General features: G+C 37.1%; 4 protein-coding genes across 8 annotated transcripts in view; 1 reads left to right on the top strand and 3 right to left on the bottom strand.

The window, feature by feature from the left end:
* Nucleotides 1-3,948: 3,948 nt before the first annotated feature.
* On the bottom strand, nt 3,949-23,142 carry LOC132131090 (TSC22 domain family protein 2-like). 2 transcript variants are annotated; one of them, XM_059543021.1, is made up of 5 exons: nt 21,169-23,142; nt 12,141-12,203; nt 6,269-6,320; nt 4,284-5,532; nt 3,949-4,227 (listed from the first exon to the last, which is right to left on the bottom strand). In XM_059543021.1, the coding sequence occupies exons 1-4, from the start codon at nt 22,623-22,625 to the stop codon at nt 5,284-5,286; spliced, it is 1,821 nt and encodes a 606-aa protein (XP_059399004.1). In that variant the 5' UTR covers nt 22,626-23,142; the 3' UTR covers nt 3,949-4,227; nt 4,284-5,283. The 2 variants fall into 2 exon arrangements, with proteins under 2 accessions (XP_059399004.1, XP_059399005.1); XM_059543022.1 differs by lacking the exon at nt 12,141-12,203 and having other exon boundaries at nt 21,169-23,140.
* Nucleotides 23,143-27,615: 4,473 nt separating this feature from the next.
* Nucleotides 27,616-38,883, top strand: LOC132131194 (profilin-2-like). 2 transcript variants are annotated; one of them, XR_009428855.1, is made up of 4 exons: nt 27,616-27,891; nt 33,739-33,931; nt 37,257-37,486; nt 37,605-38,883. XR_009428855.1 is itself a non-coding variant. In XM_059543194.1 (3 exons), exons 1-3 carry the CDS (start codon nt 27,760-27,762, stop codon nt 37,700-37,702), a joined length of 423 nt encoding a protein of 140 aa, XP_059399177.1. In that variant the 5' UTR covers nt 27,622-27,759; the 3' UTR covers nt 37,703-38,883. The 2 variants fall into 2 exon arrangements, 1 of the variants encoding a protein (XP_059399177.1); XM_059543194.1 differs by lacking the exon at nt 37,257-37,486 and having other exon boundaries at nt 27,622-27,891.
* An 887-nt stretch (nt 38,884-39,770) lies between these two features.
* Nucleotides 39,771-51,422, bottom strand: LOC132131498 (E3 ubiquitin-protein ligase RNF13-like). Its single transcript, XM_059543540.1, has 10 exons — nt 51,263-51,422; nt 49,811-49,947; nt 49,647-49,727; nt 46,874-46,999; nt 45,904-45,991; nt 45,128-45,218; nt 44,898-45,003; nt 44,675-44,768; nt 40,693-40,773; nt 39,771-40,480 (listed from the first exon to the last, which is right to left on the bottom strand). The coding sequence occupies exons 2-10, from the start codon at nt 49,922-49,924 to the stop codon at nt 40,140-40,142; spliced, it is 1,122 nt and encodes a 373-aa protein (XP_059399523.1). The 5' UTR covers nt 49,925-49,947; nt 51,263-51,422; the 3' UTR covers nt 39,771-40,139.
* A 3,020-nt stretch (nt 51,423-54,442) lies between these two features.
* LOC132131173 (serum response factor-like) overlaps nt 54,443-64,213 on the bottom strand; it is a 16,967-nt gene continuing 7,196 nt past the window's right edge. Inside the window, exons 2-8 of one of the 3 annotated variants that reach the window (XM_059543159.1) lie at nt 63,516-63,782; nt 59,043-59,271; nt 57,571-57,714; nt 57,263-57,364; nt 56,987-57,178; nt 56,752-56,828; nt 54,443-55,196 (exon numbers count right to left, since the gene is read on the bottom strand). In XM_059543159.1, the coding sequence (XP_059399142.1) occupies nt 55,116-55,196; nt 56,752-56,828; nt 56,987-57,178; nt 57,263-57,364; nt 57,571-57,714; nt 59,043-59,271; nt 63,516-63,782 (1,092 nt within the window). In that variant the 3' untranslated portion in view covers nt 54,443-55,115. The remainder of the gene's footprint in view (nt 55,197-56,751; nt 56,829-56,986; nt 57,179-57,262; nt 57,365-57,570; nt 57,715-59,042; nt 59,272-63,515; nt 63,783-64,213) is intronic. The other 2 variants (XM_059543160.1, XM_059543161.1) reach the window with 2 other exon arrangements.

The following is a 64,213-nucleotide window of genomic DNA, read 5'->3' as shown; positions in this document are numbered from 1 at the left end:
AGATATTGATTTCACAGTGTTAACAGTTTCAGTGATTTTAATGGGAGTTTCTGAGAGTGATTGAAATCTAGACTGTCAGTGAAAATTATCTTTAATAATGTAAATGTTATTTGCTCTCTTTCTGAACAATGAAAGATTAGTAGCAATATTTAAATCACATTAACTTTCAATGTTAAATTCACATTTAATATAAAGTCAGTCGTATTAAAATATGTTATGGCATGACACCTATATCTGTTACTTAAGTAAACAGACAAGCTTTTATAATAAATTACATAAATTGGAGTAAAGGATGATGAAATATATACATTTATACACACACACATACATTACATACATTTTATCTATATATCTAAATAAAAATAGGCTCAGTATATATGACCCAAAGTAACTAGTAACTAACTACTTGAGTAGATTTTTTATCCGATACTCTTTTACTCTTACTCAAGTAACTATTCAAGACTAGTACTTTTACTTTTACTTGAGTAAATATTTCTAGAAGTACTTTTACTTTTACTTTTACTTGAGTACAGTTTTTGGGTACTCTACCCACCTCTGCCCACATGGGACAGAACAGAGGACATGTCGTAGATTTGTCAGGCGAACATATCACTCAATGGGACCGAACTACATATGGCATGTTGATGGGTACGATAAACTAAAGCCATTTGGTTTCGGCATATCCGGGTGCATTGATGGTTTTTCTAGACGTGTCCTCTGGCTTACTTGTGGGCATACTAACAATGACCCTGCTGTTATTGCACATAACTATACGTCATGTGTACAACGCCTTGGCGTTGCACCCATGAGACTACGAACGGACTGTGGAACAGAAAATGGGACAATGGCAGCAATACAGTGCAATCTCCGTCATCACCACAGAGACTACTATGCTGGCTCAAGAAGTCACATGTATGGTACGTCAATGAGCAATCAATGCATCGAATCTTGGTGGTCCAGTTTTAGGAAAGCAAGGTTTGTGTTCGTTTCAAATTCTTGAGTCGTCGTTGTGTTTTCTGAATTGTCGTTGTGTTTTCTGAATTGTCGTTGTGTTTTCTGAATTGTCGTTGTGTTTTCTGAATTGTTATTTTGTTTTCTGAATTGTCGTTGTGTTTTCTGAATTATTTTGTTTTCTGAATTGTCGTTGTGTTTTCTGAATTATTTTGTTTTCTGAATTGTCGTTGTGTTTTTTGAATTATTTTGTTTTCTGAATTGTCGTTGTGTTTTCTGAATTGTCGTTGTGTTTTTTGAATTGTTATTGTGTTTTCTGAATTGTCGTTGTGTTTTCTGAATTATTTTGTTTTCTGAATTGTCGTTGTGTTTTCTGAATTATTTTGTTTTCTGAATTGTCGTTGTGTTTTTTGAATTGTTATTTTGTTTTCTGAATTGTCGTTGTGTTTTCTGAATTGTCGTTGTGTTTTCTGAATTGTTATTTTGTTTTCTGAATTGTCGTTGTTTTTTTGGATTTGTTATTTTGTTTTTGTAATTGTGATTTGTTTTGCACTTCTCGGCCACCGTAAATATTAAGTCATTTATAAAGACGGAAAATCACCAACTACTGTACCGTTATTTTATAATTTTATATTTCATTTATTTTGCATGTTTTTTATTTATTTATTGCATTTCATTTAAGTTAATTATTCGTTATTTAATGTATTTAAAACAAAATATTTATGAACAATGTAACGGATTTGGTATATTTATTTTTTATTATTCTTTTATTTGTTGTATTACGTTTATTTTCATTGTTAATTACATTTAAATTGTATTTTAAACGAAAAAAAAACTTATTTGTTATATTTATTTGTTATATTTCTTTTTTTACATTTATTTTTAGATTTAATTTATTATGTTTCATTTGTATCAATTACTAATTAAATTAAATTGTATTTAAAACTAAATATCTATGAACAGATGGGGTTTTTTTATTTGTTGCATTTCATTTCGTTTGGATTCATTTTATAATATAATATGTAATTTTTAATACAAACACAGTTCTAGTAAACTAAACAAGCTAAAAAGTTATATATTTATTTTGTAATTCGATGATTTTAGCTCTAATTGCAAGTAGAGAAATGCCAGTAGATGGCAACAGTGATCCACACGTCCTGCTTAATGCTTAAAAAAAACCTTTAAAGATCATTTAATTAGATATTTAATTAATAACTTCAGTGGACACGCCCACCTTGACTTTGTAAAGTCATTATTTTAAGTCTATAGTATGTCCACATTTAAGTAGCTAAGTGTGTGTGAAACTCATCTTTAAAAAATTTTAAAGTTTTTTAAATTATGACCAGTTGTCAACAGAACTCACCCAGTGCACCCAAACCACCAACACCCTGTGTGCAACTGTAAAAAGCTTACAAACTGAACTTGAGAAAAGACTCGAAAAGCAAGAGAAACAAATGATTGACCTGCAGACAAGAGATTACTCACCCTTGCCTCTGACCACTGCAGTTTCACCTACATCACCAGTGACACCTCCAATGTTTCCTACTCCTGTTGTAAAGAGTGATCATCTTAAGATTACATTTCCTACTTTTGGGAGACAGTCAGATGACTTGGACCCCTTGCTCTATCTAACTCGATGTCAGGATTTCTTGGCGTTACATCCTCTTACTAATGCTGACATCCTGGCCACTTTCCGCACTGTCCTTTATGGTACTGCCCGGGACTGGTGGGAAGTTGCACGATCCTCAATAACCACGTGGGAAGAGTTTGAAGCTGCTTTCCTCTCTGCTTTCCTCTCAGAGGATTATGAAGACGAGCTGGCTGAAAGGGTAAGGACAAGAACACAGGGAGAGTGTAGCGATATGGAAGAAATCCATATCAGCTTTTCATTTTTTCTGATGGGCGGAAACCAATGAGGAAATTTAGAATAAAAGAGCGCTAGAAACGGAAGTTGGGGCGCGAGTAAAAAACAAAACACACCTGTAGGTTATTATTGGAGTGGGACACACGCTACCTGAAGCTGAAGGTCGTACTATTCTTTGCTGGAATCTCTGTGCATGCGCTGACTGGGTGCGATCGCCAAAGTGACGGAGAAATTGTTCTACTGCGTCTGCATGGTTCGTTCGCCTGCCTGGTGCAACATAATCCAGCCTGGTTCGTTCGCCTGCCTCAGGTACTAGTGGTGATGTCCATCATCTTTTAACCTCACGCCAAGAGTTTCTAAACTCACGCCAAACTCTCGCCAAGTCTCCAAACTCTTTCTCCGGCCCAGGATTTGCGGCCGCTACACAGACTGCTTCACGCAGCCACCACACACACACACACACACACATACACGCTCATTGTACACGCACACACCCATACACAAACACTCGTTTGAAGTGTTTTTTTTTTTGTGTGTGTTTTTTTTTCCCCCTTCATTTCTTTATTTTGGCTGAAAATTGAACACAAACTGAGTTTGAAAAAAAGAACTGTTTGCCTTAAATATTTTGTTATTTGTCATGTGAGGTAAAGAAAAAAAAACTCTGTGAAAATTTAACTTTGTGTAGTTTATTTTATTTTATTTCTTTGCAAAAATGTTTTCTTAAAATATACATATTTTTGACCAAACCCTTCAATTTCTGACTGTGTGTCATTTAAGCCCTATTCTACATTATTGTGGGTATTTGAAGGAATTTATTTTCGTTTTTTGTGTAACGGTGGTTTGAGTTATCTTCGGGGAAATTGAACTTCATTACATATATATATATTTTTTTTTTACTTGACAAGTTTTACTTGTCTGGCGCCCGAACAATTTAAATTTTATTAAGTCAAATTTGATTTGGGGCAGCCACCGTTACAGAAGTTACACCGTTACACCGTTGAGAAGACTCAAATTTTAAAGTTGAGTTTGTTGTGTGAGTTTTGCACAATAATATAGAGACACAGTTAAAATGCTTCAATTCTCAATCGTAATTTATTTCTGACAGAAAACTAGAAAACAAAAGACAGAAAACAAAAAATCTTTCTCCAAACGGCACATTAAAAGGGTATTTTCAGAAAGGCTCAGTGATCAAGTACAATGCATTCTGCTTGTATACTACATTTCCTTCAACGACAACCAAAAAAAGATAAACAAGCAGACCTAAAAAGTTCAGACTGATGTACAGTGATTGTACAAGATTTCTGTTTGGCTCAAACTGGGCAGAAAATCAACCAGATCACTGCATCTCTGGTACAAGAGGCACGAAAGACATTAAAACAGAGGACATGCCCTACACATGACATCTGTGAACACTTCTCTGATTTCATTACCATGACTATTCTTTGATACTAATCAGTGTAAACTACACCTGCAAATATAAATCGCCATTTATTTCGAACATTTTCTGTAATGTGGTTAACATTTATCTGTAAATCACATTTTTTAACACCACGCAAATGAAAACAATTGGCTCTTTTACGTTACTCCAAAAATCACCCTTCACCATCCATAATCAAACATCGTTCACAGACTGCTTAAATTATGACAAACAAAACACATGAGGTAAGAAAACAGTCTGATAGATCACGCTGGACACATGCCAATCAGAAACAAAAGGTGACGAAGTATTAAAAAAAAAAAAAAAAGCGCGCACGTGCATACAAACAAGAAAATACACGATATACAAAACACTTTTCTTCTTTGGTTACAACTAATTTACACCTCCGTCCCCAGTTTAAAATACAAAACGTATCAGAATTGAAGTACTCAGGGAAAGTATAGTTAATTAAATCCCAAAGAGCAATCCTTGATTAATGCTGCTCACCTGTACACACTTTACATTAACCCCAGACCACACAGGACTCTATCAGACATCTCACTGAATCACTTATAGTGTTGGATCTGTGCCACGGGGACATGATTGCCTTGTTAAACAAGAATCTAACATCTCAGAAACCAAAAGAATGGTTCTTTATATCTCTCTCTCTCTATATATATATATATATAATAGATCTCTGTTACATTGTTCATTTACATTATGAAAATAGCAGCCCTCTAATAAATATATGCAGACAGTGAAACTAAAGAGCCGAAGGGACTCCTGCTGGAGCGCTCCACATGTTTGGCTTGGCCTGAGACGAGCGTCTTGCTAATCTTCACTCCTCTACTGAACTCATTCGGCCAGCCAGCAGCCCGTGCCCTCAGAGAGCGACCGCAGCCATCACAGAGCCAGTTCTGCTCTCTCCAGAGATGATGATCGTCTAATACTGGGGAAGACCAGAAGCATGGCTCTCCACAAGTGGAAAACACCACTGGAAACCAAAATCTCCGCTGCAGATGGTCATGTTTTGGCTTGTTGATGCATGTGTTCATGCTGTGGACACGTTGGGATGCGGGGGCAAGGTCATGAGTGTACCTCCTCCCTGCAGGACGGTGCTGAGGGCCGTCTGTGGGGGTGAAGTGCTGAGCTGGGTCAGCTGCTCCGTGTTGGCCAGAGACTTTAATACTGCGTTCTCTCTCTCCAGGAGAGAGTTCCTCTCATACAGCTCCTTGATCTGCTCCTTCAGGACCTCCACTTCCTCACGCACGGCGTACATCAAATGGCTCTTCACAAGATCCTGAGGAGGGGAGCACAGCGCTTGTCAGTCAAACGTTTCGGAGGCTTTACGTCATGCAAGCTTCTGTGGCTAGTATTATGGCGAGAAACATTAATAGTGAATCATATCAGACGCATTTTTGCTTAAGCACCAGCTGATATAACGTTTCAGGGATAAAGCATCTAGATGAAAACAATACGTTGGCAGATCTTCTCCTAATAATAAACACTAGAATTCACAAATCAATCTGTTCCCAAATGATTTAAAAAAGGTTATCTCCCAACACTGGGACTGATTACATCCAGTTTGTTAATGAAAAATGACATTTATTCTGGTTTTGATATGAATTTAAAAAATGTTTGATCTGAACTGTTAATGACTTATTATAAGTGACGTGTGGTTTAACAATGAAGAAAAAAGGTTGGACACGTCTTAATTATTATTATTAGGTTTTCCAAAAGTATTATTTACTAATATCATGAATTATTAAATAATAAATAGCATTATATTTTGGTGGATTCAAGCCATATTCAATTTTACAACCGAATAATATTCTTCCCTTGTTATCAAATAGCTACTTAACAAGGATTTCTTTTCAACGATGTTTTATTTAGACAATTGTATAGTAGTAGTAGTTATTTATTTTTAAGGTCATGTCAGCATCTATAACAGCATCAACAATAAATTAACATGATAAAATAAAAAAAATAAAACTGATAAACTTTTTTCTTGTTTGTTTTGTTTTTTAAACACTCACCATGGCTTGCTCTATTTTGTTATCGATGGCCACAGCACTGGCGCCAGAGGCACTGCAGAAAGACAACAGAGAGAGAGAGTTTACACTGAGATCTCTTCTGAGGAAGACAGTTACATAATCTCTTCTGAATCACACTGCATCCTTCTGCAGTTATTCACAATGGGGACTTTAGATGACATTTCCTTGTTGGGCTTATCAGCACATATCATGTAAAATCACACACGTGTTGACAGCTCTGAGATAAGACAGAAATGACATCATTTTCCATTACGCATTAGGAAAAATATTCAGAACCTGTGCATGCATATTTAAGTTATGAAGATGTATGATACTATTGCAAAATAAATAAATAAAAACTACCAACAGACAGAGCTAAATATCAAGCGCAATTCGCCATAATTAACAGAAACCGAGGACCTTCACGCATTCTTTGATACTGTTAGTTCGTGCTACCCCTCAGTGACCGTCGGGTCTCATTTGTGTCATGAGCGCTGATATTTTAGGGAAAGAGTAATGTTTTTCGAGTTTTTCAAAACAACCGAGACTTTAACGGAAACTAACCATAAATCAAGTTCACTTTCGTTTAATAAACACCTTGCATGCATAAGTGTTTTAGTATAGACGCGTGACCTGTAAAGTAGCCTACAATAACGTTATTAATGTATTGATAGTCCTTCGCGCGGCGTACGTGACGCGCGTGTCTTCGTCACAGGCTGTTCACAACACATCCAGTCACAAATCTGATATAATAATATCACATAGACACAGTTCTCTCTGATTACTAAAAAGCGCCTGTTTACCTGCACCTCGCTCGGTAGGACAGTAATCTCCCGGAGTATGTCGGAGAGGACCCCGGGGAGCACGGCAGGCAGTAACTCATCTTGCAGCGCATGCTGGTGATCGGTGCGTCTTTAATACAGTACAGCGGCGCTCCTCGGTATTTAAGGAATCTGTGTCCTCGCGGGGGGCGTGACCAAGAGTGACGTCGGCCGGGAGGCGGAGCCACACAGCAGCGAGCTCGTGCACGCGCTTGTAATTTTAGAGCGGTCGATATACACACATCTGACTCTTGCCTCCTCGTTTTGAAACCAGGCGAGCTTTCAGTACATTCACAGAGAACATTTTACAGCGGGAAGTAGTCATGAAGGTTTAGAAAACACATTATTTGACTAGTTGGAGTGATTTCTGAAGAATAATGTGACACACACACACACACACACACACAAAACGGGTTACGATGCTGGAAATCCTGCTTTGCCATAACAGACATATAATTTTAATTTAAAATATATTCAGATATTTAGAAATGCGTCATTTTAAATTGTAATTATATTTCTGAACAAAGAAATGAATGAGAAAAAAAGTTTTAAATCTTAATTTTTCCAAACTTTTGAGTAGTGTATTTATATTAAACACATATGTTCATGAAGTAAAGGCAGATCTGTTTTGACTAATTATATAAATGGTTAACATGAACCAGGTCGGTGACCGCAAAGAGTCACCAGCCTCCAATTGAATTTTGGGTATCAGTGGTCACAAAAACAAGCTGAAGGCTTTTCTTTTCTGGGATACATCACAGGGACCGGGACCCGGACCGCAGGCATGTCACACAAACGTGTACATGCAAACACACACATGTCGCCGCAGAACACAGGTGTCTCCCAAACCACATCAAGTCTTTCGATTTCACAATCAGCCCAACTAACGCACTGCTCCAGGCACTAAACAACAAAAAGAGCGGTCAAACAGAACGGACGTATCCCAGACTACAAGAATCTTCCATTTAATGGATGGTGATCAGGTGTAAAGCCTAACTTCATGAATGTGTTCGCATTAAAAGCAGTTCCCTCTTACACTGATTCAGATGTTGTCAGTATGAAGAGCCTCTTAAATTAGACCAAAAAAGTGTGAAAGCTGCGATTAATGGTCTCTAGTTTCCACTGCATCTGCTCTAAACTGGTGTTTATTGGCAAGTATAAAGGCTGCAAGCATCAGAATAGTGCATGTTAGTCTATATATATATATATATATATATATATAAAACTTGCTGAATTCAGAACTGTTTACCAAATGGGACCTTTAGGAAAGACTGGCTAGATTGTCCACAATTCTGGAGGCACCATTTCCACAGGATCCAGAGTTAAATCTACTAGGAAACAATATCTTGATCTAAATTCAGTGCAATTTACTGATATGCCAAGCTAACTCTTGGCAAGAAAGGCAGCTCCTTAACTTGGAACTGAGATTCTGATCTCTCAATAATAAAGCGGATATCAAGATTAACAAAAGCATGTCCTGCAAAAAAAAAAAAAGTGTGGTAAAAAAGAATGTATTAAAAAAATGTTAAAATATGGAAAAAGTTTGACGATTGAAAGTCATGAAGTTAAACAAACGGCCTGTAATGTGTTTTTCTTTTTCTTTTTTTAAAAGAGCTAGTTTGCACACTGTTGTTAAATCAAAATGCTGAATTCATCAGAGTTGGACCAGCTGTAAGTGGTGAAGTCATCTTGCAACATTTGTTGACAACAGTTGGCATCACAATATCTTATTACTCCAATCTCGGCAATTTATACGCATGACATCAAACCTATTTACATGACATTGTGACTAACATAAAACTGTCTATTCCAACTCAAACGTCCTCCTTGCAGTAAAATCACCCACACATGGGAAGCTCAGTTCTCAAGAAAATAACCTGTATTAGTAATTAAAGATGCTGAGAGGAACACGCACAGAAAATTCTTTCGAACTCACAAGGTATCCAGGCTATAGCTGGAGAAATGATACCATTTTTTTTTCCTTCTTTTGATTAGGTTGTTGTTTTAACAACATTTCTCATGGTGACCAACACGTTGTAACACAGCACATTTGGATTTTGAAAAGGATTTGACTCATAATAATGATTTGTATGTACTTCTCTCATGACGAACTAGAGCGGATGTCAAGATTTTCAGTGAATAACGACGACTTCTGTCTCTTCTTCTATCTAATAAATAGAAGAGAGGCTTTGGAATATGCTGCAAAGCGTATGTGCAATGGTCAAGCACCTCGGTTTAGTGCATGATTACGTAAGAAAAAACAGAGGAATGCAAAAAGTCCCAAGTGAACGAGTCTGATATGGCATAACTGTCGTTAAGAGGGTATCTTCGATGTAAAGTTCACGTAGTTCCTTCAGCTCCTAATCAGAGTCATGAGTGTTTCATCCTGAACACCCATTGATTGTAAACAAGTTCAGAGTCTTGAGAGATCTCGTTAATTAATTGGTTGAGCTTAGCAGAGTTCATGCTGTAGCTTAGTGGAACGGCCTCTTTAAATCTGCAAGCATTCACTGTTTTACAGAGAAAATGAGGACGGAAACACTGATGAGTCTCAGACTACACTATATGAAAACACTTTAATGAATCAATCTAATGTTAGAATTTAGCTTGTCATACTGGCCAACTACTCGTACACTTAACCAGTCAACACCGCAAATGGCAAACACCCAGTGTGGAAATTATACTTAATTACAAGAACATGGCCCTTAGAGGGCTCTTTAGTCATTTTAGTCATCATAGTTATATATATATATATATATATATACACACACACACTGTTCAGACTTTCTGTTATTTCCCATGTCTGGCTATTTGTAGATGTAAACACATAACTGAGCTTCACATGTTGGATAAGCAGCTTCTTGGTCTACTTTGACAAACTAATAGAAGCTGGTTTGGAATCTTCACTCTGATTTTTTCTTCATTCTAATCCAAAACACAGGAATCCATTTCACAACTCTGACTTCCAAGTGCTTAACCTTGTGCTTGATTTAGCCAGTCAATGCAGTTTTCTAGGGGGAAAAAGTATACCAAATTCAATTAACCGTGAAAGCCAACTGATTTATTAATCTGATTTTGTGACATCTTTACAAAAACATGCAGGTTTGGTCAACAATAAAAATTCAGTCATTATTTACTCACGTCTTGTTCCCGACCAGTATGGCTTTCTTTCTAGCCTGGCTCATTGTAAATACATCCCTCTACTATTCCACATTTACACATATTTGGATCATCTTACTTTATTATTATCAGTATCATTAATCTAACAACTAATTCTACCAAAATACCAATGCATTTGTACTTAATAGAGACAAAAAGCCATGCAAATATTCTCAAACAAAAGTATTTCCATGGAATTCTGCCTGTAACTAAAAGCCCTAGAGCCTTTGGATGGAAATAAAAGAGTGGGACAAATAGTCAAATAAGAAGCACAAGTTTCCTTATCTGCCCCAGAGAGCTTTCAGACTATGAACAAGCATTGAACGCGCAACTGCCCTAATGATCTATAACACTCATTCTTATGCTTAAAGTGCAGAAACCACCAGCCAAGCCGTTTAATTGTTTTATGGTTCTGAAAAAAAGGCTAAAATGTTCATTTAAAAGTTACTACAGTTCGTCATAACAATTAGACCAAATTATGCAAATCTGCAGGCATTCCATTGTGAGTCACAGCATTAGAAATCAGTCATTTATATTAGGTTTGACAGCTGTCAACACTGTGCTTCAGTGCTTACAGGAGCAAACATGTAGCAAATATTACAAATCTGCTCTTGACATGAATACCATCCTTCTCAAAAGAGTTATGAGTCACACAGTCATGTTAAATTCTTCTGGCTCACTGTCAGTGCAACCCTCCCTTTGTTCAAGAACTACCGAATTTTCAGTCATAATCAAATGCCAATTTGTGCCTCTGAGGTTTAAGTAAACTAGTACTCAATGTGCTCATGCAAAACCACACGAAAAACACCTCTAATGGACATTTTGATCAAGAAGAAATGGCTCTACAAACTACACATTTGAATCAGATAGTTTCTATATATGTTAACTTGATCTTTAGAGTTTTTCCGAACACCGCAAACTTGCACAGAATCATGCAGCTCATTCTTAGTAGATGTGTGACAAATGAAATGTATTCTAAAATCGTCTAAAAATATCGAACATATTCAAAATCTGAGGTTATACATAATATATGGGTAATTTGCCATAGGTCGTATTATATTAAGAAGTTTACAGTCCTGCAAGAAAGTGGCTCTGTAGGACCATGAATGATGAACTCTGGATTAGTGTTGTCACAATACTGGAATTTATCATTTCAATACGATATCTCAAAAAATGTTGATATTTGATACCACCGAGAAAAATTGCTACAACATTAAAGGCATAAAATATGTATAACACCCCTAGAACATGACAATGACTGAGTAAAGCCCTATGATTTCCAGGATGCGAAAATCACGGACGGAATTGCGGAATCCAGTCATAAAAATGGAATGTATAATGCGGAATGTCACGGAATTCGCCAAATTTTGAATGAATTAATCAAAGGTAAGTCAGTACACTTAACTCTAATCGCAATATGGACTAGTATTCAAATTTCTTCAAAGATTAATATTACTTTTAACTGTAACTCCAGTCTGTTAGACCTCTAACTGACCCAGGTCTATTTTAAACGCTTCAAACACATCCTCTCAGTCAGTATTTGCTCTAGTGTATGAGTGACCTTAAAAAATGCCCAAGCCAAAAGAGTCAACAATGGACCCTTTTCACATTACCAGGGTTCTAAGAAAGTGGTCAAAGTTGAGTAAACTCCTACAGCGGCAAATAGGAGACTATTTTTGTGAAAGAAGAAAAAAGAAGTACAACCATGATTCCATGATTTTAATAAAGATTTACAATGCTAATAAATGCATAAATGTGTAAATGCATCATCAGCATGTGAAAAGAGTCCATTTGTAAAAGTGCTACTTATGGATGTTAGATGCCATGATCACTCCATGCACACTCACGGCTGCCAAGAGTGCACTATAACACACACACACACACAGTGATCATACCCATCACTGATGACCTTTGACCTGCCGTTTGGGAAGGCCTGATAGAAAGCCATGGAGGGGTTCCTTGCAGATAAAAGAAAGAGAAAGAGAGAGAGAGAAATATAAATAAGGTATTAAAATATAATGTCCAAGGCTTGGAAGGAAAGACCATAACAAATCTGATGTGATGCCTTAAGGGCTTTCGAGACAAAGTTGAATGGCCATTCATATGTACAGTGAAAAATCACCAGGTGTGAAATAGCTCTGGTGTCTGAGGCCTCACATACAGCCCTGGAGTATTCAGAGTTCAGAATGAATATATGCCAAACAGGAAAAGTCAGAACAACTGCTGAGTGTGAGACACAGATCTGCTACACAAATGATCACATTGATTTTAATCCAAGTTTACCTAAAAAAGAATAATGCAATTTCTTTGGTTGATCATGCAACCCAGTGAATGTTACAAAGTGACCATTATCCTGTGGCCAGCAATGACTTGACTCAAGTTTTTTTTTTTAAATTTTATGAGGCTTCATTGGATGGAACACCCATTTCCAAAAACCTCACAATTTAGACTTTTCAACTCGCTAGTTCTGACCTTTTTCTCAGACTTGCATGAGATTAAATTAGTCAGAATTGTTAGATAAAAAGTTGAAATTACCCTTTTTATTTTTTGTTTAGTGGAGGAAACATGCTTCCGTAGAATTGCCCTGACCTCGTTTCTTGTTATTATATAATAACAATAAAAATAATAAAACGTGATGAATTACAAATCTAGAGCATCAAAAAAAAAAAAAGGTTTTGAAGTTAAAAACATCTAATGATGGATTTGTTTCATACAAAAATGCAGCTTTTGTCTTCTCCAGATGTTAAAGGGATAGTTCACTTTGAAATTAAATGTTGGTATGTTTAAGCAGAACATCCATTGGTGAGACACTAATGAAGAAACAAACTCATCTACATCTTGGATGGCCTGAGGGTGAGGACATTTTCATTTTTGGGTGAACTATTTTTTAGTTATACACACTGATATACACACTGATTTAATTCAAAACATATGCTGAATTATAAATCTAAAGCATTAAAAAAACATTTATAATTTAAATTCATTATTAATCAAAATGTGTTAAATGGAGCTGAGTGTACTACACTATAATTGTTACATGGAAGTAATTTGGCAATTTGGAGCAATTTGCCCCCAAAAGGACCCCCCCCCCCCCAAAAAAAAGTTTACATTTGCAAAACTTTCAGTCACCAAACATTGATGAAATCTGCAAATCTTTCTACAGAATTCCTTGTGAAAACTTTCCATGATAGCATAACTCTTAAACAAATGGTTGCATGAATTCGGTCAAAAAGACAAAACGGAAAAATATATAATCAAGAAACATCCACCCTAAATGGATAAATGGTGCGTAAGACAAACACTTGGTGGAAATATTCTTTCACGTTTCCACTAAAAGATGACGACTGACAAATGGAATTGCCCTGAGGATGTGAAGCTGGCAGAGGATTACACAGAAACAGGTTTCTGTACACAGAGCTTTAGAGCTCTAATAACAATGAATCTATAGAAACAGAGCATTCAAAGAAGAGGGTAACACAAATACGCTTAATTATATTTCAGGATGTCTACTAAATTTTTCCTTTCTCTTTGGAGTGTTACAAGCTCTTGGTGCATAAAGAAGATCTGTAAAGTTGCAAAAGTCTCAAACCCAAAGAAATATTCTTTATTAAAGGGTTAGTTCACCCAAAAATCATAATTATGTCATTAATAACTCACCCTCATGTCGTTCCAAACCCGTGAGACCTCCGTTCATCTTCTGAACACAGTTTAAGATATTTTAGATTTAGTCCGAGAGCTCTCAGTCCCTCCATTGAAGCTGTGTGTACGGTCTACTGTCCATGTCCAGAAAGGTAAGAAAAACATCTTCAAAGTAGTTCATGTGACATCAGAGGGTCAGTTGGAATTTTTTGAAGAATCGAAAATACATTTTGGTCCAAAAATAGCAAAAACTATGACTTTATTCAGCATTGTCTTCTCTTCCGTGTCTGTTGTGAGATTTCAAAACAAAGCAGTTTGTCATATCCGGCTCGCGAACGAGTCATTCGATGTACAGAAACGGTTCTGAGAGCTGAGAGCTTTCGGACTAAATCTAAAATATCTTAAACAGTGTTCCGAAGATAAATGGAGGTCTTACGGGTTTGGAACGACACGAGGGTTATTAATTGCATAATTATGATTTTTGGGTGAACTATCCCTTTATAGTTAAGACTCATCCACGCCCTCCTAAAACGCTTCATTCTAACACCCCCACATGTCTACATCACGATGTGGGAATATTTGCGTAATGGTGCCCAAATGTTCACACAAAGAAAGAAAGCTTAACTTTAATTCTCGCTGTTGCCACTGGCGCCATGTCGTGGAGACGCTGTGCATTTTGTTGTGAAAGTGAAACTACTTTGTTTGGCCTTCCAAAAGAGGACACAACTAGAAATCAGTGGTTGCATTGTATTTCAACAATGTTCCAGAACATTCAACCCAAATATTCAGATGTGTGCTGCGCATTTTACGGATGACGAGAACCGTTTCCTGGAAGAGAAGACTACAATGCCGGTGTTCTGAAAAAAATGCTGACTCACAGCCTGTAAGTACGTTTAAATAATTTGCCAATGATGAGTCAAACGTGAGTTTTGAGCAGTGTAGAGAAGGCTTGTTATTTCTCTGATCACAAATGCAAGAGATGGTTTTATGTTTACGTGGCGCAATACGCAACTACACGCATAAAAAGACAGTGTAAGTCATTATAATCAGAAATTATGTCCCCACTGGATGCAACAAATGCCTCGAATAGTAATGGATTTCATTGGTTTTGTCTTGTTGTGCCGGGACACACATCACAACATCTTAAGTGGCATAACATTTCCATCACATGCTCAAGATATAAAGCCAATCACAATGCGCTGGAGAGCTGGCCAATCAGAGCACACCTCGCTTTTTAGACCGATGAGCTTTGTAAAAAATGGCACGTTTCAGAAAGGTGGGGCATTGAGGAGAAACAATAATGTACATTATGTGGAAAATAAATGTTTTTTTAACCTTAAACTGCATAAATACATTGCATTACACCAAATACACAAAAAAACATTCTTTTTAGCAGCATCATATGACCCCTTTAATATTGTTGTTTATACATTTGACTCATAACTTTTCTTAAAAATGTTTTGACAGAAATGTGATGTAATAATGTGACAAATAAATAAAAAATAAAATTCCTTTTACTCCGATCCAATTGTATATATATATATATATATATATATATATATAAATGTAGTTAAATTTTAGTTCAATTTATTTTGCAATACCAAAATCTGAAGAACGCCAGCTTGAAGGTTTTCCAGGGATTTCGTAATTTTGAGAGCCGTTGTGATCAATGAGTGATTACAAAGTACAACTTAAATTCACTTGAAATGGACAGAGATACAAATAGAGGAAGTGTTCGACTAATTTAAAATGTGTTTTATCAGTAACAACATTTCCTCATATCTGGAATTAATGCGTGTCATGTCATGACATGACAGTTTCTTTCAACATTCAAATCTTTTGATATTTCTATTAACTCATCCAAAAACCTAAACAAATCTCTCAATGCAAAGCAATTTCAAAAGTAATCTTTGAGGTTTTATTATGACTTCAACCTTCTGGAGATTTGGGTCCTAAGACTAGTCTGTTAAAAACAGATGTTAAAAGCACAATTTTTCAGCTTCATATAATGCAGTGAAGCCTTTATGAGTGAGTTACATGCTCAACTGTAAGGTCAAGTCTTCCAAAACATTAGGGCTGAACGATATTATCAGACTGATATCGGAATCGGCCGATAATAGCTTTAAATGTAAATATCGGCATCGGCATCATTGTCTGAATGATGATTAGATTCTCTCTTTTGGATCACTGCATTTAATCTATGAAAGCAGGTACAGAATGACGCTTTCGGTGTGTGATAGAGTAAACGTTTATGATAAATAAATAAATAAAATCACAAGACTCTTGTAAATTAAATAATATTGTATATATATATAGATTTATTCATTAATGTGTAATCCGTTTTATTTTATTTTTTTTTTTAAATCATAAACTCCAAAAGATTTAAGATTTAAAATAAAATGTTATGGTTAATATTGGATTTTTCTGGAATGCAGCGCTTGACATATAGTTTATTTATAGTTATTTTCAAAGCTTCAATGCACTTTCTAAAACCTTCATTATTGTTTATTCTAACAAATAAGTTATTGTTAAAAACAAACCAAAATTGTAAATATTTTCTTATGATTTCTGCACAGGAGAGACTTGGTGTTGTTTCCAAACAAAAGAAAATATATCGGTATCGGTCAAAATGAGCTGAAAAATATCGGTATATCGGATATCGGCAAAAATACAATATCGTACATCCCTACAAAACATGATGGCATAATACATACACATACCTAACTGTGAGAGCACCGGTGAGGGGACTGACTCACCTGAACCATTACTGTGAGGAATAAAACATCAGCAGCACACCTGCTCTTCAAACAAACAAACTTCAGCTACTGCTGTTTCTCTATCAGGTACAGAACAAAACATGTAGAAACATCAGACTAAACTTATTTTTTAAAATCTGTCAACAAATATAAAGACGGTATAATAGTCAAGTAGGTGTAGTTGCACAACCTTTGGAAGATAGCAACTACAACAACGGAGGATTATGATAACAAACTTTCTTTTAAAAGCTGTGCTTCATTGCATAAGTGAGAAATAACATAAATAACTGTTCAAACGTATTCAAAGTTAAGCTGGTCTGAACCCTGTAACGCATTCTCCACAAATCCTGAGGCGTTCACCATGGTTCACCAACTCATTTCAGCAAGTTAATAAACTGATTTATATCTTCATATCTGTTAAAAGGTCAATTCCTCTTTCTTAAGGCCTTCATAAGGGGAACAGAAAATGATGAGTGAAAGTCAAAATTGTCAAGGGTCATTTCCTGGGTATTTAATATGCTGGAGAACTGAGACATCTCACATTATCCTCAGTTAATGCAATAATCTTGGGTATAAACAGATTAACTACTCAAACGCTGATGAGTAGACCTCAGTCTCAAAGGTGAGAGAAAAGATGTCTTTTCCAAAAAGAATAGTTCACGCAAAAAAATTACATTTTAAATGTACTCATCCTCAGGCCATTCAAGATCGTTTTGTTTTTGCATGGAAACAGGTTTGTAGAAATGTTTCATTTCATCAGTTTCTCAGCAATGGATGCTCTACAGTGAATGGGTGCCATCAGAATAAGAGTCCGAACAGCTGAGGAAGACATTGTAAACATTGATTGATCGGTGCATATTTCTGACAAGATAACCCGAAGCAAGGTTTTGAAGTTAAAAAATGTCTTGATGGATTTGTTTCTTGCACACACAGCATTGTTCACTTCACAAGATGTTAACTGATGGACTGGAGTGGTGTGGATTACTTGTGGATTATTGCGATGGTTTTATCAGCTGTTTGGACTCTGGTGGCACCCATTCACTGCAGAGCATCCACTGTTGAGCAAGTGATAAAATGCTACATTTCTCCAAATCTGATGAAGAAATTAACTCATCGACATGTTAAATGGCCTGAAGGTGAGGATATTTTCAGCAAATGTTCATATTTGGCTGAACTATTCCTTCAAGCTTTGCAATAGTGGATTTTAGTAATACCGATGGCTAGATTAGACTGCACTGGCCGATACCAATTAATCAACCCATAGCTATTAAAATGGATACGGGATAAAAACAAAAATACTACTTTCCTATTATATATATATATATATATATATATAAATAAATAATGGATGCATCACGTTCAGTTTAAATGGCCTAAAACAGTTTAGTCTCCAAACGGACAAACGTTCACTTCAACAATGATCCAAAAAGTGGCACAGATGAGTTTGAAGTTCGGTCTTTAAAAGTAAAATGGAAACAGAAAGTCTGATCTGTATTATAGCTCTCAATATGAAGCATTGAATATATGAAGCGGTGTTTGGCTGAAAAATGCACAAAATAAAAAATCTTCCAGCCCAAGGTGAAGTCATTATGTGTAATAGCTTAGCAATTTTTGCTAAGGGAGGAGTCCCCCCGCATTACAGTTTGTCACATGTTCAGTAAAGGCATTGAGGGGATTCTCCACCCCAAATACTCATCCTGAAAATATAATTTACGGTATGTTGGCAAACAGAAAAGGATTCATAAATATACCTGCAAGCAGCAACTTTTGAGGCTGTGTAAATGCAGAAGCTAAGCAAGCATGGCAGAGAGCATCAGTACAGTAATATAAAATGCTTATTACTTTTCAACATTAGCTTAAGGCGTCCTTTACTCAGGAATATTATTAAAACTCATATGAAACAGACTAATACTAAAAACATTGCAATTATTGAACAATATGATTTCCCTCTGTGGCAAAATCATTCAGAGTCACAGATATATTTAAGTAAAAATTAAACAATGTAAACTACTGTACTTATTAAAATACAAAAAAAAAAGAATACATGATCATATTAAGGTGTTATTCTATTTTAAATGACTTTCACTTCCTTACAAAATCTTCTTGCTGACAAATGGGTAAATCCTAGTGGTTTGAAGCACATTAGCGAAGTATAAAGATTTAAAGATTACAGTTAAGAGGTATCTGAAAGCTGCACTTAAGTTTTTGGTATTTTCTCTACTTAAAGATCTACTGGTAAAATGCATTAACACTGAATGGAAATTTGACACTTTGGAAAATTAAGTTATTTGAAATATGCAAGTAGACACTTTATTTGCATTTAACAAGTTTTTTAGTCTTTAAAATGACTCATGTCAATTTAATTAGATGTAGACAGCAAAATATTTGTGACGTCAACGAACGAGTGCAATTTAACCTAAACCTGCAAAGGTCACAGGTCTGCCTCTGAGCAATCTTCAGAAGCCAAAAGAGACAAGAATGGAGTCGTCACGTATTCAGCACAGAATGTACAGGTTTTTCTTGCATTCCTACCAACTGCTGACAGTAGACAATATGCAAATGCAGCATAACATCATGCAGATGTTACACAGGTTTGAAGGCCTTATCAGTGTAAGTGCATAGAGCGCCCAGCAGTTTCTGCACATCACGAGATAAAAACACACACTAGCATTACCTAACCAGTCTAAATAAACAGCTCAGCTTCTGGTGAAAAGCATGTGAGGAGGAAATAGTGGCACCAAAACAATCTTTAGGAACTGGGTTGTACGTTGGGTAAATTTGATGTGGATTTTTTTTACAAAACAAAACAAGATCACTTGAGTCAGATGCTTGTGTCAAACTTTCCAAATGCTTTACCAATGAAATGATCATAACCACAAGTTTGAAGGACAGGGGAAATAACTACGTGCAAAGGTGTCTCCTCAGATCTACACATCTCTGAGCCACGTTTGCAGAGACTTTTAAACCAACTCGTCGAGGTAAATTTTATAAAAGTCAAGTTCACATACATTAAATATGAACTTGTACCACTAATGTTTGAGAACCACGAGTCATTTTCTTTTCTATTTTCTATAGACTTCTCTGTAAACTTTTGCCACCTTTGCTTTAAACCCCACTGGCTTACACTGTGTGGACAAAGGCAGTTTAAAACATCTTTCTTTGTGCTCTGCAGAAGAAAGAAAAGTCAAACAGGTTTAGAATGACATTTTTCAGATATTTCAAAAAATCTTGACCTGTATACATTTTTTTTTGTTTGTTTTTGTGGTACGCATTCGACTCACCATAAATATACTATAGTGTTTCTATAGCCCTATTCGCACAGGATTAGTATTATCTGGGGACCTTGTGTGGTTTTGAATGTGTTTTTTTTTTTATTAATATAGTTTCTTGCGCTGTGTCATTTACATTTCACCAGGTTAAAATATAATATCTCAAGCTTTATGCTTGATTTATTTGTAACACATTAACCTCAAAACCTTTTCAGCTTTCTCTTTATGTAAATTGTACGGTGTAGCTATATGATGACAGCACCCAAAACACTATCAAAGATGGATAAAAAGGCGTATGGAAAACAAAAACTTTGAAAAATGATATACGTCCTGCCAAATACTGGCCAAATCACAGACATGCCAGATTGCACTGGAGTCATATAATCACAGGACCTCGGTGTTCAGCGAAATATGGTAGGTCTTTTGTGGGGGGAATTTTTACTTTACAAATTACAGACATGGTCGATTCGCACAGGATTAAGATCACGGACAACCTCCCCAATTATTACAAATGACTGGAGGTCACCAGGTGATACTAATCCCATGTGAATAGGGCTTATGACTCTCCAATAGATGGGGGGGGGGACTGATTACAAGTGGACAGAAGAGAGTAAGAAGTCAAATTTGCCATCACTCCCTCATCTGTGGTATTAGAAACGCCCACACAACAGCATTAACTAGTCATATGTAAATCAATTAATGCCAAGGTATGACAGAAAGTATAGTGTTATAAATGTACATTAATTTCATTAAAAATGGAGATATATATATAATAAAATATGGTACATTTATGACCGGGGTGTTGAATCTTGCTCCTGGGAGGCCAAAGTCATACAGAGTTTCGCTCCAAACCAACTTTAACACACTTGCCTGGAAGTTTCTATTGATCCTGTAGACCTTAATTAGCTGGTTCAGGTGCGTTTAATTATGACTGGATATCAACTCAGAGGTCAGTGGCCTTCCAGAGACCGGTTTGGACGTCCCTTAATTATGTTTTCAACAATCGTGAAAATGAGTCACCACTGTCTTTGAAAAAGGATCATTTAGGGGGGAAAACAACTCATGTAATCAAAAATTTTAAAGTAAATTTGACTCTCACCCAACAAAATGCATTCCCTACAACTGGAATATTTTCAAGGTAACGTGCTTTCAAAAGCTAATATTTTAAAACACCTGCACAAGTTTAACTTAATGCATATTTGATCTTTTACTTGAACTGTTTTTAATCGAAGTGAGCAACACCAGGAATAGAGTTTTACCTGTCCTCGTCCCCATCAATGGGAATAGCTATTCCAAACAGACTGCGGACAGCAGGAGTGTGGAGCTGCAGGGGTTTGATGGCATCTGTTCCCATGAGCACATGGCTCTGGAGCAGCCCGTCGGGGTTCCTCTGGTTCTCCACGGCCTGGGTGACACCGGAGGGGAGCTGGCTAAAGTTAGCAGGGGTCATCAGCGCACCCAGTCCTACTACTGAACCACTGTGGACTCCCTGAGGCTGATGATGCTGCATCTGTTTTGGCATGCTCTGGGGGGCATTAGAGGCACTGGACATAACAACAGGCCCATTCTGCACATCAGGGACCCCAGCGAGGGCGCTGACAGACGCAGTTACCGCCGGCTGAATGAGCGTCACTGGTGCCTGCTGTACAACAGCTGCGGCCGACACACTCCCTAGAGCCGTGCTGATATCCGGCTGCTGTAAAAGCCCCTGAACATGCTCCGGCTGGCTGATGGGAAGCCCTCTGCCGTCCACGGGCTGGGAAACTAATCCAAGCACGTGAGCGCTCCCCTCTGCAGGAGTCATGACAGGAGACGGCCCCTGGTTCAGCTGGGTCGCGAGCGGAAGAGAAGTCCCTAAGGTGCTCTGGGCCGGATTCGATGGAATAACAGTCTGGACAGGTTTCTGTGCCTGTTTTCCCGGGAAAAATGGCTGTGGCTGAGTTGTCGAAGGCATGCTGGGAGATTTGAGATGTTGAGCGTGGGCATCTTCGTTAAGGTTCTGGGCCACGAGGCCTAATCCCTGCTGAGAAACGCAGAAGGTTTGCTGCTGAACCTCCACAGGTGGGTTCGATGGTGCAGATATGTAACCGCTGTCGGTGTGTGGTTCGGGTGCCGGTGTTGAAAGCCCAACAAGAGCAGCCACCGAACCTCCCGCAGCTCCCAATGCATCCACGCCGTGGTCTGTGGTGCCAACGTGCTTGACGTTATTCACAGTCCGAGCAGATGAGGAAGTGTCAGTATCCTTCTCATAAAACTCAGTGCAAGTCCACCTACCTCTTTTGACGGGCTCGCCCGTGCCATGATCTAGTTTGATGACCCTGAAACGGGAACTGCAACTACCTACTGTGGCAGAACTGCTAAGCGATGAAGTCTGTGATGCAGCTGAACCTGAAGATTTGGAAGAGACGGTCCCGCCTGGGTTTATATGAACAGCACCTGTGCTACGAGAACCAGGGACGGTCCACATGGGACCATCTTGGCCAGCTGTTTCAGCTTCTTTATGAAGCGATTCATCAGATAAACTGACAGCACACGTCTCCGGCTGGAAATCTCCAGGTTTGGACATGTCGTATATCTCGGATGAGGACATGTCCTCAGTCCTGGGCTCGTCAGGGTCCTCTAAACTGTCCGTGTGGCTGTTGGCCGCCACCTGCGCCGCCTGCGTGACGCTCGTGATCTGAAAACAGCTCTTCTTTTTCGACGTCACTGCAGACATTTTGACAGCTTTAAGCGCGTTGCTCTGATCTCAACACGTCGGACTGAAGCGCGCAGCTCCAATGTAAGCAATGTGTATGAAAAAGTCATGTAATTTGCGTCACTCTAACTCAAGACTCCCTCATCGCGGCATTTTCACTCCTTTAAACTGAAGCTCCAAACACAATGACAGGTTTATTCCAGCGGTGTTTAATCCTTCCGAGCCCGTCTCTCTGTTCTCCGTGGCCTAAACGAAGGCCATGTCCCGGTGTGAGAGTCTCCGTCAGGCCGCTCTCTCCAGTCTGTGGATTTAACGTGACTCTGAGGCGCCTTCGGTGCTCAACACTCTCCCTTCTTCAGAAGCACACATCCTCCGTCAAACACACCGAACAGACATCTCGACACGTATTAACGCATGTTTACTTTCCGTTTCTGTCGGGAGCAGAGTGGCGGTTTGTTTGTCAGTTTGTCAGCTGTCAGCGCAGATCTCGAGCTAACGGCTCCGCTTCCTCGCCTCTACACAAGATGGCTACGTAGCGCACGCGCTGAGCTATGGGTGGATTGCGCACAAGCGTACGTAACTCAGTCGGGAATACCGACCGACCACTACGCATTCTTTTTTAAATAAGTTCCAGGAGAAAGAAATTCAGACGATATAATAAAATGTGATTAAACGTTTGTATTTATATTTTTCTTATTGGATAAAGGTATTAATGATTTTAAGGATGAATTTATAAAAACATTTGATAAAAACAGAAGTGTAATTTTCACACCAGTGATATTGTGCGCTGCAAATATACATTATATTATATAAACAATGTATACAATACTATATATTTTAATATTGTTATATTATGTAACAATACAAATAATAACTAGGTCAATTTCTGTCCTTTTGTGTGTGCGTGTGTGCGTGTGTGTGTGTGTGTGTTACCCTATCTAAATTTGGGAAACCAGACTGGACACAACCAAACAGGTTTGTTTGTAAGTTATGATGAAAAGAAAAATGATTTGTTAATATTTAACAGGCCTGTTACGCCAACTTTAACAGTAATTTTAACAGAATACCAGATGGACATTATCTCCACTAATTTTATCACATCATTTACACACACACATATGCATGTATATATTTGTGTGTGTCTAGTACTGTGAAAAAGTCTTAGGCCACTAGTATTTTCATCATCAAAAAAAAAAAAAAAAATAGGTTTTAAGTCAGTTATTTCTATATTTTGCTGTAGTGTGTCAGTAGGATATATCAGTTTACATTTCCAAACATTATTTTTGCCATTAAATTTAATAATCCAGTGAGATTTTTGTGTGCACAAGGAGTCTGACAACAGCCAGTGCTCCACACAGAGATCTGATCTCATCATCATCAGTCTGTCTGGAATAACATGAAGAACCAGAACAAACTGAGACAGACTCAATCCAGAAGAACTGTGCCAACGTCTCCAAGACACCTCAAGAAACCTGCAGATCTACATGAAAAACAAAAGTGCACCGATGACAAAAGCTGCTTAACGCAAAGGGTGCTTTCACCAAATATTGATGTGATTCAGTTAAGTTAACTGATCAATAACATCTATTCATGACATTAGTTTTGAAAGCATCCTCACTTTACAGCATTTTCTCTCAGGTCTCTAAAACTTTTAACAGCACTATCTTCACAGGTAAAGGTTTCTAAAATCTCCTACTGACACACTATAGAAAGAAATATAGCTGACTTAAAACTATTTTGTGTTGGCATAAGACTTTTGCAGAGTACTGTATATAAATAAATAGCGTATAGGCTATATTAATATATATATATATATATATATATATATATATATATATATATATATATATATATATATATATATTGCCAATGTTTTATTGATGTTGTACTATCTAAAGTTTCTTTAATGCATAACAATTGATTTATTTGTTCATTTTTGCCTAGTCATGCTTCCAGTGTTTCTAGCAAAATCATGTTACAAAACACAGTTTCTTCTTTGTTGAGCATTTCGTAAAAGGTTCACGCAGGGGGCGAGGAGGAATGCAGCTAGTGTACACAGAAACATCCTTCATGGAGTTTGTTTATTAGTTCAGGTCATTATTTTAGGCATGAGTCTATTCCAATAAGTAGGGGAGGCTGTGTTTGTTTTGGTTTTGAATATTAGAAGACACAGAGGCAGCTTTCTGAAAACTGGTGGATTTAGTCATAGCAAAATCCTGAAAGGTGATAATAAAGCTGTAGATAAAAGTATATTCGAAATATCAACAAAAGTCGCATTGGAATTCAGAGTGTCACTCAGAAGTTACACAACCTTTGATTGTTTATTGTATTTGCCTCGGTCCTGTGGTGAATGAGTGGGACACGCTTGTTATTTTAGCTGGCTGCATTTATGTGTCCAAGTACTGAAACCAGTTTGCATTTTTACCATACTAGGGCTTTGACTCAATCGCCTGAAGACAGGTGCTATTTGTCACGTCCAGACACTGAGACGTGTCTGTTGGCTGGACGCTGTGGTTTCGTCCAGTTCAATCAGCTTCTCTGAGATATAAAAAGGCTTTGAGGGAATCTCTCTAAATTTAAAATCTAAACGGGAAGTTGCATTTTTTTGAGCAAGAGTTTGCGAGAACAGTCAGGCTTATTCTGGCTTGGAGTAGCCAAAGTAGGTGAATCTGGACCTGAGGAAAACATACTCGTATGTAGCCTACATGGTATCAGTGTTAGGATATTTGACTTCGATGTGTCAGCGATATAAACCTTTGAATGAAAGATTTTGAGAGTGTTTGGTTCTGTGGTTGTAAACAGTGTTGGGGTAATGCATTAAAAGTAACGCGAGTTAAGTAATCAGAACAAATTTCATGTTTTTAAGCCCAATTCAAGTCTCCAGTGTCTTTTGATGATCTTTTGATTGAGCAGGTTGGTTTTAAAACCTACCAAAACATGTTTGACTTCTAGGGTTTTCCTAGTTTATTTCCAACTTTAAGTCACAATTTCGTAGACTGACATAAAGTGGTGTCAGTGTAAGCAAATTTACAATAAAAGCATTTAAAAGTCATGTATCTTTGGAAAGATTCACTGATCCACAAGATGTCGCTGGCGCATCATAGACACAATGGGGCAAAGTTTTGTGCTTGAGAAATGGTTTAATACTTTGTGATCATTCAAGCAGTGTTATGTTGCTTGTTAATCTCAATTGGACAAGTAAAACGTGTTGCTTTCTTCTTAAAAGGGCTTGTTAATATGAATAACACAAATCCGACAAACTCTCTCCGGATTATATCAGTAAGATTGCGCCAGCCAATAATAAATGCATAAATGAAACTGAACCACTTTAATAAAACACCTGCTGAATTAATACGTGTAATATATATATATATATATATATATATATATATATATATATATATATATATATATATATATCGAATAGATATCTGTCAACCTTTTGAAATGCTTTTGAGGTGAATGAAGTTAAATGTTCGGTAATATATATATATATATATATATATATATATATATATATATATATATATATATATGTGAGACTCTACTGGGAACCCTCTCCTGATTTTTAAATAAAAATCTAACAGGAAGAGTGATATTATAAATATTCCCATTGGTAAAAGAGAGGTTAAGGCAACGATAAAAAAATTAATGATAAAGAAAACGACGATGATAAAATTCTTTATCATTTATTTTTTTTATCGTTGCCTTAACCTCTCTTTTACCAATGGGAATATTTATAATATCACTCTTCCTGTTAGATTTTTATTTAAAAACAGGGGCGGCTGGCCAATAGAGGGCGCTAGGGCGCCGCCCCCCCCATGAGCATATACCATAGACTGCAGTCAAAAACATGTAAATACATAAATAAATCATATATAAAATTATCAATATTTGTGTGTTTGAGATAGTAAATGCAGCTAGTATATTTGAAAAATATTATAGAAATTCAAAATGTTTGTTTTTCTACACGTCCCGTCTAGATCTGTACACGTGATCAGCTGGAGAAAGCGCCCCAGAAAGGCGGGTCTTTGGAGCAGTTTAGCCAATTGCTGATTTTAGATATAAATGTTTGACATAAACTGTAGCCAATCAGCGAGCTAAAATCTAGTCAGCTATGGGCGCTTCGCCTAGCGCCCCAAACTGCGCGCGGCCGCGAGGCGCGAGCAATGGGCGCGAGCCACTACTAAAGTATCGAGTTTATTATGTTTATTTACTGTACATTTTGTGGAACATTTGTTTGAAATCACTCAAAATTGTTGCAGGTAATAGTTGTATTTAATCAGCTAATTAATGACTAAGTATTTTGTTTGAGTTAAATTTCAAATGCAAATAGAAAGTTTGTGCAATATGTTTGTTTTTGTGCAAAATTGCCTCAACCTTTTAATATTGGCATTAAATAATTACTTTTCACAGAGCACTGGTATCCTGGGTGGTTATTAATTATAATAGGATTTTTTTATTTATATAGCCTTTCCAACAAAGTCGCTTTACAATATAGGCCTAGGTTAAGGAATTGAACTAAATAAACCTCAACATCAAAGATAGACATACCAAGGGCAGATATAAATATACAGAGTTCAGTTACAAAAGTTAGGTTAAAGATTCAAGCAAGTAACATAAACATTAATAATAAGGTAAAATTTAAAGATTCTGAGCTAAAGAGTAATATTCAGACAAAAAAAAAAGGTTTTGAAGGAGAAAAGGGTGAATGCTTGACAGACGTCTTGAGCAAAAGCATTCCACAACCTGGGAGCCACAATGCTATAAGACCTGGTGTCCCATGGTTACCAAGGCCAAGCTATTTAAAATAACCGAATATGACAGCCCCACCTAACATAATTTTCACCAGCCGCCACTGTTTAAAAATCAGGAGAGGTTCCCAGTAGAGTCTCACATCGAACTGAAGTCTCCGCAAACTGAACAGAAAGCGTATCAATCCGCGCATACGGCAGTGTTCTAACGGACCGCAGCCTGCGCGAAGGGATATTTTAGGGACTACACCCAAGAGCCGGGACTCTTTACTGCTCAAACTCTCATTAGAGAAGGGGGCGTGCGTGCGCGGGACGTCCAGATATACGGTAATCGCGAACCGAGACTGACAGTCCCATCTTTTTAAGACTAGCTAGTAGGCGTTTGAAATCAGAGGGCAAACATGTCGTGGCAGAGTTACGTGGATAACCTGATGTCGGACGGCTGCTGCCAGGACTCCGCCATTGTTGGGTGCAGCTCGGACTCTAAATACGTGTGGGCAGCGCAGGAGGGGGGCACATTCGTAAACATCACGGTAAATACGCGTTATTAACGGCACTCTTTATGCTGCCTTTAGCGTAGGGCTGAAAACAGAGGCAGTGTTTTAATCACTAGTAGCCTGCCCTACCTAGACGGCACAGGCGCGGACTCGGAGAGCGACTCTAAACCGTGTTTAATTTGGAATTAGCGCGCCAAAGTGACGCTTTTTTTCAGTTGGATTTGCTTGTTTGACGTGGCGTAGATTAAAGCGGGATTTTTAACGCCTGACTGAAAACGCGCCAAAATGCTGCTGGAGCTCTGGAGTGCTGTCTTTGTAGGAGACTCTCGAGGGTTGGGAACACAGCCGGGGTTTCGATCAAACTGTCAGCCAGTTTATTAGAAACACAGGGCCTGAGCAGCTTGAATGGGAATGAAAGATAACACGCTGGATACTAATTTATTAAACAAACACATAGTAATAAATAAGATTTTTGTTTGCCCAGGATAAGAGCGTTTCGATTTCTTGCGTCGTTTTGTTTATTTAGGCTGAGACTGTCACTGTGTCATTGAGGTTAGCTGGTTGTTTTTGTTTAAAAATCGCCAGAATGTTAAAAAAATATGTATATATAGTTTTTGTGATGTCGAGACGCGTTACAAGTCCAGGTGGAGAACGCGTAAGGACTTAACGAAGTTAAACAAACGTGTTTTCGGTCATAAAGAGGAAAGTGTTGTTAGTGCAGATGGCCAGACTCGACCATCAGCAGACTGCTGCGTAACTGACGTGAACTTGTGTACTGGCGGGAATGCGCCGCGCGCGGAATCTGCGCAGAGTCATTCCAGAATATGGGATCTGCGCAGCATCTGCCCTCTTCCCGCTGTTCAAGATGGCGCTTCATAAATGGGCGTTAATTCATCTTATTTGTCACAGTGACCTTTATTTCCCCCCAGTTTAATGTGCTACTTTCAAATGCTGCTTGTAAGGTTACTTTTAAAATATGTGAAACATATGTTTTGCTTTCTTGTTAACGGGTTAAAGGGATAGTTGTTGTAAATTATTTCACTATTGCTCACCATCATGTTGTTTTGAACCGGTAAGACTTTATTTCATGTATGGACAGAAAACACAGAAACATTATAAAACATTGTCGCTTGTGTTCCACAGAAGAAACCAGTCACACAGGCTAGAAATTAAAAGAGGGTGAGTAAATGACGGAATTTGATTTTTTGGGTGAATGAAAATCCTGTCATTTACTCATCCTCTTTTGGTCCAACCTGTATGAGTTTCCTTTATCCGTTACACACACATACACTATATATATATATATATATATAGTACAGACCAAAAGTTTGGAAACATTACTATTTTTAATGTTTTTGAAAGAAGTTTCTTCTGCTCATCAAGCCTGCACTTATTTGATCAAAAATACAGAAAAAAATGTAATATTGTGATGTATTATTACGATTTAAAATAATTGTTTTTAAATGTATTATACTTTAAATGATCATTTACTTCTGTGATGCAAAGCTGAATTTTTAGGATCATTATCACATGATCCTTTAGAAATCATTCTAATATGATGATTCATTATCAAAGTTGGAAACAGTTCTGCTGATTAATATTTTTTCAGAAAGTGATACTTTTTTAGGATACTTTGATGAATGAAAAGTAAAAAAAAAAAAAAAAGAAGCTATGTTTTTAAAATATAAATATTTAGTAATAACAATATTCACTACTGGTCAGTAATTTGGGGTCAGTCATTTTATTTTTTTATTTTTAAATAAAATCAATACTTTTATTCAGCAAGGATGTGTTAAATTGATTAAAAGTGATAGTAAAGAAAATATATTATTAGAATTATTATTTTTTTTTTATAAATGCAGTTCTTTTTAACCTTTTATTGATCAAATATATGAGACAGCAGAACTGTTTCCAACACTCATAATAAATCAGAATATTAGAATGATTTCTAAATGATCATGTGATCGACTGATGTTACATGTGACACTGAAGGCTGGAGGAATGATGCTGAAAATTCAGCTTTGCATCACAGGATTGTGTAATAATTTTTTTTTTTTAAAGTATATTCAAATAGAAAACTTATTTTAAGTTGTGATAATATTTCACAATAATACTGTTTGTTTGTTTGTTTGTTTGTTTTTGTTATTTCGTTAAGTAGTAATTTAAAGCTTTCTATAGATATATTTATCATGTCTGTGAGGCATGTATTCGCTGAGTTTCGGTTTATTTTTGTAAGCTCTCCTGTTCAAGACGAGACGGCAGAAAGCATGTTTATTTTCTTTATTTTTTATTTCTTTATTTTATATTATGATCGCGCTGGCACCTAATTATCCCAAAAAAGCGTGCTTTATCTTGCACTCTCCGCACAAAATATTCGATATAGCGCACATCTGGGTTTAACGTTAAAACATCGTTACATGCTTGAACTGTTTTATATCTTTAGATTTTTATTTTAGACAATTCGTGATGATTTGAGAAGGCTAAGCTGATTAAACAGGCTATGTAAACTCTCTCTCTGTGCTGGCCGCTTTACATACAAAACTTATAGGCCTGTTTAACGATCAAAAACTGCTCCAACATACAAAACTGAACTATTTTAATAGCTGAAACAGTAGTATAAGCTGTTTTGGGAGAATAGGGGAAAAAGACGGGCTGAACATCCTCAAGTGTGTTGCGGGGCAAACCGAAAGTTGATGCCGAATGTCCAGCACTCTTCTCCACTGCTCCGACTTCTCGTTTGTACCCTATGTGTTTTTCCCTATGTAAAAACTAAAATAAGTTGTAAAACTTAAAGTTATTATTATTATTTTTATCGTGTTCGGCATGATGGGCCGCATGTGATTTCATGACGGGCCGCGGGTTGAGATCCACTGGTTTAGAGCTACAGGATTTGTGGAGTAGCAGGATCCCCAAATAGATTGACTAAAGTCATAATAGGAACAAGAAATACTTCCACTACTACTTCGTTTGTGATGGTCTTTTATTTTTTAGATAAGACGCAATGTTTTCAGTTTATTGATGACCTGACTTTGTCCTGTGAATGCATTGCTCTCGGAGACAGTTAACAGTTATTTTATCCTACGTTACTGCATCACTAACAGTTTCTCTCAGATGACGACATATTTCTTCATAATAAGGAGCATTATCTCATAATAAGGAGAAGCGCTTTAATTTCACTGTCGCTTCAGTTGGATGACATTGATTTTATTTTCTTAAACAGTGCGTGAATGCGTCACATTGTTATGATTGGCCCAGAGTAGACGTCTTACGTCACCGCGTTCTGAACTCGTACGTGCTCATACCGGTAATTTTACTTCTGCGTTCACACACAGCAGAATTCCGGCAATTTACTGGTAATGTTACAACTTCTCATACCGGTAAATTGCCACACTGTTCACACATGATCTCTTTACGGCAATTTACCGGAATTTTTCCGGAAAAGTCTGTATTTGTGAAAGGGCTTAATGGGTAATAATTAAATGTTTATTTTTGATGTATGCATTGCATTCTATGCATTTAAAAAATTCATTTTTTTTCTAAAAAAGGAAACTTAGTTGTTAATTTTAAGAGACCCAGGAGTCTCATTTTCTCTTGCATAATTAATATTGCACTTTAATTAAGCAAAAACACATTTTATCTGATTACTCGATTAATCAATGGAATTTTTGATAGAATACTCGATTACTAAAATATTCGATAGCTACAGCCCTAATATGTATATATGTGTGTATATATATAATATGTATATGTATGTGTTGGTGACCAAACATTTGATGGTAGCTATTGACTTCCATAGTTTTCAAAACTGGGAATTCATTGGTCAAAAGTTGTGGAAATCCTCATATTGCATGTTGACTGCAGTGTTACAGAAATTTGAATCTGTTTATAGCTGTATAGCTGAGTTCCCGCTTTGGAAAGAGATTGGAAAAGTTGCTGTCAGATGTCATCTTATCTCCCTTATTAGTAATAATTCAGCAAGTTGAACGTTTTTGAGGATCAAAAGAACCAGATTCTGGTTGTAAAGTGTTTCTGTATAGTTCACCTAACACCTCATCATCCTCGTGTTGTTTCAGACCTGCGTGACGTTTTGTTAAAGCTCGACAGCCTCCGTCCCTCACACAGGTTTGGACTGACCGTAAAAGCACTAGTTTTTACTACTAGAGAAAGAAGTGAGTTCAACAAGGCTTCATGAAATTCAAGGCTGTGTTTATCACCATAAAAGTGCCTCCAGACCTAACTGTAAATAGCATCAGCTCACTGATTCTCACCGAAGAGTAGCTGCTTTTAGTTTAATGAGGTTTGGCATGAGGGAAAATGGCTCGGTAGATCCGTAGCGGGTCAGTACAAACAAAGCTGGATTAGCTGTTGGGTTGTCTAGTGAACAGTTAACTAAAAGTGCAGTCACATTTACTGGAGTTACTGCAGTCAAAACTTGAGTAATTTCAAACCGAATCCATGTGATTTGGAATTTAGCTTTAAACCCAAAGTATGCTTTGTTAATGTATGCGTACACTAGCGCATGCATACAGTCGAATGCGTAGCCTTTTAAAAAAATACACAATCTTTGTCCAGTGTTTGTGCTGTTTTTCTAAGGGATAGTTCACCCAAAATAGAAAATTCGTAAGATTTTCGCTGATCTTCGAAACACAAATGTAGATTTTTTTCTGATGAAATCCGAGAGCTCTTTGACCACCATCAAGGCATAGAAACATAGTAAGGACATCGATAAAATAGTCAGTGGTTCAACCGTAATTTTACGAAGCTACGAGAATACTTTTTGTCCACAAATGTTTTTTTTAATAATGACTTTATTCAACAATTCTTATCCTACGCGTCACCTAAACGCCATTTTGGAGAGTATCGCAAGGCATGCACTGCGCCTTGTTTCCGTGCACAGGAACCCATGCACATTTGTTGTGATACTCTCCAAAATTGTGTTGTGTTGTGTTGTTGTTGTTGTTTTTACATTTTTTATTTATTTGGTTCCACAGTGTTTGCTTATGTTTACTTTTATTTAAACTTTGTGTAATATATTTATTTTTTACATTGAGGTGTATTTGCGCAGGGAAAAAAAAAAATTTAAATACACAAATTTCGCAATGGGTTCAAGTTAGCCACGAAAGCTGCATGGTTGTAAATTGACTTCATACATCACTACACTTAATGACAACAGACATTTTTTTGCCCACTTAATTATACAAATACGTTAACCTTTAAGGTGCAGACCACATTTATTGTTGCTCAGCTAAATTTGGTGGGCAGAATCCAGTGATTTCAACAGGAGCAACATTTCCCATCACAAATTTGTTTTTGGGTTCAAACTGGTCACGTGAATGTGATGTTTCCCAACAGAACGCTTCTTGGTTTGAACGTCTTCGCTCGGCTTCATACATCATTATTGACAATGTGTGTTTTTTGTTTTATTTTTTGCGAAATTTTGCAAATAGTTCACAGGTGTGACTGCAGCTTAGACACTACACGTAATCAAAACAGTTGTCAGGCAGATTTCAGCACAGAAACGGGTTAAAATCTTGTCAGGGCCAGCTGGTAACTTATCTTTTCACACTAAAAGTGAACGTTGTCCACAAACACAGCTAGTTTTAACTGACGAGCCCACTATATTTAACTTCTCTAGCTTTTAGTTGTGTTTTTAGTGTCTCATTGGTGTTCAAAGTGCATGATGACACTTCTATGATATTGTATCTTTAGTTTATTTAACATAATCTGCGTAGATCTCGCTGATAGTTTATCATACTCAACCATCTGCCTGCATTTCTTGATTTGCATTTGGCTGTTCATTAATCCATATTCAAATGTAAAACACTAGACAAGAAGATACAGCTCCACGTGTACAATTATTTTATTTTATCTTCCTAACTCCAGCCCTCAGAAATCGACGTCCTAGTAGGGAAAGACCGAGAAAGTTTCTTCACCAATGGCCTGACCTTAGGTTCAAAGAAGTGCTCCGTTATCCGAGACAGCCTCCTGGTCGACAGTGATTGGACCATGGACATAAGGACGAAGAGTCAAGGAGGAGAGCCCACGTACAACGTCGCTGTCGGCAAAGCAGCCAAAGGTACTAGTCTGTCTTCTCACAAACGTCTTTTATTAGTACAACTTCCATTTGTGTGAGTGCTAGAAGAATAAGACTGCAGATGTCAACCTTTCCTCAATATATCTTTCCTATATAACTCAGTAGTCTGACAAAAACATATTTTTAACTGCGGTGGGGAAAATAAGCATTTCTTTACCAATCTTGCTTTTACCAGGGTGGGTCTTCTACACAATGTTTGCTAAATAAAAAAAAAGCAAGGTTTCATTAACTAGCTAGTGATTTTAGAGCGCCTCGGCTGATCCCGAGACTCGAGCTCAGGTGTTCAGGAAGTTTGTGGGATCTGTTGAGGTACATTTCCTCTCACATGCATGTGTGTTTCTGCTACTCTTACACACACATCTGGGGTCTCTCACTCTGAAATCTGAGAGGATTTCCTTTTTTCCTGAAATAGTGTTCCTTTATGATTCAGTCTTTCATATAGCTCATGACATGTATTGAGAAGAGGAACTAAACCTGCTTGAATTGAATGAACCGCATGCTACATCTCCATTTCTCTAAGGGTGTACTCATACTAGCCAGTTTGAACCGTGCCCGAGTGCGTTTGACCACCAAAGCGCGGTTCGTTTGACTAGTGTGAGTGCTCCGTACCGTGACCGGGCGCGGCTCGATTGGCCGGCCCTGGCCCGCTTGGAAGAGGTGGGTCATGCAGTGTGAGCGCTAACCGTGCTGGAGCACGGAACAGGACGCGTGTCATCACGGTTTTGCGACGCTCCAAAAGCTCAGCTGGTACCTTGCAAACCTCCTCATACGAGCAGCTCGATTACGTGAAAATTTTCGCGCCACTAAGACGACACATCTGTTTAAAAACAGGCTGTGAGAGGGCTGTGGACCAAACGACACAAAATTATCCACAAAGAAAACAGAGCGATGGACTCCATTGTGTTCAGAGAGCGCCGCTCTTCCTGTTTATCCCGAAACTGTCGCACCATAATGACGTAAGCGTGCTCCGGCACGAATGCTGAAACCCTATGTGAGTGCAGGCCAGAGGGGGAGTGGGGAGGGGGGACAATCGTACTCGGGCCCGGTTCATGGCAACCGTGCCTAGTCTGAGTACACCCTAACACTTAATCAACACTTGCTGTGAATCTGCAGCTCCAAATTAATATGTTAATTGTTTGGTCTTTGCTGAACCAAAATGGTAACATAATAATAACGTTCATTATAATGGAGCGCTGTTGAATGCTTCGTTGTGATTGGCTGACAGACATTATAAGGTGTTGAACTGTGATTAACTGCATTACGGTTCCAGTTCACTTTGTCAGATTATTTCAGCTATTTCCAAAAGCCCTATGGAGAAACCAACAGGATACAAATAGCAAACAGTTTACTTTCAGTATATCCATAGGACCAAGACATGCAAGACTTCAGTAATTTAATCATGTGGTATTGGGATAATTGATAAATATGTGCTGCATTACCCCTCCGGACGTGCATTAATTTTCAATAATTCAACAACAATATTATAAATATATATTTGTGTGTGTATTTAATATATATATATATATATATATATATATATATATATATATATATATACCGTATTTTTCGGACTAGAAGCCGCACCTGAGTATAAGTCGCATCAGTCCAAAAATACGTCATGACGAGGAAAAAAACATATGTAAGTCGCACTGGACTATAAGTCGCATTCATTTAGAACCAAGAACCAAGAGAAAACATTACCGTCTCCAGCCGCGAGAGGGCGCTCTATGCTGTTCAGTGTAGACTACAGGAGCGCTGAGCAGCATAGAGCGCCCTCTGGCGGCTGGAGACGGTAATGTTTTCTCTTGGTTTATTTCTCTTAGTTCATGTCAAATAAATTTTGATAAATAAGTCGCACCTGACTTTAAGTCGCAGGACCAGCCAAACTATGAAAAAAAGTGTGACTTATAGTCCAGAAAATACGGTATATATATATATATATATAGTGTTGTCAAAAGACCCGGTACTTCGGTACCAAGTCGGTACTAAAAAAAATGTAAATGTGACAGTACCAGGTTTCTTTAAGTACCAGTAGTACCGAGGTCCCGTTCAAACCCGGTTCAGCGCTATGACAATGACCAAAAATATCTTAAGCATCACCACCAGTCTTAAGTTCAGTTAAAATGACAAATATGCATTCATTAGGCCTAAAAGTTAATTTTTACATAAAGGCATTGTGCTAGAAATATTACTATTATTTAGTAAAATGTATGTGATACTGCTACTACTGTTGAAAAAATTTATAACACTTTATTTTTTAAAGAAATAAATCACAATATTTCTTCCATGTTTTAATTTTAATAGCAAATCCCCTTTATTTACCAAAAATAAAATGTGTTTAAATTTCATAAATGAAAAGACAAATTAAATTTGGGTGAAACTTGTTTACTGTTTTTCATAATTATATAACTTGTAGAAAAACTTTAAACACAATTGTAAATAACTATAAAGAATGGCATTGGTTTTATTTTTAGTGCTAAAAAGTTTTTTTTTTTTAATTAGCATATTTTGTGTTTTGCTTTGGTACCGAAATTGGTACCGAGAACCGTGGATTTTCACTGGTATCGGTACCGAATACTGAAATTTTGGTACCGTGACAACACTAGTTTGTAGTTTATTTACTAGACTTTTTAATTATAATTTATAATGTTTTTATAATTTTTTAAACTTTCATTTATAATTTATAAATGTATTAATTTTAAATAGTATAATATATAAAATGTTTAATCTATAATATACTATATTGTATATAAAGTAATACTATATATATATATTTTTTATATAAACTTTTAATTTTTTTGTAATGGAACAAGGACATTCTCAATTTTTTTAATTAATTTTAAATAATTTAATAACTTTATTTAATGAAGTAAACTTACAGTACAATACTGCATAAAGTACAACACAGTGTGACAGATGTGTATATAGTTGTTTCATTGTCAGATAAACTGTTGAAGATTCTAAAAACAGACTTTTCTTCTTTTTTAGGAGTGTGTAAATCTGAAATTGATGTTGCCACAATAATAGCCATAACTCAGAAACATTGAACTTACAGTGAAGTTGAGTTTAAGTGCCTCGAACAAAGCTTTATTCTTAAAATGCACAAAATGTCAGTGGAAGTTATACGTGTTATCTAAATGAAGGTATTTCCTGTAGGCCTCTAGTCTTTCACTCTGCCTGCATGCCATCTCCATCTTTCTCCTTTTTATTCTGTCCTATCTGGCCTCGTTGATCTTGGTTTGTCTTTTTGTCCCGAACTGGGATCTTCCTGTCCTCTTAACTTCCTCTCTCTGTCTTTCTCTTTCAGTCTTGGTTCTTGTAATGGGCAAAGAAGGGGTCCACGGTGGCGGCCTGAATAAGAAGGCATATTCAATGGCAAAATACTTGAGAGATTCAGGGTTCTAGCTATCAAGTAGTACAATTTAGGAAAACAAAAAAAAATAACAAGTTACCTACATTCCCAAAATAAGTTGTGAAGACCCCCCTCCCCCCTTTAAACACATGTAAAGTTTTTGGACATCTTAATGGCAAAGAAGGGTAATGAATCTAGTCAACAGTTGCATCCCTTTTTTAAGTTGGGAAAGTCGTTTCTTTTTATTTTCCCCTCAAGTTTGTTGATTTTTGTTCTTGTTTTTTTCCCCCTTGGGTACTCCAGCATTGGTTATTGTCATGGGCAAGGAAGGCACCCATGGAGGGCTGCTCAACAAGAAAGCGTATCACATGGCTGAACACCTGAGGAAATCTGGATACTAAGACACCTCCCAATCCTAGCTGCTCATTCTGCTAACCTTTCTAGATGAGATTTGCTCCATCATCTAATGGTTTTCAACTCTACTTCCATTTTTGTGCAACCCAAACCCTGTTTCTTTCTCGTAAATGTCCATTTATTGTGTCCGGCCCCATTTTGGCACTGCGATCCCATGACGCGTTTCAGACCAGACGCTAGCGTGAAGACTGGTTTCTGCTCATTCGTGAACGTTTTTGGGACTGTAGTTGAATACCAAGGGCTTGAGCTAAACTCAGACTCCCAGTCCTAGATCAAATCTGGGAACGGTGGACCGTATGCACCTCTTCAAGACCACCGAATGAACCCTAGTTAGGCTGGACAGCTTATTTAGTGGTTTTGTCACATTAAATATGGCGTCTGCACTAACAAACCTCAGTTTAGTTAATCTTCCTCAACCCGAAGTGTGTCAGGAACTGTAAACGTGACACTTTCTGAATTACAGATTGATGTTTTTCCCCCAAGGTCTGGAGTTAAGGCCTCATTTAGTTGGCTTTACTCTTAATTTTTGGGCTGCAGGTAGCGTTTTCCCGCCGAATCAACCCCACAATTGAATGTTTATTGACATTCCGTCATCGCACTTACTTTGCTAGCTTATGTAATATATATTTAATACATTTTCAAGACGACTGCCATTTCAGATCATGGCTATCGGCGGTTTGGAGTATAGTTTGACCAATTTTTGTCACTTTTTGGGTTATTTACGCACTACTATAAACGCTAACCGATAAAACACTAGCGTCTGATCGCAGACTCCACATCAACACTTGAATCGAATTAAACCTATACTGTCATGACTGTGGACTGAATTGCCTTCGAGTCGTCAGCGATACAACTGTCTCTCAAAACTTGTTGCTTCATCAAGTCCAAATGTTCAAGTGTGACACTCATAATGTGTGTCCTGTGCCATAACGTAGAGAATCTGTTGTCACTGAATCAAACATCTTCCCGAATGATTGTGGGGTTTTAGTATCAGCTGGAGCTCTGGCATTGTGGCTGATCTGTACAGGTGACTCTGGTGGGTTTCTTTTTTTCCCTGTACTTTTTCACACATCTTGGATACAATCTGATTTCATATGCATAAACTGAGAAATGCCATAAATTAATTTCACCACCTTGTTTACAGATTAAATAAACCTATTCCAACCCAGTTACTTGTCGCTTGTCTTTGTGTTGTTTAAGAGTTTATGTGGAGAAATCTTTTTTTTTTTTCAAAATAGTTCAGTAGATGTTGGTCTGTTTGCACATAAATTGGAAAGTGTTCATGGAAAATAAATTTGTTAGTTGTTTTATTGCTAAATGTCTCCTCTAAAAATGTAAATGTCTTAACTTTTTAAAGTGATTTTTTTAATTTAATTATTAAACTGTTAATTAGCAACACAGAAACTGCTGAAAGAAATTGAGGAAATCTGGATTTATTTATTATTTTAATATCTTTTTTTTTTTTTTTGGTTTTTCAAAAAGTGGAAAATGGTAAACTGAATTTTTTTTTTTTACAAAAAAAAAAAAAAAGAAAAAAACAACAAATGGTCATAAGATAAATATGGCTGAGCATTATTGCACACACAAAAAAAGTTAAATGTTTTTGAAAAACAGTTAAATAAATGTTTAGGCTTTCCATGGAGTGGAGAATTTGCGATAAATATCTGGAAAGTCGCTTTGGATAAAAGCGTCTGCTAAATGAATAAATGGGAATGGAAAAAAATGCATTAAAGAAAATTGTTAAAAGGTTATTAAAAGTGTTAAATACTTTACAATGAGGTGCATTAGTTGATGTTAACCTATAAAATATTTTAATAATAGTAAAGGTTGAAATTAATATGAACTGAGATTAACAAGTGTTTTACAAGTACTTTTCATAATTAGTTTAACAAATGGAACCTTATTGTAAAGTGTCAGCAAAACTTTATTATAAATTTAGGCTTTAGGGTGTCTTCTAGGTTCATATGTTTATATTGTGTTTCTAAAAATGTAATAATCTTAAAACCATGTGCTGTTTTCCAAACCGCTGGATGACAGCTTGACACACAAACAGCAAAAGGTGTAGTATTTTATTCATGAAGAAAATGCAGACTACTTGGAAACAAGGGCGAGTGAAAGGTGTATTTACAGTAAAGTTACATCAGTAACAGATCACTTTGTGTTAGCAAAAAAACCAAAAACTCCTCCTTACAGTGTGTAAATGTGTTATTAGCTAACTACATGTCCAAGAGCACGTCTGTGTCTGGAACGACAGTGAAGTCGTGATCTGAGAGGAGTCTGGCAGCAAGCGCTAATCACATCCTCAAAGGTGACGTCTTGCCAGGTTGGCAAAATTCATGATTTATACAATTTCGCTGCACAGCATCGCTATGAACGTTAAAGATGTTTTATGATAACTTCTGGCTGAGAGTTGGAGCGGGCGTCTCAAGCGCTGGCCTCCATGTCGTCGGGACGGTCCTGCTGCAGCTGTACGACCACCGTCTCCACGTCATCCTCCTCCTCGCCGTCGGTCGAGTCGCTGCGCTCGTCGTAGTCCGAGGACTCGGCGTAGTGACGGGACAGCGAGCCGGACATGGTCCCGAAGGAATGGGCGCTGGTGGAGGCCAGAGATCGCAGCAGCGGTGTGTTTTCTGACGCTTCGTTCTCCTCGCTGTCGCTGTCACCAGACTCAGAGTCACCGTCGGACGACACCACCTTCTGCTTGCACACGGGGCAGGTCTTCTTGGTTTTGGTCAGCCATGGGTCCACACACTTGCTGTGGTAGGCTGATGATGGGTGCAGAGAGAATTAGTGACACACATCCTGACAAAGCTGCTTCGGTACACGGAAAGCCTTTTAATATACTAGAAATTCAATGGAACATTCCTCTAATCAGAATTAATAATAAAACATTATCTCCCTATATATATACTGTATATATATATATATAATACATTTTGATGTTCAGATCAAGAGCCAGGAGGAGACAGAAACTCACCGTGTGAGCAGGGAAGAACACGCAGCTTGTTGCCCTCCTCGTACTCATCCAAACAAATGGCACACACGTCATACGAATCACCTAGGAGCAATCAACAAATTATTAACTAGGAGTAAAAAGACAGCTTCCCCTCAGTGTCCTTGACAGAAGGCTTCCTGATTTCACACTTGCTTCTGGGTTTCGTGGATGAACGAAAACATTCCAGGCTCAATAAGTCCAGGAATATATCCTGTCCTCTCTTAAATTCCTCTGGCTCTTTTCTTGTTTCTTTCCACCAGCTGCTCTGCTGATGCTCAGTGTTTATTATGTGAGCGGTGAATGAACACAAACGGTCCTGTGTTTAAACTGCTATCCAATATTTGTGCGACTGAACACAATTGTATCATGTTTTTTCTTCTTCAGATTTCACTATAATCATAGTTTTTCCCTCATGATCAAATCAAGAAGACTAACAATTCGCAAAATAGTAGAAGTATCCAATATTCATGATATATTTGCACTATTGCAATAGAAATACGCTTTATTCATTTATTTTCTGAGATTTTACTATATTCATTGTTTTGTTTTTTTTTCTTATGATTTAAGATCACGTCAAGTAGACTAACGATTCTTAATGATTTTGAATTTGCAAATTCAGGAGATGTATCCAATATTCATGATATGTTTGCATTTTTTTTGCCATAAAAAACATTAACCAAAATTGTTTACATTTTTTTTAAACAATTGTATTATATTCTGTATAACCCGCCATTAATGTTCCTCAAGATTACATCAAGTAGACTTGAAATAGTGATTCACAAATGCTTTGATCTTGCAAATATTCGTGATATATTTGCACTGATAGAAAATGAATCAACACTGAAAGTACTGTTTTTTTTTTATAGTTTTTTTTTTATTTGACTATAATTAGTTTTCTCAAGATCACGTCAAGTACCGTATTTTTCGGACTATAAGTCGCACCTGAGTATAAGTCGCATCAGTCCAAAAATACGTCATGATGAGGAAAAAAACATATAAGTCGCATTTATTTAGAACCAAGAGAAAACATTACCATCTCCAGCCGCGAGAGGGCGCTCTATGCTGTTCAGTGTAGACTACAGGAGCACTGAGCAGCATAGAGCGCCCTCTGGCGGCTGGAGACGGTAATGTTTTCTCTTGGTTCATTTCTCTTGGTACGTCAAATTAATTTTGATAAATAAGTCGCACCTGCCTATAAGTCGCAGGACCAGCCAAACTATGAAAAAAAGTGTGACTTATAGTCCGGAAAATACTGTAAGACTAATGATTTGATTTTTGAATTTGCTAATTAATTACACTTATCCAATATTCATGATGTATTTACAATGACTTAAGGTTAGTTTTTTAGTTTTAGTTTTTTTTTTTACCCACCATTAAGTTTCCTTAAGTTTCCTCATGTCAAGTTGACAAGCAACTCACAACGTTTTTTTGAGTTAGCACGTCTGATTCACTTCAACCTGATTCACAGATTTATAAGTCTGATTCATCCATCCAAATATGCCTTGTACAAATTTATGTGAATGAAAATGAACCTTTATTATTTAAAGTTATTTGACACTTTTTTTAATTTGTGAAAGAATATGCTAAATGTAATATTTTAAGCTTGTTTTCAGTGTTTAATACTGATATTAAAATATCTTACGGTTTCATTCGGAATCTACTCAACAACAATTGTTTATATGAAAAAACTCTTTATTAATATAACTACAGAATATTTAAAAATAGTATTTTAATATATTAGCATTATTACAGTATTTTTAAATAATATATCTCTCTTGAAGGAAATATATTGAAATGCTTGGTCTCTCCGTTAGTTAGAAACAGAATGAGACGTCTATAGATAAGAGTCTGAATCCCTGAGATGTTTTCGTAGGCTGTATGTAGTGTGCGTTGCACAGTATTTAGTCAAATGTAAACTAGTATTCAATTTTAAATCTGACTACTATGAGAAAAATATAAACACTTATGTAGTATATCGCAAATATAAAACTCAAATTAGTTTGGGTTCTGTTTTATTTAGATCTCCAACTAGCACCACAATAGCACAAAACGGTATATACTACGTAAATAATGATAATAAATAAAATACGCTATAAAGACAAAAAATGTAATATCCAAGTTCTCCACTCGGGGTGCCACAAAATACAGGTTTTGGAAGATAACATATGTAAGAAAGGAAATACTGATACTGTGTTAATACTACACATAAAAAAATAAAATATGACTATCAGGAAAAATATCATCACTCCAACACAGTAGGTGGCGCTATTGCACATTAACACTGATGCAATATCTATTACTGTCACACAAAATAAACGTCAGATAAGACGAATGATGAAAGAGACTCTATTGCACCAAAAAAAAGTTTGCTAGCCAATGTGAGGGTTATCGTTATAGTTATCGTTCTTGGTATGAATGTACGAATGAATGTACACACCTCAGTCTGCAGGAAGTGCTGATAAACAGTTAATTTCACACGTGTTTGAACCTTTACGGTCATAAATTACAAATGTAAAAGTTATGAATTTCACTAATAGCGTTATTTATTTATTTTTCACAATTTCTATAGATATTGCGATAATATTGCTATCATGAATTCCAGTGAAATGTTGATATCCTGACAGCCCTATAGTCATTTAAACATCATTAAAATAGAGAAGCTGCCTCGCTCATGTCCTCATGTTTTGTATAAAGAACATAAAGCCTATTTCCAAAGTGTGCGTCCTGGAAGCATTTACATGTTGCAGATAAATTACCCATATGACGTCTGGTAAATATATACGATGGAAACAATTACAAATGACCTTCACGCTGATGTGACTCTTATTTGCTCTGAATATCTGAAGCGTAAAAGACGAATCAGACATGTTCTGCTGCCGACGGCTCGCTTGCTTGAGGAAACCTCGCACACCTAATGTTTGAAAGAGGTTCGGTGAACACAGGTGTCAGTAACCTGAGTGCAGACCACACTCTTTCCTTCTGCTCAGTGAGAGTGACGTCTTGACACCTTCTTCAGCCGAACGCATCTCTAATGCACTATGAGCTGAACAGGATGCTCATTCATGGAGGCACACAGTCAACGGTCAATGCTCACAGTGTTGATTTGGTTGTAAAATGGCTTGATGATTCACTATGAGGAGGTGGAAACTGCGCGGGGGGGAGGGGGGATCCCACATTTCTCCCACAGTATATAGTGTTCTGCATACTAGAGAAGTGCTGCAATATTTCTTGTTCATACAGGAAAAATGCAATAAGTGGAGGAGCATACCACAAATCAAATGTCAAAGACCCCAAACAAATTTGCTTAAAATTGTCATCTAAGTTCACTAAACATTAACATTTTAAAACTGACTTTTGCATTTTACAACTTTGATTTTATTTTTACAAAGTTATATATTTAGTATTTGCTTTGAAATGGCGTTTTTATAGTTTCCAGAGGAACTATGAATTGATTGTAGCTAAATGAATTGAAAATGGATCGTCTAAAAGAACTGATTCGTTGATATGAATCAAACATGTTAAATCTTTTTATGCTTGAATCAGATTCTTGAACTAATAAAATCCCTCATTCTGGTGAGTCGGGACAAGTTAATGGTCAAAGAAATAGTGAATAAAAATATTTGCAATTATTTAACACTACTGTCAAAGGTTTGGTCTTTTAAGTCTTCCGCTCGTCAAGTCTGCATTTATTTGATCAAAAATACAGAAAAATCTGTAATATTGCGAAATTTTATTAAAAATTTCAATAGCTGTTTTGGATAAAAAGTTCAGAAAAAAAGCATTTATTTGGATTTTTTTTCGGTAACTGTCTTTTCCATCATTTATGAGTAATTTAATGAGTACTTGCTGAGTAAAAGTATTAACTGTTTAAAACAAAAAAAAAACGGTAGTAAACTTTTCGTAAGACATCTTTTATGTATTTGAATGCTGAGCCACAATATATGTTCGAAGTGTCAGCTCTTACCTTTCTTAAACTTGTGAATTGGGAGTTTCTTCAGCTGGTCCTTGCGTAAGCGACTTCTCCTGGCTCTGTGTCTGTCCTGTACGAACTTTGTGATCTGAGATTGAAAAGACGTAATCATGTCGGTCAAGACTAATGTATTCGGTTGCATATTTGATTCATTTTTGGCATGCTATATTATATTTATTTATTGATTATTTTGAAATGACACACACTCGTGACTCACCATGAACACTACAATGAGGATGAGGCAGATTCCAACGATGATGAGGAATGGGATCAGATAGTATTCCAGAGGCAAGCTGAAGTCCGGCAGGAGAATCACATGACCACTGGAAACACGAAGCAAGACTGTGAGTGTGAACAGCTAACTCTCTATAGTGTCATATGACTCTTGGAGCGCCGAATCATCAGATGTTTCCGTTAAGTATTCAGCAGAGAAACCAGAGCCCTCACCCTTTCTCATAGATGTAATCCTCTTTGAGAGAGTTGGCCGCTTCTTCACCAATAAACACTGAAGGAATGTCTATCTGCTTCAGAAGATCCACTGCAAACATACAAACGTACATTCAGACCAGATCTGATTCTGATTTACTTCGATTCTTCAAACAAATTCCACGTTAAATAATTACGAGTGTATTTTTAAAATGTAAAATAATATTTATTTAGATACTTATGTCCATTTTAAGGGAATAGTTCACTCCAAATAAACAACCGAATGAATGAAAACGGCCTCCCTCCTCCCCAGCACCACCTGTCTAGATCTGCTCAACATCAATCCTACACTCCATTATTCTCTATACAGTGCTGTTGAATCTATTTTCAGAGTTGTCATGATTGAAATACGTAAATACGGTGTGGATTATTGTGATGTTTTTATCAGCTCTTTGGACTCTCATTCTGGCGGCACCCATTCACTGCAGAGCATACATTGATGAGACAGTGATGCAATGCTACATTTCTCCAAATTTGATGAAGAAACAAACTCAGCCTAATCTTGGATGGCCCGACTGTAAGTTAATTTTTAGCAAATTCTCATTTGTTGGCTGAACTATTCCTTTAAGATCGCTGGAGGTTAGTTTCTCTCGTTTGGCCTTCATGACCTCATCCTGACATCACGGCTCGGTCAGATTCCACACATGCAGCAGTTATTAGCAGCGCTTGGGCCGAGGATTGTGAATCTGAGCATTGTCTCCGCTGCATGCTTCATGCATTCGTGCGCAGGAACTTACGATCGTTGGATCCCATGCTGATTAAGTCATCAGAGTCCACATTGTGGACAATCGCCGCCTTGTAGCCGGCCTTCTGCGCATGGAGGACCTGAAGAAGGACGAGGACAGAGACAGAAGCATTGTGTTCAGACAGACACAGGCTTCATACGTGCACTCCTCCAATCCCCCCTCACACACACACACACACACACACACACACACAAGTCTTGTGTGACACATGTATTGTGTATTCACATGTACACACTGGTTTAGCTTAACAAGAGCTGTCTGGATCAAAGAAACTTTATACATTAATAAATCTGATTACTATAATGTAAAAATATTTGTGATATTAAAATATTTGTGATAAAGCTTTTTAAATGTTTTTGTAAAACAGTTGTCAAGTATAATACTATTTGAAATATTAACAACACAACCAAGACATGGAAATCTCCTCCAAACACATTCCAGTGCTGTAACACTGTGTATATAAACGTGAGATTCCTGATTAGTGAATGTTTGCACAAGCAGAGATAAAAACATTCAAGACATTCCTCAGACAGGAGGAGCACTCACAGATATAACATGGACTCAATTAGAAAACATGCACTGTGGTATGTTCTTCTTTGGTTTTTCCTCCATCTCTACGCACCTTAAAAAGGTGCACACATTGCCCAGCGCTGTGGATGATTAACGGTTTATTGTGCGTTACACAGAAGTCGTCCAAAGTCCCAGAGGTGAGCAGGAAGAGCTCTTGAAGTCTTTGCATATTATTTGCCAGCGGCATGAAACGTGTGCAGTGAAGTGTGTTTTACAGAGCATTCGTTTACTTGGAGAGAGGCGTGTCTATGTTACAGTAGGAGCAGGGCATTTTTTTAATGAATGAGGAATTAAAAATGTGTTTTATAATAATATTTAATGTGTCTAGTGCTGTGGAGGCCATCGCTGCTTGATTAACCAGAGGCATCTGTGAGGGTGCACTGAAGCCCACCTTGATGTCAAAGTTACAGTCGAAGCGCTTGATCAGCACGAAGAAGGCACTGCTGCGGCCGTCCCGCAGGGGAGGGGGGGCGATCGGCACACAGGCGTTCTCCGGACGGGCCCCGATCAGGAAACCCTACAGACAGGAAGAGCACACAATCAGCCAACAGCTCCCTCTGCGGCTCAGAGAAACACAACACTTCCTGTTTCTGCCTTGATTCACCTCTAGCATTTAAAACAAAAAAACAAAACAACAACTATTAATTAATAGTTATTATTTACTAAATATATTAAACCAACATTATCAATTTTTCATACTTTATATTATAATGTTGTTGTGAGAGCAGTATAGTATGTCATTTTGATAATATGACACAGCATAATTGTTACTAATAAATAACTATATTAAATACTTCAATTAAATCTATTATAATACTTTGCCTATATTCACTTTATCATTCATCACTTAATCATGTAACGTTCATTTTTTGGGTCTTAATTTACTTCGACGAAACAAAATTGAATTTTAATAATCTGCATAAAACAATTGCAATTATTAGTTATAGTTTACAGTGTTTACAATGTTTGATTTTAATAATTAGTCATAAGACCATTAATAATAAATTATACTAAATACTTATTTTTTTTTTTATAATTTATTAAATAATGAAAAATTAATATCCTTTTTCATGATCTACGTTATAATGTTGTAATGTCTAAATTCAAAGATCTGATTTTAGTGATTCACTTATCATTATTATTATTATTATTTAGGTAATTTAGTATGGGATTTTAATAATCAGCCATTCCCTTATTATTACATAATTACATTAAATACTGCTTGATTAAATAAATTATATTAAATAATAAACAATCTAATCTATCTTTTCACAAATGATATGACAATATTGAATGTTGATATTAAGTTTATTTTAGTTTTTGATTTTGACAATAAATTTGTATGTTTCATTTTCAAAATATTATATTACTTTAACAGCCATTTACCGTTATCAGCCATAACATAATTATCATTAACTTTCCTTTTCATATAATTTAAATTGTAGTGACTTTGTTGTTCTTTTGTCATTTGTTTCAGTTTAGTTTTTTGTATTTATAATAATCTTCATTTCAGTAATGGCTCATGCAAGTGAAGTCATGCAAGTACTTCAAATTAAACGTTTTATTTCAGTTGTAGTGGCCAAGACAACATTTCTAATTCTTTATTCATATATTTATTTAAATTTTCTAAATCTAAATAAATAAATATGTTGATTTCCTCTGCAGAAAACGTAGATCTGAGCTGGAAAATGGGTTTGATTCCCTAAACCTGCACTCTAAAAAATGCTGGCTTGTTTCAGATATGTCTAATATGGACTAACCCAAGAAGGAAGTGGTCTAACACTACTTCCTGTTCCCAGCGTCCAAGATGATTTACTGGCTCATGACTAGATTAGATCGGCTAACTGCCATCCGTTTTTCAGCAGGGATGAACTCCAACACAATATTTAACAAAAACAGATGGTGATAAGCACATTTCGTGGAGTCCAGCTGAGCAGAACTCTTTTGCTTAGAGACAAATGTGAAAAAGTTGGTGGACGAGCTCTAAAAACATCACTTTGGTTAGAGCTGACAAAGATTGGGAAATTGGAGGGAAAAACTGAGCGAAATGGAGAAGTGACACAGATGTGAAGTCATTTTCACCAACATATTATGTGATTCATATCAGATTGGGAACAGAAATTAGCACAGATTACAGTGTTAATTAATTTTAGGTGCTATTATTTAATTCTGTTACGTTTACAATATCACTCTTAATATCTCAGTAGAATAAATCACATGTATTTAATGTTGCAACTGAAAACTGCTCATTTCAATGGGAACCTTTCCGTGGTGAAGAAACCTCCTAATGCAAATGTTGAATTGGGTTCAAATTTGGTGAAAGCGGACACTCAAATTCGCAGAAGCGACCAACAGCAAGCCAACAAAGCCACATGAATATCCACAAGTCAGTCGTTTCAGTGGCAGCTGGTGCAAGGAAGAATTGAGACTTCTGTTGACGAAGACATTTCCAAAGGAGAACTGAGCACTGGGTCCAAATGTTGACACTCAGATTTGCAGCACCAACCAATAGCAAGCCACCTGTGACTCAGATGTGACACTGGAGTGGGTGGAGATTCATTTAGCAACAAAGAAAACATGAAGAGAGTTTTCTGTAACGTGCAAGATTATAAAACGGATGGGTTTTGAATTTCACAATTCATTTGATTATCCTTCACAAGATTTAGATTTGATTCGATTCAATATCGATTATTTTGGATATATAACAGGTATAGGACATGGCAAAGTTCCACAGTTCAGACACTGATTGAGTGATTACGCGAGACAGGAGACGGACAATATACAGACAATATAACTGCACTTAAATAAAGTATTTTTGAATAATATAATATATATATATATATATAAACTAGACATTACATTTGCATATTTAATCCAAATGTACTTATTTTTGGGGATTACTTTTTTTTTTACAAATTTAAACTACAACAGTAATTGCAGTTGATATAATGAACATAATTAGGCGATTATAAAGTGATCAAATCACACCTATCAGGCATAAAAGTCAGGATTTTAGCAGGGAATCTTGCTTTACTCTATTTAAACGTTAATCAAGCTGCAGATTGATCATAACGAAGCGATCTAGTGGATGTAGTAAGGGAACACGTTGGGGTTTGGAACAGAACTGTATGGCTTCTGTCATCAATATCATAAAGCCAACTCACCTTCAGTCCTTCACTGGGCAGCCTGTAGCCAAATCGAGCTGGCAACTCATCAAAGTTCTGCGTCTTATTGTCGAATGAATACTGAAAAACAACAGCAACCATGAATTACTGTGTTAAATCTTGCCCAGCAGTCCACTGTAGCTGAACGTGTGTCAGATGCTTACAGCTGATATGTCGGCCTCCACGGGCAGCAGATTGAGGAAGGCAAATATCTGAACCGTCACAATGGTGTAAATCTGTGTGGCCGAGAGCATCAGCATCCCCAAAGAGAGCAGCATCTTAAGACCTGCTTCCGTTACACCTGCAAAGACAAGGACATGATGCTTTAGACATCAGCAGGAAGTCACCGAAAAAAAATACACAACATGTCCTGTTTCTCTCATGATGATGATGCAGATACAGGGCTGCCGGGACTATGGTAACCAGCCAAACCTTCACCATTGACAATCTCTTGCTCAACAATGGTGTTTAAATGGTACGTTGACACGACGAAGTGCTAAAAATGGAAATGGTTTTCTTTGCATTTCTGAAAAGTTTTGCATACAACATTGTCAAAATGTTCTCCCTTCACAAGGATCCTTAAATAATGACTAAAACTACTGCATTCTTCAAGCCAGGACAGTAGCGATGTCACTTTGTAAAAAAAAAATTAAACACATAATATGTATGTGCATGACTTGGCAGTTTTCACAGATTCATGTTTTTGTAACACGGAGACCATAACAGTATCGTTTACAGTTTTCAAAAGTTTGTATTTTTAGGCCCCCACAGTGCCAATTGTGTAAATGAATGGTCAAAACGCATAAAAGGCCTTTTTTTAGTTAAAATTTGAAGTAAAAGGAACTACTAAAACAACAACAACAACATTAGTTTCGCAACACGTTTGTTGTCTCTATTCTCTCATAACCATAACACTGATAAACCACGCCCATATTTCCAGATAAACCACGCCTATATTCCAGCAAACCACGCCCACATGTCAGTTACCCACGCAATTTATCGCTAAATAAAAGTAGTAATAGTAGCTATTTTCAATTTACTAAACTCTGCTAAAAATATGAATATCATTATACAGTTTTTATTACAATAAGTTAGTAAAAAAATGATCAAAAAGGGGGCGAGGCAAGAACAGCAACACTTTATCTTTAATATAAAATGCATACAAAAACACAATTTAACCTCAACTATAAATAAACACATTAATAGTGCACTGAAATGTTTGACTTCTTTTTATAGTTTTAAAGGTTCTATCTAATCTAATTCACTCACGTGGTGTAAAAACTTCCGTTTTATTCTCCTAACGGACAAGAAATAAATGCGCCAGCACCTGAAACGATTACACTTGTGTTTATTAGTCTCTCAGACTGGCTAAAGCGTCCTGAATCACACGGGTCTGGGTGAATTAACTCGCTGCTAACAGTAAACACAACCCGGATGAACTTCAGCTTCACTCTGACGATCTGCCATGAGTCTACAGCAGGGCACCAAAGTCTGCATATCAACAAATAAAACATATCGATATGCCAACTGACCCGCTAAAGCAGAGAACGAGTGAAGAGAGCAGTGTACTATCATCCAAACCTCGAGACTGGAGCTCAGTCAGCAAACAGACTCACCATCACATTAGACGAGGCTCTTCAGTGCACGAAGATCATAAACACCGACGACATTACAGCAGAGGGAGGGAACATTACTACAGGCTTCAGACGGATTCTTTCGGCCTCACATCGTCCAGCAGGCCAGAGTGTCAACACACACACACACACACACACACACGAACAAAGAGAGACAGCGTCCTCTAGCGCACAGAGGCACCACACTCACAGTTTCCTCTCAGTGTACGTCACAGAGCCGACGGTGAACGTTCTCCGAGTTTTGAACCAGCGTTCTGACAAAGTTTGTCCGTTAGAACGTTCGTTCAAAGCTAACTGGTCTTTAGGAGCGTTCTCCAAACTTCAGTGCGTAAACGTTGCTTACGGGACGTTTTTCTTGATAGTTTCAGATGGGGGCGGAGTCTAGTCAGTTCAGTGAAAAAGTAATCTTCGTCTGAATCGGGTGAGAAATATGCACAGATCAAGCACCATCGAAAAGAGTTCAAAACGGGATGGAGTTTTTTATGAACTTGTATTTTAGCCTGAAGCAACGGTTTGAAAAGTAAAAAAAAAATCTTAATGATGGATGTTTCTTACAAATACACAGCTTTTAAGTTCTCGTGATGTTAACTGATGGACTGGGGTGGTGTGGGTTACTTGTGGATTATTGTGATGTTTTTATTTCGTTCTGACGGCACCCATTCACTGCAGAGCATCCATTGCTGAGCAAGTGATGAGATACATTTCTCCAAATCTGATGAAGAAACAAACTCATCTACATCTTGAAAACATGAGGGTGAGCAAATTGTCAGCGAATTCTCATTTTGGGTCCATTATTGCTATAAAAGTGTGTCATTACGCTGCAAAAATAAAAGAAACACTGCCTTGCATATTCAGTTCTGAGTATATTAACCTATGTTGAATATTTGGTTAATTTGATAACAGTCAGATACTAACTGTAAAGTTGAAATGGAAAGTCAAGTGCATTGCATTTTGGGATACAGTAGTCAAATTCAGGTAAATATCATCAGAAGCAAAACTGGTTACACTGCTAAAGGAAAGAAACAGCACTGTCAGATGTCTGGAGTACATACAGGCCACTAAATACATCCGGGGTGCAGAAGTATTTTAATTTCAAACGCAGCCGTTTGAGCTACTTACAGTTTGTTGAAGTCAGAAATCAGATGTACAGTAAGAGCCATATACAGTATATGGTACATTCAACACTTTCATCTAGTGTTTACACAACTTCATTTATGATAACAGCTGATATAAAAACAGTCAAACACACAGGTCATATTTCACTCGAATAACAAGAATAATAATAGTGATGACAATACTTCACATAAAGCAAAACCATTAACATTTTTTGCAGTGTGAAAATATTTATGACAAGTGTTTTCCCAAAAATAAATCATCTCTAAAGGGGATTATCATTATTACCGTAATACAGTAAAACAATTTTCAGAAATTAAAAGCTATTTAACAAATACTAAGAATATCTAAACACACTGCAAATCTTTTTATTTCTTCGTTTTTATTCATCAAAACAGCACTAATGTAGTCAATAATCAGGAAAATGTCACAAGGCGAAAAATAGTTTAAGGAATAGTTCTCCCAAAAAAACTTTTTGTAGATTTGTAGAAACGTAGCATTACATCACTTGCTCACCAGTGGATCCTCTGCAGTGAATGGGTGCCGCCAGAATGAACTCGTATTTTTGCTGTAAGCAACAGTTTAAAACGACTTAATAATGGATTTGCCTTTTTACAAACATTCTTTTCACTTCACAAGTCATTAATTGATGTTCTAGATTGGTGTGGATTATTGTGGTGTTTTTATCAGACTCTCGTTCTGACGGCACCCATTCACTGCAGAGCATCCATTGTTAAGCAAGTGATGCAATGCTACATTTCTCCAAATCTGATGAAGAAACAAACTCATCCTAACCTTGTATGGCCTGAGGGTGAGGAGATTTTCAGCTAATTTTCAGTTTTTGGTGAACTATTCCTTTTATATTTTATGCCAAATATATGTATTTTTTCTTTTGGTTGGGAGTGAAATACAACCTGGACAAGATCTTGAAAGCATTCATGAAATTCACCCAGGAACATAAACCAGTCAAGAAAGTCTTCCCCTGGACTTAAAACAGATTAATACTGAATAAAACAGTCCAATACTTTTGTTCTGGCCGCTTCATAAATCCCACAATGTTTTTTCATTCGCGATCCGCTTTGCGCTGGTCAACATGTGCTCGGTTCCACTAACTGAAAATCCAAACAAAGAGAAAACCACATTCCTGAAACTCTGTATATCCGTGGTCCATTTAAATCTGTTCAACAGTACGAGAAAAAGGATTTATGGTCCAAACTTGCAGTCTGAAAACCAAAAAATGTAAAACCAAATGAATCCTGTATGTACACAAGTCGAGATTTACAGCCCTTTGGATGTAGGCAGAAATCCAAATAGAAAATATTTGAAAATTAAACAGAATTAAGGGTACAGTGACAGAAATGAAAGAAAAACAAAATAACATTTACAATAATAATATATGGGTGCATGTATAAACACTTTCACTACATTAGATTTAATATAAGCGATTTCAGTGAAAACTACAGTTGTTTTGAACAAAACTTGTCATTCTAGTACCTAGTAGCAGATCAATCACGCATTTTATTATTTCGGTAAACTAAAAAAGCTGTAAGAGCACAATCTATGTCATTTATTCACTTGGGATCGGTACGGTTATGTGTACGTTGTCATGCAGTGCAAATGCAAGTCAGTGTTTTCCTCTTACAGCATCATAAAAAGTGAACGCATGTGAAGCAGAGAAGTCCACTTCTGACAGCTAGATTGTGTCCAGTATCGTTTGGCACAGCATTACAGCATACAATGACATGCAAACCTTTTCTGACATTTTTGTAGTACGGATCATGTTTAAAATCCAAATTATATAAGTGGATCATTTTAGGGTATCCTATAACTTGGGTAACCTATAAGAGAACGTGATGAGGATGAAAAATGTTATTTTTAGATATGATGTTTATTGGCTGATGGATTCAAATGTAGATGATCTTCCTCGTGAGTGCTGATGGCAGTGCAAGAGTATCCAGCATTACTTCAAAGGCAAGTTCACTCATCATTTTCATGTCTTTCCAAATCTGTCAATGCTTGTTAATTAAAAATGAAGAAAAAAAAAACGTATTTTTGATAAAGGTGGGACTTGGAGCTCAAATGCATCAGTCACCATGTATTTAAATGGAGAGAAGTTTGCACATTCTGCAAAATAACTACTTTTTTTGCATCTGAAATGATATGAGAGATGGAAAAGAATGACAGAATTGTCCTTTCTTGGTGAAACATTCTTTAAAATGAGAAATAACACACAACCCGCCATTAAAACTATACCAAAACTAATGATAATTTCACAACATAGATGCTTGAAAGAATTCATTTTTGACATCAAAAGATTCACAGATCTTAAAATGTAATGGAGGTGAATTACAAATCGGATCAAGAGAGGAATTCCCAAAAGAAAGAAAGATAGATACTTCAACTGCTGTACAGCCAAGAGGTTTGAATTTTACTGAAAGCGAACATAATTGTACATCCTTCTGCAAAAACAGGTGAAGACCAAGCAGTGATAGTGCAGGCGTCTCCTCAAGTATAGATGGGTGCCAACAGAAATCATCTATTATCAAACTACCCACCGAAACGAGTCCATGAGGAGACGCGATCATCCTTCAAATGTCCCAATACACGTCCTTGCTGAACCCCACGCAGCGAGAAGGCAGTAATAAATACAATGGCAGTCTGATTGCATGGCATGAGTGATCCCTGTAATATCAGTGTGTGTGTGAGCGAGCGGTCACATGGGTCAGTCTCCTTTGGGATTGTCCAGATTCACCACTCGCAGCTCTGTGAGGGTGCTGCCGCTGGGCTGCTGGTTTATCAACATCTGAAAGCACAGAAACAAAACGGTTGTCCGTCTTCATGAACAGAGGGCACAGCTGAAAGTGAATAAACAGCACTTTCCTAACCGTCAGTCGTTCAGTTGTCTACAACGGCATTTCAGTGCCACGGTGAAAATAAAAACGCCCGTTACGACATAAGAACATTGAGAAAATCGGTTTGTTATGAGAGGAAAATGGTTTTGAATACAAACACAAATGTTGTGTTACGAGAATAATGTGAAAACGTTACAAGCTGCAATGTTTTGAAAATTAGCATAGTGCAACTACAATAAAAGCACAATGTTTTGAGAAGTTATTTTGAAAATCATGGCGTAGCGTTGCTAGAATATAGATGCAGTGTTTTGAGAACAATCTTGTAACATTACAAGAACAAAGGTGTGATGATATAACTTTATTATCATAACACTCCGCATTTGTTCTTGTAATGTTACAAGATTGTACGGGAGTAAAAGCCTAACGTTACAAAATTAAAGGCATTGTTACAAGAATAAAGCATAACATTAAAATAAAGATGTACCATTACAAAAATGAAGTCACCAGAATAAAGTTGTAAAATTATGAAAACAAAAATGATTTGAAAATATCAACGTAATGTTACAAGAATAAATGTCAAAACATTACAAGAATAAAGTTGTTACTAGCATAAAAGCACAATGTTTTGAGAACATCTTGTAACGTTACAAGAACTTTGGCATTATTATACGAATACTAATCAGAATTAAATGAATTAAATGTTATGTTGTCTTAATGTTGCAGAATAATATCAAAACATTACAATAAAAGAAAATGCTTCAAGAAAAAATCTGCAATGTTTTGAAAATAACAGCAGTTACAAGAACAAAGGCGTAAAGTTATGAGAATAGACCAAACATTACGAGTCACAATGTCTGAAGAATAAAGTCGTACATATTGTCATAATGTTACAAAATTGTTGAATCACTGCAAGGATAAAGGTAAAATGCTTTGGAAATAACGCCAGTGTTATGAGAATAAAACCACAATATTTACAAAAACAAATGTGTAATGTTATAAGAATAACATCATAACATGACGAAAGTAAAAGCCTAATGTTACGACAATAAAGACATCATTACATCAATAAAGATGTAACAATACAAGAACAATTATGTTACTGTTATGTTACAATTATGTTATGTTGTTATGTTACAAACCATTATGAGAATAAATGCAGCATGTCATGAGAATAAAGGGATTGTTTAACAAAAATAAATCATAACAATACGAGAGTAAAGTCAATGTTTTAAGAATAACATTTTACTATTCTGAGAATAAATGTGGTTCGTTTTAAGAAAAGGCTTAATTTAGAGAAGTGGAAATATTGAAAAAAAAAATACAATTACAAGGAAAGATGTGATTCAACAAGAAATTGTTTTTTTCTATTAACTATAACATGATTGTTTCAAAAGCTACTTTCATACACAAAACCATTAAACTTTCAGATACAAAAATGCAATAGATTTACAGTGAAAACTGTGAGTGAAAGCACACAGAGATCGGTTTCACTGTCAGCTGCATTACCGAATGAAGAGGAACGGCTGAAACGGGGATCTGTACAGTTCCAGGAGGACCTGTGAGAAACATCTGAGGAACTGCACCTAAACACGACCGAAACAAAACAAAGAGTCTCGTAACAATCAAATAACAGTGCGTTCAAAATGTCAGATTTACACGTTTCTGAGTTTTCAATATGCAAAGACCATCCGTGCATCTTATTAGGCCAATTCAAACGAGCCATTAACACGACATGACTGACCTGAGTCTTGGCCTTGAGTGTGGGACACGTGCATGGCGCCAGGGGCTTGTGGGAAGGTGTTGAGCACAGTCAGACCCCCGTCAGCAAGGGCGGAGGAGGACGTAGCGTACATGACGTGTGCTCCGGGGTACATCATGTGACCTGCCACTGAAGAAGGCACTGAGGACGTGACTATGGTAGCGGTGTGGCTGGCTGTGGGAGAGACAGAGGACACGTCTTACTGAAGACACGGGTCAGAGCGGGATCTGAGCGTCACAAGGGTGATGCTGTCAGTACCAGTGGAGCTGGTGGAGGTCTGGATGATCTCAGGACTGCTGTCACTGCTCTGAGGACTGGGGTGAACCTGGATGGCCTGTAACTGTTGAGGCATCGCACCACCTGACACACAAACCACAGACACATCCTCACTGCAGAGTCTACGGGCCACGCATCAATCAACAGCGCACACTCAACGCATTACAAATCCTTTTCGTTAACGGAAATAATCGCTTTTGTTTGTGTTTGAATAACACTGACTGACTTGAAGTGGCTTTCCTGTGAGCAGCACATTAAGACAGCAGTAGCATGCAGATCCTCTCCCTCACCTGTGAGCGAGACGGCGGCCGGCAGGCGGAAGAGCGTGGCCTGTGTGTGTGCGGGGACGGTGCTGTTGTGCGTCTGTATGGCCAGAGAGTGTGTCTGCAGCTGACTGAGAGGAACAGTGTGTGTGCCAGGAGGAAGAGCAGTGCCTGCGGGACACACAGTGACACCCTCAGCAAGCCGAGCCGAGCAGAGCAGAGCAGCATGCACCTCAAACACTCGCACGCTCCAGGACTAGTCACTGCTAGTGGAGATCTTTCACCAGAAAACATCCTAGTATTTATACATGGGTCAACGACAAATCAGAGGAAGACCGATTAAAAAGAATTTAAAACAAATGTCCAATGTGACCCTGGTCTTAAGTGTCAATTTTTCGGAATTAAGAGTTACACATCATCTGAAAGATGAATAAATGAGCTTTCTATTGATGTATGGTATGTTATAATAAGACAATATTTGGCAGAGATATATTTGAAAATCTGGAATCCAAGGGTGCAAAAAAAAAAAAAAAAATCAAATTACTGAGAAAATCACCTTTAAAAGCTGTCCAAGTGAATTCTTAGCATATTACTAATCAAAAAATACCGGTAAGTTTTGATATATTTTCAGTAGGAAATTGACAAAATATCTTCATGGAACATGATATTTACTTAATATCCTAATGATTTTTGGCATAAAAGAAAAATCATTCATTTTGACTCATACAATGTTTTTTTGGCTATTGCTACAAATATACCCCAGAGACTTGAGACTGGGTTTGAGCTCCAGGGTCACAAATTATTAGGATTGAGATAATTGTATTCATGTTGGTTTCATGTTTTTCTAAAAACTTTCATACTATTTTAAATAAATATGTAAAAAAAAATGTCAGGGTGGTGTAACCTGAAAAAGTAAATAACACATGTGAGTGTACACATATTTATTTGACAAATATGTAAACTTTTTTTTATATAAAATTTAATTGTAAATATAAAAATGTAAATTGTAAAAGTTTGCAATAAAATTAGATTTTTAACTTTCTTTTTTATATACTATGAGATACTAATCGTTAAATATTATTAGAGTCACACCACATGACATTTTACAATATAACCTAACCTTGCTTTGTCATAAAAAGGTCAATATCTGATATTTTAAGAACCATTTTTGTTATTTTAGTCTCACTTATAGTTTCTATTAAGATTTTGTATCGCGTTTAAAAATAAATAATAAAATAAAAATAAATGCTACAAAAAATAATATACATTTTTATTTATTACTTGGTATTTGTTATTATTTATTGTTTTTTAGGTCCTTGCACAGACGAATCAGGTGGAAGCAGAATTCAAGGTGTGCAAACATGCAAGCAAGCAAAAAGTTCACGTGTATTAAAACGCAAAGATGTCATGCAAGCTGATGCAATGCATCATGCAAAAACCCCTCTGGAAAGTCAGAAAAGACATGCACCAAACGAATGAGTAACGAGCAGAAGTCCCACCTGGCATGAGCGTGAATCCGCTGGGCAGCTGCATGACTCCGCCGGGAGAGCCTTTGAGCACCGTCCCGTTTGCACTGGAGCCGCTCTGAGCGTTCATCCCTGCAGTCACCGGCCAGCAGGTGGCGCCGCTCTGAGTGTGCATGGACACAGAGGACGAGGAGGGAGAGGAAGAGGCCGACGACTGTGTGGTCGTGCTGTTGGTGCTGGTGAACGACGGCTTGAGCATTTCCTGCAACAACACAGACAACCTTTAGTGACTCTTTACAGTGAGGTTCAACCGTCCCTTTAAGATGACGCTTTCACAGGAACTCAGAGCCTCAGGCAACAACTGCGTGTGATAAAGGCTATTGTGTCATGATGAGGATCCCAAGAACGGCTGCTGCCTTCACAGGAAGACAGGTGTCCACACAGCAAGAGAGCGCCGCTATTTCAGGCAGCTCACGACGACAAACCGAGACACTTCTGTTCTCCTTCAGAGGAAGGGTAGTGGGACTGCAGCTATACCACACATCAGAGATCAGAGCCAATCTGAACGGGAATTAAATTACGTTTCACTATTAATTACACCAAAGGTCAAGTTTAGAATGTGTAAGATGAGAAACATCATTTCAAGAGAAATGAAACCAGTGTCACCAAACCATGCTAATCGTTATTAACTACTTGATTACTCACTTCAAGCTTTGTTCGACTGCTTCAAGCACTTTAAATCTCTTCAAATTATCCAGTGTAAATGTTATTTTAAATGGGATGACCAAAATATAATTTGTGGTAAAACACTTCTGTAAAATTAAAATAGAAATAAATACATCAAATTGCCACTATATCCAGTAAAAGCAAGCAGAGGAGCACTTACTGACTTATTAGTCATTCTTTTACGCTTTGTTTTATATTTTAAAATGATCAAATCACTATTATTCAATATCAAATCAAGAAACCAAATTTTGTCAACGTTTTGCCCTTTTTTGTGAATGAAGTAAGAAAACTCACAGTGCCGTTAAAAACACTAAAAACAATTTGTTACACAACAATTTAAAAAAAAAAAGTTTTCTTATTATATTACAGTAACTGTATTTATATTTTATCTATTAAAGCTGTTAGTTCAAAACTAATGCAGAGGAATACAGATGACACAGTAAATGTGTCAGAAAAGGTCCAGTACACTTAAAGGGACGGTTCATCCAAAAATCAGATTTTGGTTTTCATTCACTCGCCCTCAAGTTGTTCCAAAACCTGTATGAGTATGATTCTTCTACTGAAGAAAAGTCAAAAGAAGAGATTTTGAAGAATGTTGGTAGCCAAGCAGTTGATGGTAGCCATTGACTTCAATAGTATTTTTGGTCCATACTGTGGAAGTCAACGGCTACCTGTTTGGTTACCAACATTCTTCAAAATCTCTTCTTTACGTTCCACAGAAGAAAGAAACTCCAACAGGTTTTGAACAAAATGACGATGAATAAATTGCAGAACATTAATTTTTGGGTGAACTGTCCCTTTAACAGTGAATACAGAGGCGTCGTGCCCATTCGAAGTGAGGGGGCACGTGCCCCCTCAGATTTCTGAGCCAAGTGGATTTTAAATGCAGCTTCCAAACGAAAAAAAAAAAAACGATTAGATCGTTCAGTGCACAGCATCAGCTGCTAAATTTAAATCTGCGTTCGCTGGCTGGCACTGAGCCAGAGACAGACGAGTTCGTACAACGCTTCATGATAACCAATCAGAAACTATTCTGTTGCGCTTATGGATGCAATGGCCAATCAGAGACGTCCAGAAGAGTCATCACTGAAACGTTTTGTTCACTTGCTCGCTGACTGAATTATTTAGCGAATTCTCTCATCAGAAACAACAAAAAGTGCAGATGTGCGTACGAATGTAAGTAAGATATTCGTTTCATAATGTAAAGTGCTTCAGTGATTTTAATGGGAGTTTTTCAGAGTGCCTGAACTCTGGCTAGACTGAATGAAAATGTTTTTTGATAATGTAAATGTTCTTTACTCTCTGTAAAATGAAAGTGTTAAAATAAGTATCTTACAATATTGTTATTAAAATTTACATTAAATGCAAATTCAGTCGTATTAAAAATATTTTATGGCATGATATGGCACTTAAGTAAAAAGTCAGGTTTTTATGTGTAGTTAATAGATTACACTACATTTCCATATATTGATCAAATAACAATCTATAAAGGTGCAAAACGCGTTTACCTACACATATTTGAGAAACGAGATATTTCCTGATATATTAAGCATGTCTGGAATTGTTTTGAATAAAAAGGAAAAAAAATAATAAAAAAATAAGCCTATATCAGTTATACAGTGCTTTCGTTGAATGACTTATACCCCCGACCCCACCCCCCCAAAAAAATGTGCCCCCTCAAAAATCATGAATGCATGACGCCCCTGAGTGAATATATATATAATATTTTCCTTGCATGAATGCTTCACTCCGATCATATTTGGAGTATATTTGATCGTTTCAGTTGATGGACGAGTTTCTCACAGAACGTCTGCATGAATTAAAAGAGGTTGTCCATGACCGTGTGCAGGTACCCAACTGAGTTTGTACTTGGTACAACTGAAAAATACTCTTAGCTATTGTTACGCATGTTTAATTTTTGAACCAAATTGCAGGGATTTTGCCATATTTAGCATCTGTAACCGAAAACCAATCTGTGTCATAAAGCCCTGGAGCATTTGTGAGCCTTCAAACCTGGAAGGAGGTATCCCGTTCCCATGATGACTTTTCAAAACATGGACTATATGATGAGCTTGTCATCAGCTCAACAAGAGCAAGTTCTTAAACAGAGGTTCGGGTTTCTAATATTTGCATGCTCACTCACTACTTGCCCTAAATCAGTAGGGAAAAGGGGGATATGTCATCCAAATCTGAAAACAGCTGCAGCTTATACGGAATGTGATCAGCCATGGGCCAAGAAAGTGTACTGGGAAAACCAGACTATATAAGGACATGCAGACAGCATCTAATCCTTATCAATGAGAGCTGGACATTGTGAATAATACATGCTGCCATGCAAGTCGTGATTGGGGTGACGCAAACGCTCTTAAATGTGGCCAAAACTGCTATTTGCCGGATGTATGCAGACAGTCAAAAAGGGGTTTTGTGTGAAAGCGGTGTATGATTTCTTTCCACGTTAAAACACGCTATTGTGTTCTCTGGAAAACCAAGACCTGCAAAGGTCAAGAAACTCAGGGATGGGAGTAAGTTTCCACTCAGATGATGGACGTATTTAGATGTGAGGAATATCTGGTACTCTACTAATTCAGAAACCAAATTGTCTAATGAGACCATTCCAGTCAATCAACAACATTAATGATGTCAGGTAGAGAGTTTACCTAGATTCCTTTTTCTTTCTTTTTTAAATCATGTGTCCAACAGGTTTTAACCTTATCTTCCAAATTTTCTACCAACTTTCAAAACATGTCTCAAAACCCGTTGTGCTCCAGCCATCTATTATGAACACAAGAAAGCGCCCTAAGTGTGCACCTAAAAAAAAACATTTGGTTCACATTATTTCTTGGGCCACGTATCCAGAACATTTGTAAGATGATGTATCAAATTAACAATTAAGATTTAAAGTTTTATACCAAGTCAGTTAAACTTAAAAAAACAAAATAGTACTCCATCCGGCTAATGGGAACACAAGAATGCAATTCGTTACATGATGTGTCCTGACCATTTTTAAGATGATGCATCATATTAACAAGTTTCAATGTTTTTCTAACTAAATTTCGACCAACTTCCAAAGCACATTTCAAAGCCGATTGTTCTCCAGCCAGCTACTGTGAACACAAGAATGTGTCCTGAGTGAATGCCCCTAAAGAACAGCTTCTGATCCAGGCATTTTGTTGCACCATACATCCAACAAGTTAATTAAAATTATGCCTAAAATTTAAACTTAAATTTAAAAATTTAAATTCAAACTTAAAAAAAAAAACGACTTGAAACCGGTTGTGTGCCATCCAACTATTGGGAACAAAAGAATGCGTCCTAAATGAACACCTCTAAATAAAAGTGTCCGGTCCATGTAATTTGTTACTCCACACATCCTGAACGTTTTCAATTACTTACCAAATTAACAAGTTTCAAGTTTTTTTTTTACTAACTTTCAAAACATGTTTCCAGACCTGTTGCACTCCACCTGTTCCTGTTATCATAAACTCAAAAATGCACCCTTAGTGCACACCCTCAAAGTCTGCATTAAATCAAAATTGACTATTTACTTTACTAGCCCACATTGCTAGTCTTGATGTGAACACTTAAACCGTGCAAGTGAATTTACTTCCACTCTAGAAATGGCATTCCTTCTCTGATGACGTCAGTTTGAAAGTTTGGGCAGAATATCTTTAAAACACACCCCTCCAACCGTTAGTAAACAACATGACCCTAAACTAGCAGGATTATCCAGAGCTTACTTACGCCCATCTAGTCTGAAAATGTGAATCAGAAAGTATGTACCTTAGGCTCTGTGAGCCCGTCAGCCTCTGAGACCTGGTAGGTGAGGTCGGTCTCCTCGAATCCCGTGGCACTCATCCGCTGGTCTGTGGAAGGATCCGTACGCGGTGGAGAGTCAGGGGAATTCAGGCAGGTCTGGATCAGGGCTTTACCTGTTTCACTGGTGATCATGGGCTGAAGTTTCCGCGTGGCAAACGTGTAGACGTGGCCCGTCTCGCTGGCAACCAGGAGCAAAACTTGTGTCCCCGTTAAGGTGGATAGTTCATAAGCCTGCAAATGTTGAGAGGAATAGAAGAAAGCAGAATAACGATAAGACCCTCCGTATTAGAGTGACGTTTCCTTGAGCAGTGGACACTGATTGATAAGAGAGTGGACAACTTCTGGGTATGGTCACAAATGTTGTGTAGCTGAAAACCACATGGCTTGATCTTTATCCCTCAAATCACCGATCACAGAAAACAGTATCTGCTGATACCAATCTTTTTAAAACCTTTTTTTGATATGATTACTACATTTTCGTGTCAATCCATGTTCATATTTACAGCAAACAATGCTGTTACTTAAATTCAGTGCTTGCAGTGCAGCAATAGACTCGGTGCGGAAACTATCTCTGGAACTCTGTGCAGTGAACACTTTAATCCGTTAACATGAGCACGGAAAAAATACACACCACGTATGCACTGCAAACAGAGTAATGTGAA

This window comes from Carassius carassius, chromosome 48 (genome assembly GCF_963082965.1).
Source record: "Carassius carassius chromosome 48, fCarCar2.1, whole genome shotgun sequence".
Taxonomy (NCBI): domain Eukaryota; kingdom Metazoa; phylum Chordata; class Actinopteri; order Cypriniformes; family Cyprinidae; genus Carassius; species Carassius carassius.
Note: the sequence above shows the minus strand (reverse complement) of the source record. Positions and strands in the feature narration are given on the sequence as shown.

What these genes read in the sequence shown, in the direction of transcription:
- LOC132131090 (XM_059543021.1), bottom strand. Translation starts at nt 22,625, where the DNA reads ATGTCTGCAGTGACGTCGAAAAAGAAGAGCTGTTTTCAGATCACGAGC. An exon ending in ATTGATGGGGACGAGGACAG is followed by an intron (nt 12,204 to 21,168) that starts GTAAAACTCTAT and finishes TTTATCTGCAAG; the next exon opens with GAACCCCTCCATGGCTTTCT. An exon ending in ACAAAATAGAGCAAGCCATG is followed by an intron (nt 5,533 to 6,268) that starts GTGAGTGTTTAA and finishes TCCCCTCCTCAG; the next exon opens with GATCTTGTGAAGAGCCATTT.
- LOC132131498 (XM_059543540.1), bottom strand. Translation starts at nt 49,924, where the DNA reads ATGCTGCTCTCTTTGGGGATGCTGATGCTCTCGGCCACACAGATTTAC. An exon ending in TGCCCAGTGAAGGACTGAAG is followed by an intron (nt 47,000 to 49,646) that starts GTGAGTTGGCTT and finishes TCCTGTCTGTAG; the next exon opens with GGTTTCCTGATCGGGGCCCG. An exon ending in TCCTCATTGTAGTGTTCATG is followed by an intron (nt 44,769 to 44,897) that starts GTGAGTCACGAG and finishes TTTCAATCTCAG; the next exon opens with ATCACAAAGTTCGTACAGGA.
- LOC132131194 (XM_059543194.1), top strand. Translation starts at nt 27,760, where the DNA reads ATGTCGTGGCAGAGTTACGTGGATAACCTGATGTCGGACGGCTGCTGC. An exon ending in GCACATTCGTAAACATCACG is followed by an intron (nt 27,892 to 33,738) that starts GTAAATACGCGT and finishes TCCTAACTCCAG; the next exon opens with CCCTCAGAAATCGACGTCCT. An exon ending in TGTCGGCAAAGCAGCCAAAG is followed by an intron (nt 33,932 to 37,604) that starts GTACTAGTCTGT and finishes TGGGTACTCCAG; the next exon opens with CATTGGTTATTGTCATGGGC.